Source organism: Syzygium oleosum, unplaced genomic scaffold, assembly GCF_021117445.2.
Source record: "Syzygium oleosum isolate NSW1041296 unplaced genomic scaffold, Sole_v2.1 Sole_v2.23, whole genome shotgun sequence".
NCBI classification, from domain to species: domain Eukaryota; kingdom Viridiplantae; phylum Streptophyta; class Magnoliopsida; order Myrtales; family Myrtaceae; genus Syzygium; species Syzygium oleosum.
In genome coordinates, this window is record NW_026607507.1 from 2,862,089 (window position 1) to 2,914,194 (window position 52,106).

General features: G+C 40.9%; 5 protein-coding genes across 5 annotated transcripts; all 5 read left to right on the forward strand.

Moving 5' to 3' along the window:
* The first annotated feature begins 676 nt into the window (after positions 1-676).
* On the forward strand, positions 677-1,671 carry LOC130134765 (EP1-like glycoprotein 1). Its single transcript, XM_056302431.1, has 2 exons — positions 677-1,600; positions 1,654-1,671. The coding sequence occupies exons 1-2, from the start codon at positions 677-679 to the stop codon at positions 1,669-1,671; spliced, it is 942 nt and encodes a 313-aa protein (XP_056158406.1).
* Positions 1,618-3,392, forward strand: LOC130134727 (G-type lectin S-receptor-like serine/threonine-protein kinase SD2-5). Its single transcript, XM_056302360.1, has one exon. It carries the CDS (start codon positions 1,862-1,864, stop codon positions 3,140-3,142), a length of 1,281 nt encoding a protein of 426 aa, XP_056158335.1. The 5' UTR covers positions 1,618-1,861; the 3' UTR covers positions 3,143-3,392.
* Positions 3,393-15,191: 11,799 nt separating this feature from the next.
* Positions 15,192-17,445, forward strand: LOC130134766 (G-type lectin S-receptor-like serine/threonine-protein kinase SD2-5). The gene has a single exon (XM_056302432.1). The coding sequence runs from the start codon at positions 15,283-15,285 to the stop codon at positions 17,443-17,445; it is 2,163 nt and encodes a 720-aa protein (XP_056158407.1). The 5' UTR covers positions 15,192-15,282.
* A 9,110-nt stretch (positions 17,446-26,555) lies between these two features.
* Positions 26,556-31,059, forward strand: LOC115682709 (G-type lectin S-receptor-like serine/threonine-protein kinase SD2-2). The gene is made up of 4 exons (XM_056302433.1): positions 26,556-27,395; positions 27,558-28,406; positions 30,162-30,264; positions 30,950-31,059. Exons 1-4 carry the CDS (start codon positions 26,556-26,558, stop codon positions 31,057-31,059), a joined length of 1,902 nt encoding a protein of 633 aa, XP_056158408.1.
* A 13,174-nt stretch (positions 31,060-44,233) lies between these two features.
* LOC130140999 (G-type lectin S-receptor-like serine/threonine-protein kinase SD2-5) lies at positions 44,234-46,642 on the forward strand. Its single transcript, XM_056321571.1, has one exon. It carries the CDS (start codon positions 44,333-44,335, stop codon positions 46,496-46,498), a length of 2,166 nt encoding a protein of 721 aa, XP_056177546.1. The 5' UTR covers positions 44,234-44,332; the 3' UTR covers positions 46,499-46,642.
* Positions 46,643-52,106: the final 5,464 nt, after the last annotated feature.

The following is a 52,106-nucleotide window of genomic DNA, read 5'->3' on the forward strand; positions in this document are numbered from 1 at the left end:
CTTATCAACGTTCTCAATACTCCTGCATTCAGCAAGCTTCTTTTCATTTTTATGTATTTATATTTATTTATTAGTGATCTTCTTGTATCATTCTCCGGAAGTAGTTACTTTCGTGGACCATGGTGTTGCTCATTTAGCACGGAAACGATCACAAATGAAAATTAAGGAAGGAAGAGAGATTTTTCGTGGTACGAAGCAGGAGTAGACTTATTCCAAACTTTGAAGTCTTTGAACAGGAAAGAGACCTCTTGTATATTGTTTTTGTGAAAATCTAAATTGTTTATAAAACTAATTTTTGCATAAAAACTCGTGTATATTTGTGATAAATTTACCCTGTTAGTTTCTATTAAATTGAATTAATACCACAAAAATTATCTCAAACGGAGGGTAAAATAGAATGTCAATCGAGCGTTTAACAAAATAATTTAAAATTTAACGGAAATAAAGAGGTAAATTTATCGCGATGTAGTTTGAGATTTTAGTGATCTTCATATATTTGAGATTTTGATTAAATTTTCACGGTATGAACCAGGAATAGACTTATTCCAAACTTTGAAGTCTTTCAACAGGAAGAGACCTCTCGTTTATAAAAGGCATCGTCATTCGCAGATGTCTCTAGTAATAAGAGGCACTAGTTGCCCCTCGAAACGCCTGACCTTTGCTTGCACACAACTCAATGGTCCTACCTGGTCGGATAATCCCTTCTTGTTTCCCCGCTCCTCTTCCGTGCCTCCTCCTCCTCCTCCTCCTCCTCCTACTACTTCCGCCACCAACTATCGCTGAACTCTGGAATAAACCATCATCGGTCAGTGTTCCCGCCTCATGGCCCGCCAGGAAACCTTACCACTCCTATTCAAACAAGGTCGGTATCAAGATCATGCTTTACAGGCTGAACTCAGGACCAAGTTTCTTTGTTGCCTTCATATGCTTTGATAGCAGTCGCTGCAATTTTGGCCTGTTTATTTTCCAACCGACACACGCCATGGGACATGCAAGGACAGTTTGGTCGGTTAATCGGGAATACATGAACGACACTGCCCAAATGCTACTCACCCAGGAGGGCGACTTGGTTTTACTGGGTGACGATGGAAAAAAAGTCTGGTCCACAAATACAGCTGGTAAGTCAGTCGTAGGCTTAAACTTGACTGAAGTTGGAAATCTCGTGCTCTACGACAGAAATGACGCCATCGTTTGGCAGTCTTTCGATCACCCTGCAGACGCAATTATTCCTGGACAGGTGCTACGTCCCGGCATGAAACTAACAGCGACATCAAGTGCGCCGGATGGGACAGCGCAGGTCTACACGTTCACCGCTGATCATCAGATAGGCTTTGTCGCATCTGTAAGGGCAGCCTATTCTCCCCAAATTTACTACAGAACGAGCAATGTAAGCAAAATGAAGAGCGACAATGGACAGGTTGAAGCACTTTACAAGAATGGAACCTTCGGTGAGTTTGAATTGCCCCCAACATCCTTGGCTCAGTTTATCCGTCTGGGGGAGGATGGGCATTTGAAGCATCATGTTTATGTTGAATACTACAATGATTGGAACCCGACGGATCTTCTTGAGAATCAAATTCGAAATTGCGATTATCCACTTGTATGTGGTAGATATGGCATTTGTTCATTTGACTCTGATTGCGTGTGTCCAAGCGAGACAAAGCAAATTGAAGAGAGGAATCCGTCTTCCGGCTGCAAACCCATCTCACCTATCTCTTGTGATTCACTCAATAACATTTTCAAAGTTGTTGAGAATGTCACCTTCTTTGCTTTGTGGAACGATTATATTAGCGCAAACATCTCAAACACAACTGCAGAGAGTTGCAAGGAGGAGTGTTTGAGGAAAGGGTGCTCATGCACAATGGCACTATTTCGTAACCAAACCATTTTCTCTGGTGGGGACTGCTATTTATTATCAGAGCCATTTTCCCTTATGGACGACCCTACCGGGTCCTATTCCACCTTAGCATTTATCAAAGTCAACAATAGTACAAACAGATTGATGCCATCATCAATCTTTCGAAGAACGAGAAGGGGACGAACAGTGTTAATCCTAGGGACTACTGTTGGAGCAGTTTCAATATTCTTAGTAAGCGTATTTGGGATTATTTCAAGTAAGGTGAGAAGAAAAGATGTCGAAGATGATGATCCAGACTTAACAAGGCTTCCCATAACTAAATTCCCTTATAGGGACTTGAAGTCCATGACAGGAGATTTCAACATCAAGCTCGGGGAAGGAGGATTTGGCTCGGTGTTTCTAGGAACTTTACCCAGCGGTGTTAGGATTGCAGTCAAGCGCCTTAATAGTTTTGGTCAAATAAAGAAGTCATTCTTGGCCGAGGCCGGAACCATTGGCACTATCCATCATGTCAATCTGGTAAGACTACTTGGATTGTGTGCTGAAAAATCACATAGGCTTTTAGTCTACGAGTACATGTGCAATGGTTCTCTTGATAAGTGGATCTTCCATAATGATCAAGAGTTTGACATCTGTTGGCAAGTGAGGAGAAAGATTATCCTCGACATTGCCAAAGGACTAGCCTATCTCCATGAGGAATGCCATCAAAAAATAATTCACTTAGACATCAAACCCCAAAATATACTTTTGGATGAACATTTCAATGCAAAGCTTGCTGATTTTGGGTTGTCGAAACTAATTGATAAGGACCAAAGCCATGTCATGACGACCATGCGAGGAACACCAGGTTATCTTGCTCCAGAGTGGTTAAGCTCCGTTATCACGGAAAAGGTAGACGTGTACAGTTTTGGCATTGTGATGTTAGAAGTGCTATGTGGGAGGAAAAACGTGGACCGCTCTTTGCCGAGTGATGAAGTGCATATGTTGACCCTTTTCAAGTGCAAAGCAGAACAAGAACAACTACTGGACATGGTAGATAAGTCCAATGGTGACATGCAACTACACGGCCAAGAAGCTGTCAAGATGATGAAAATCGCAGCATGGTGTTTGCAAGATGATAGTAGCAAGAGGCCCCCCATGTCGCAAGTGGCTAAATGCTTGGAGGGCGCAGCTGATATAGAAGATGGATTGACATACAGCTTCTCAGGTCCTTCCGGTCACAGCGATCATGGTGTTGATGATGCTACTCGGCTATTGCCCTCACAGTTATCAGGTCCTAGGTGAACAAAACTAGCTTTGGACATAAACTCCGATGCTTTGATGGGGTGACTTCTTTTGGCGTTTCTGCCATATAAATTTGTTGTCTAGTAGTCGTACTTATGATCCAATAATTTTAATGAAATTCCAAGTCGCTTGTCATTTTCGTTTAATTGATTGAAAGGTCCTGGTACAAACAAAGATTCCAACCATAAATCAGTTTGCTGTAGACAATGCTTGATTCCATTACTCTTTCTCGTTGCGATCCAAACACAGAATGGACATCAAGGCAACCTTTCTTTTAAGATTCCTTTTGTAAATCACCATACTGTTTCTTGATGTCATGACTACAGTGTATGATTTTTCTCATTTCCAAACAAAGGAGCAGGTTGACACACAAGGCACTGTGTCCCGTTTGAAGTGTTTCTAGGCCTCATTCATATCAAAGATAGCACAATATTAATCAGAGACGTAAACTGCAAGTTTTTCCATACCAACCCCAATAAACTAACATACTGTCGAATAAGCAAAACATTCCTCTAAAAGAAAGAAAGATCCTCTATCTCTAAATCAAGATGTGCAATGCATCTGAAACACCCAACTTCAGAGATGTACCACATTAATAATTTCAAATCCAGAAGAAAAATAGGCAAATTTGGCTAGAATGATGTATGTAAGTTTCCCAGAAGGAAGGGCTTTTCCAGAGGGAAGATGATTTTGCTCTCGGTTGGAGAGAGGAATGAAGATCATCCTGAGCTTAGAGTGGCTGAATTACAACTACGGGAACTACATCATTAGACCATTAGAAAAGAACTACGGGCAACATACAAGATGAAGATTAAAGCACAGCATGGAGCACATTGTTACTCAGGGGATCATAAGAAACCATCAGACATAGTAAAAAAATCTGAACAGTTGTTAACGAGGAGTTGTCAAGGGCTGAGATTGACTCGTGGAGTTGTTATATGAGCTTGTGCCTTCAGAGTATACGTTATGCAGACGATGACAGAAGTAACCAAGTGGAGATAACGAAACTCATTACCTTCGACAAGAAATGAGTATGTTTGGTGCAAGGCACTAGTAAAAAAGTCAGTGAAGTTTCAGTCAACGGAGCTCAGAACATAATAAGGGATCCGTCCTGCCAAGAACGGAATCGGTCTGAGTTTGGAGTTTATGGTTTAACAATCAGGGAGACACCCAATCATGCAAAAACACATTCGAACTCTTGGAGATGTTACTGTTGCTCTAGTCATAGCATGTGTATCAAAAGAGACATTTTAATCATCTTCTCAAGCAAAATATCAACAATTAAGTGAAGACATCACAGAGATGGGAAGACCTTTGAGTTAAGAAAAATGCCTTAACTTGCATCCATCTACTCTCAAGCCAAGGAGGAGGTTCCTGAATAAGCCGCGACGACGGCAAGGTTGCCGACGACACTAACACTAGAATTGATTCTTTACTTCATATTGGCTGCATCTTCTTTATCTTCAAAGCACCAGCTACACCTGAGGAAGAAAAAAAGCAGAGCATCAAAATGGCGGAGGCAAACAGAGTCACTTGGCTCTTTTGAACCAGACACAGACATAAAGTTGACAATGGCAAAAGCAAATACTACGTACTTATTCCCCCGAGCTTATATCCATCGCATTCGGACACGGCTTCTAATCCAAAAGCTATAAAATTTCGCGAGCACAAATGTGAAGTGAGCAAGCAAAGGATCATCAGAGTCGGCCGTGAACGAGGGTCGGCCGACGCCAGGAGAGGCAGCGCAGGTAATTTTGCTCCGGCGCTGGACCATGACTCGCCTCCCCAGGACTACTTCTTTGATGTTGCTCCTCCGACTCCGACTGTGCTTCCACGTGCTGTTTCGTACCGAAGGACTCCACCAGTAAGTACGCAACGATGGGATATGTCGGCTTGGGTAGCGTAGAATGTGGTGATTTTAAGCCACACGCAACAATTGTTTGATTAAATGCCTGAGAGACACTCGGAGATGAGTAAAACGAGTACGCGCTCTTACTATTCATTGTTTTTGTTTGCAAGATGATTTTAGTTAGAGGCCTTCCATGTCTGCAGTGGCTAAATGCTTGGAGGGATTGGTTAGTATAGGTAGCTCAAGTTATAGCTTCTGAGTTCCTTCCAGCCGCAGCAAGCAGACTGTGGACGAAATTACTTAGCTATCAGCCTTGCAATTGTCGGGTCCTAGGTGAAGAAAACTAGCTTCTAATATAAGCACTGATGCTTCGATGGAGAGACCCCTTTGATAGTACTCAAGTTTCTCAGTTCGTTTGGATCACACAATCACATTGTCGATCAATTTACCGAGCTAGCCTCCCAATCATCAGGTCCTGGATGAACAGAACCAGTTTCACTCATAAGCTCTGCGCATTAATTCTTTAAGAGCTCTCATTGCATTATTAAACCTTTGGTATCAAGTCTCACTGTCAGATAATGATATCGATGGGGTAAATGAGTTTCATTTCCAAACAGTGGAGCTGACATAATCTCAAAGGAAAAGAGGATGATGAACCATCGTCAAACAAGTGCTTCTGGAAGAACTACCTGAGACCTACCTGAGCTGTTCAGTTCATCAGCTACTAAAGCAGGCTGTGAAGAACCTGCAAAAATTGCAAACTAAGTGCTTCTGGAAGAACTTAATGGCCAACAATCAACACAAAAGAGTTGTGACATTTTCTCCAATTCAGTATAGAGATAAAGAGGTGATTGATTTTGCCTTTTGACCGTAGAAGAATCACTGTCGCCCCGTAGGTCATGATCATACAAAATTTTGTGATACGACAGACATTGACTCGAACGTTTTAGGTCAATATATTTTTTCATCAGGATAAAACCCAACGTTAGTGAAAAGTATGTACATCTCGAAACATGGAATTCCTGATAAGACATGACCTATAGACTATATAAACCAAGATTATCATCTGGGACAACTTTTCTTGATACACGACATCGATGTATGTAGTGAGGAGAAAGCAAGAAAGGATGAGTGAAGTCATATCGAGCCAGCAGCACCATGTCTAGTTAATCAACTATATAAAAGAAAAAGAAAAAAGAACACCATTCAAAGCCTAAAGGTTGAGAAATGGCAGCATTACATCGCGAGTCTCTAACACATCTCTCGTTACGGTTTCTTAAATCCTTTTTAAGTAATGGAAACGGTGGTCATCGGTGAACCCCCTTCTCTCAACAGAAAGTAAGTACACCGAATATCCATAACAAAAATCTATATAAAATACAATCAAGAGCTAAAACTTATTGTTCCTACAGTAAAGTTTTAGAGTTTCTGCTTAAAGATCAATCAAGTCATTCGCTTCGTTAATAAAATTGCCGGAAATCTCACGGGGCAATACCACGCAATGTCAATTGTCATGTATGGGGATGCCTTACATTCACGACAAAAGGGCACATTAAATGTTTTCAATACAATTAATTCTTTTTTTATTCTATAGACTCAATATTTGGAAGTTGAACTAGTTCATATGAAACTTGTTAAGATGGCCATGGCCCACTTACGTAAATGGAGAAATTTTATCACTCAATTGATCTTGTATTCGCTTGATTTCACAATCTTTTCCGCGAGTAATTCACCCACTGATGTTTATATAGTTAATATTGGCAAAACTTCACTTTAGTTTAGTATTCTACTTCGGCATATTTTACCCAAAACTTACAAGTTTAGCATAACGATTGAAGAAAATGCTTGGATTATATAGACTTACGAGTGTTCTTTCTAAATCTAAAATAAGCTATTCATCGATTGAGAAAACATGTTCATTACATGCAAAACAAAGTTAGTCCTTAACCTCACCGACACGTTTGGTTGACTAGCCGATGGTGAGTGTTTCAGTCCAAATCAGGATAGCCGACCATCTTTGACTATAATCAAAAAGATATTCATGGAGATGGAGCTGGTCTGAGGTAAATAGTAGAGTTGACGGAACAAAGGAGCCGGACAAGACTTACCAGTGATTTTCATTTTGCCAATGGATGAAGTTGTTGAAGGAAAATGGAAAAGAATTCTAGTTTCTTTAATTTAACTAGCATTCTCTTTTACCATACTCAGTAATGCCTATTAATGTTCATGATGCAAATAGAGTACTTATTCATTTGAACTCACAAATTTACCAATGAATAACTTGAAATACGACATCATATTTCCAACGTTCCTCTGTGTTTTTTTTTTAATCTGCGCGCATCACGTGTGCCTAAGCAGCTTAGTTTGTACAGAGAAAACATATTGGAAGTGGAATCAATCAAACCAGAGCGGTTTCTGCAATTTCTATCAGTATGGTTACTGCAATAGACCCAAAAAGAGGTCCTCTAAAATGTGTTACTGTGCCTGCGTGGTCTGCGACCGTATCCCAAAGCTCCATGTTTCCTACCGTCATTTTCTCTATATAAGAATTGGATTAGATTGCGCGGCAGCTATACAGGCACTTGATAAGAAGGGGCTCATCATATTCCCTATTGGGGGAATAGTCAATACTCCAGTAGTGCGAACTTAACAAAAAGCAATCTGCAGCAGCTTCCTTGAATGAACCCTTTCATATTCCGTGGACCAAAGTGTTTGTTATTGACTCGTGAACTGTAAGAATTGACGTCAAAGGAGGGGAAAAAACAAAATGACAAAAAAAAGAAAAGACAAAAAAGATGTAGAAAGGAGTGGAAGACTTGCTTAGTCTTGGTCAATAAAGGAGGGGACAGCAAAAATGACAGGAGAAGAAGAGAAGAAAGAGAGAGATAAGTCTTATACTCATTTCTATTTTTTTTCTTTTTGCTTTTTCCCCTCCTTTGATGTCAATTCTTATGTTCCACCCTCCTTAAAAATAAATTTTGTTCTCAAAATTTACGAAATTTGAACTTATTTCAACTTTTAAATAAATGTTGGTATTTGCATCTTGCTTGCTTTCTCAAGCTCCCAAGTAGCCTCTCTCTCCGTGTGATTTTGCCATTGGATTATGGAATAGTTTGCCGTCGCAATACCTAATCCTTCTTATCAACTATGTGAATAGGCAGCTCTTCGTAAGTCAAATTCTCCTTTTAAGGTGTAAAATGAACCATCTCAATTGAAGATAAGGATTAAGAGAGATTCTCGAGGTCTGAGGCAGGAATAGGCTAAAGTCCAGACGTCAAAGTCTTTCTACAGGAAAGACACCTCTTATTTGCACGAGGCGTATCACCCTCGGATGTCTCGTAAAGAGGCATTCCTTCTTCTGGTTGCCACCTGACCTTACCTGCACACAACTCAATGGTCTTTACCTGGCCGGATAATCCCTTCCTGTTTCGCCGCTCATTTTCCTCGCCGCCGCCTCCTCCTCCTGGTACTTTCGCCACTAACTATCGCCAAATTCTGGAATGGACCTTCATCGGTCAGTGTTCCCGCCTCATGGACCGCCAGTGAACCTTACGACTTCAATCTAGCCAATGCTGGTGTCAAGGCCGTGCTTTACAGGCTAAACTCGGGACCAAGTTTCTTATATATGGCTTCATATGCTATGAAGAAAACTGGTTTCTAATGTCGTCCTCCGACTAATGTTGGCCATAAATTGCTAACGTAGCGGTCCGGTCAGTGTTGGCCGTCCTACGTGGCATGGCCAGCGCTGACGTGGACGATTTTTATAATTTTTTTTACAATTTTCTGATTTTTTTTCCTTTTTCCAATTTCTTTTCTTTATTTTCTTTCCTTTCTCTTTTTTCTTTTTCCCCTGTTTCCCTCCGCTAATCGCCAGAAGGAGGCAGCATGGCCGGCGGCCTCTTCTAGCCATTACCGAAGCCCGACGAATGGCGGAGGAAAATAGGGGAAAAAGAGAAAGGAAAGAAAAAAATAGAAAAAAAATTATAGAAAAAACGTCCCCATCAGTGCTGACACCATGCCACGTAGGACGATTAGTGTTGACTGAATTGCCATGTCAGCAATCGGCTAAAATTAATCTGGAGGACTATATTGTTAAATTGTTATTAGATTTAGGACTAAATTGACATAACTAAAAAGTTTAGAATTGAATTTGTCGCCGTGCAATAAATTTATGGCTTTTTGAACAATTTTCCCTGTTAACCAGTCAATCGTGATGTTAAACCGCACAATTTGCAGTGTCACGGGAATAGGTACAGGAGCGCGTTGTAGGTTTTAGTAACCGTGGTCGGCAATAGAAATTCGTGCAATCTGAAGTATGAATAAAGAAAGAAGGTTTGAAGATTGGCTTTTGTTCTCATTATTTCCAGAAGGTCGACTTCGTCAACAAAATTGCTGCAAATCTAACGGAAAGTGAGCTAGTTCACGTTAAATTTGCATTAGCACATGTCAAAATGGCCACGACCCAATTACATGAACGGGGAAGTTTCGTCACTCAATTCGTCTCGTATTTGCTTGATCTCACAATCATTTCGGCGATTGTTTTCGCACGTTGATGCTTATATAATTAATATCGGTGCATGTTCGATTTGGTCTAGGATATCATATTCGTGGGACCCAGCGATTTATGTGCGACCTGTGGCCCACGCCTCTTGACGGGATTCCAGTATTATACATGAATATATGATCCCACTACTTCCACTTTCGTCGTAAAAGCTAGAAAGAGCCAATTAGCCTCATCCAGCTTTTTCGTTTATTAGATAAATACAAAACATGGGTTGGTCTTAACCTACCGCACGTTTGGTGGATTAGAAGAATGTGTTTTTGTCAACTTTTGGTGAAGAAAAGTGATCATGGAGATAGTGGTGGACTAAGGTAGAGGAGGTGTCGATTGAATGAAGGAGCCTATTAATGCTTGCTAATGATCTTTATTTTGCTAGCACATGATGTTGTCGGAGGAAAACGGAAACGAAGTCTAGTTTTTTTTGTTTATTTTATTTTAACCAGCATTATGTGAGTTGCAAATACTTTATGCCACGTTCAATGTATGTTCAACTTCACTATGTACATTCTTCAGGATTGGACTTCAAATTAAGGATAGAGTACTTAATTATGCATTTGAACTCATAATTTTACCAATGAATGATTTGAAAATAGAGTACTTGCATATCTTTCTAAGAGTGTGTTTGATTCAACATTTTCAAGTGGCTTTCGATGTCGAAAGCCCATTGAGAAAATGCTGAGGCGTTTGGCAAGCATTTCCAATTAGCTTTCAGCCGAAAGCCAACATTAGGAATGCTGAAACCAATTTTTTTCTTCCTAAATTATCCTCACTAATTCTTCAATATTTTAATTTTGCCCATCATGACTGTTCATCTTCTTTGGGCTGAGAGCGGCCGGCCATAGCCACCCGAGGCCAGATTGGGATGGCAAAGCGCCGGCGAGGTCGCTTGACCCCGGCGACGGTCGCCTGGGTTGCGCAATGGGCTATGGCCGTTGGCGAGCCAAATCTGGCGCCGGCGCCGGCCGTAGCCCATCACTGGCTCTCATGAATGGTAAGCTTTTTGTTTTAATAAAAAAAATCCCAAAGCTTTTTGCAAAATAAGATTTGCCAAACACTACTTCCCAAGGGGCTTTGAGTTAAAAATATTTGCATTCCCCCAAAGCTCCTTGGGAATGCTGAATGAAGGGTAAGCTTTTTGTTTTAATAAAAAAAAATCCCAAAGCTCTTTGCAAAATAAGATTTGCCAAACACTACTTGGCTCAAAGTAGCTTCATAAAAGATTTTTTACCAAACGCAATTTGCATTTCTCCAAGGAGCTTCGAGTTAAAGGTATTTGCATTCCCCCAAAGCTCCTTGGGAATGCTGACCAAACACATCCTTAAGTCTTCATTTTTAAGAAATAAATCAAGAAAAAAGAGTTCATAATTTTGAATACACTTAATTTTTCTTGTATCATGTATCTTCAATATTTGAAAATTGAACTAGTTCGAATTAGATATGCATAATAAGCACTTGTTAACCTGGGAATGAATGGATTACATGAACGAAGAAGTTTTATCACCCAATTCATTTTGTATTTGCTTGATTTTACAATCTTTTCGGCGATTGTTTTCTCTCATTGATGTTCATATAATTACTATTGGTGTGCGTTCGATTTGGTATATGATTCTACTTTCAACATCTTTTACCCAAAAGTCTTGAGATTCGTACAATGAGGAAAGAAAGTGCTTTCATGAGTGTACCAGACATACGGTACAAATATGATCTTTCCGTTTCATATTTGGGCATTATGTTTGGGTCTAGACTCATGATTTACTTCGTTTATGGTATTTCATTGACTTAAAGTTATCCGTGTAAAGCAAGCTTTTTTGACTTCAAGAAAACATTATCATTACGAACAAAAGAAGTTAGTCTTATCCTATCTGCACGTTTAGTTGATTAGAAGATGGCTGTGTTTTTTGTCCAAATTAGGATCACCGACCACCTCTAACTTTTGTAAAAAAAAATAGTCATCGTGGAGATAGAGCTGGTCTAGAGTTAATAGAGGAATCGATGGAATAATGGAGCCGAATAATAAAAGGCTTCCAACGATTTTTATTTTGCTAACAGATGATGTTGTTGAAGGAAAATGGAAAAGAATTCTGGCTTTTTTAATTGATAAAAAGCAACAAAAAACCCTAAACTATATTGACACATTTATCTTAAACTTTTTTTATATCACTAAAAACTTAAAATTTGTACCTGAATGACACACCTAATCTCCGTTAGGTTCTGTTAAAAATTGCCGTTAACAGTCTGATGTGGATCAGAAAAATTAAAATAAAAACTAAAAAGGAGGAAAAAATTCGAAATTATTGTTCATTGTCTCGCTCAGCCAAAGCTTCTCTGCACTTGTCCATTGTTGCCCACTCCCGCCTGGACCTCTCCAACGACCTTCGTTGGCCCTTGCTTGACCCCCGCCAAATCTGGCCATGGCGGCCGCTAGCTTCGAGGTCGGATTAGGCTTCGAAGCTTGGAGGGTTTAGTTAGTGTAGATAGCTCAAGTTATAACGTCCGGTCACAGCAGGCAGATTGTTGACGAAATTACCCAGCTACTAGCCTTGCAATTATCAGGTCCTAGGTCAAGAAACTCGGTTTCCAATATAAGCTCTAACGCTTCTTTGGAGAGATCCCTTTGATAGTGCTGAGCTTCTCAATTTAGATCACATCGATCACCTCGCAATCATCAGATCCTGGGTGAACATAACTTGGTTCGCTTATAAGCTCCTACACATTAATTTAAGAAAACCAATTTTAATTAATGAAAAACATAGCATAACAGGTAATGTTGATCAATTAAATGGACCGACTCGTCAAGACAGGACGGTCTTGCTATTGTTCTTTATGAAGAAAATTAGGGATTAAAATAAATATAATCGCTCATCTTATCTTTGTTGGTATAGCAAAATTAGAAATTTCAGAAGACATTATGAATTTTCTGTATCAAGATTTAAGCCGTTTAGATTAGGAGAAATATTTCTATATAGATGTCAAATTTCGTCGGCCAATTAATAGAAGATGAACACCATATAATTTAAGCAAATCACACTTTATCTTATAACACGCATTTTGGAACATCATGAGAGCAGACACGAGTTGCGCATGTTTTAGCCTGACCGAGGTCCGCAATGGAAATAATGCAAATCTGACGAAGTATGAATAAAGGAAGAAAGAAGCTTTGAAGATTAGCGTTTGTTCTCATTGCTTTCAAGAAGGTTCGACTGCGTCAATAAAGTTGCTGCAAATCCCACGTGGTAGTAACCCCACCACCACGTACGTCGATTGTCAAGCATGGAAAATGCCTCCAACTTTTTTGACATTGCGGAACGTGGAATTTTTGTTAACTGATTTAACCCTTCGTTTCATTAAGAAATAAATCAAGAAAATTTTCATAATTTTGAAAACAATTACTTTTTATTGAATCATGTATACTTGATATTTGGAAATTGAACTAGTTTGTATTAAATGTGCATAAGCACTTATTAACATGGCCATGACCCATTTACATAGAGGAGAAGTTTTATCACTCAATTTGTCTCGTATTTCTTAGTGTCACAATCTTTTCGGCGATTGTGTTCACACAATGATGCTGTATGATTCATATTGGTGCGTGTTCAATTTGATTTAGGATTTTGCTATCAACGTGTTTTAACCAAAAGTTGTGAGATTAGTATAACGATAAAAGAAAGTGCATGTATGTATGGAAGAGACACATGGCACAAATTTAATGTTCTCATTTTATATTTGGGCTAGCCGTTTGATTTGGGCACATGATTTACTTTGTTAATGGTATTCAGTAGACTTAGAGTTGATGTAGTAAAGGAGCCAAAGACGACTTGCCTTGATTGTTTTTTTTTTTTTTGCTGACATTAAAAAGAATTCTATTTTTTTTTAATTTAACTAGCATATTCTTTTATCACACTCAGTATTGCCTATTAACGTTGCTAATGCAAATGACTTTGGTGAAAGATAATATTATCTATTGATTTTTTTTTTATTTTAGGATTACAAGAAACAGTTAATACTATTGGCGCACACTCGATTTGATTTATGATTCTACTTCGGCACATTTTACCCAAAAGTCGTGAGTTTAGTATAACAAGGAAAGAAAGTGCTTGCATATGTGAAACAAACACCGGCACGACTTAATTAGATGTCACGCTTTGTTGACCAATTGATAAAAGATGAAAACCATATGAATTATCCAATCACACGGTGATGTTGTGACCCACGAGGGCGTCGACTCACGATGTAGCCTTTCCGGGGTCCGCAATAGGAATCGTGCAATCTGAAGGTTTGAAGATTAGCTTCTGTTCTCATTACTCTTAAGAGGGTTGCCTTCGTCAATAAAGTTGCTGGGATTCTCACGTGGTAGGACCGCACAATGTCTTTTGTCATGTATGGGATGCACTTGCTTTTTCGTTAATTGATTTAACCCTTCGTTTATTAAGAAGAAATTAAGAAAATTTCGTAATTTTGAATACACTTATTTTTTCTTGTATCGTGCATACTCAATATTGGAAATTGGACCAGTTCATACTAAATATGCATAAACGTTTGATAACACAGCCATGAACTAATTACATAAATGGAGAAATTCTACCACTCAATTCGTCTAGTATTTGTTGATCTCATAATCTTTTCGGGAACTGTGTTCACAAATTGATGCTTACATAATTAATATCGGTCTGTGTTCGATTTGGTTTTGGATTCTGCTTTCAACATGTTATACCCGAAAGTCGTGAGGTTAGTATAATGAAAAAAGAAAGTGTAACAGACACACGGCACGAAATTTAATGTTCTCATTTCATATTTGGGCTAGCCGTATGGTTTGGACTCGTGATTTACTTTATCAATGGTATTCAGTAGACTTAGAGCTGATGCAATAAAGGAGCCGAATAAGACTAGCATTGATCTTTATTTTGCTAACACATTAAAAAGAATTATAATTTTTTTAATTGAACTAGCATTTTCTTTTATCATTGCCTATTAACGATGACAATGCAAATGATTTTGGTGAAAGACAATATTATCGATTGATTATTTTTTTTTATTTAAGGAGTACAAGAAATAGTTAATACTTACTTTTGCATAATTTCAAAAATCAGCTTAGTCCCGCTACCCACAATTTTCTTTCTTCCATATTTTTTCCTCAAATCCAACAAAAAATCGCTCTCTATCCATGGAAATTTAACTCTCCGTTGTTACATTTAAACTTTCCAAATAACATCTTGTTAGTTATTACCTCCTCGATTTTTCACGGTACGAAGCAGGAGTAGACTTATTCCAAACTCTGAAGTCTTTCATCAAGAAAGAGACCTCTTGTTTATAAAAGGCATCATCATTCGCACATCTCTCTAGTAATAGAGGGCATTCCTCCTCCTCCTCCTCCTCCTAGTTGCCCACTCGAAACACCTGACCTGACTTGCACACAACTCAATGGTCCTACCTGGTCGGATAATCCCTTCTTGTTTCCCCGCTCCTTTTCCCAGCCTCCTCCTCCTCCTCCTCCTACTACTAGTACTTCCGCCACTAACTATCGCTGAATTCTGGAATAAACCATCATCGGTCAGTGTTGCCGCCGCTTGGAACGCCAGTAAACCTTACGACTTCAATTCAGCCTATTACAGTGACCGTTTCAAGGTCGTGCTTTCCAGGCTAAACTCAGGACCGAGTTTCTTTTTTGGCTTCGCATGCTTTGATGGCAGTCTCTGCCAATTTGGCCTGTTTATTTTCCAACCGACCCGAGACATGAAAATCATTTATCCATTCTTAGTTTGGTTCGTCAGTCGAGAATTCATGAACGACACTGCGCAACTGCGACTCACCCAGGAGGGCAATTTAGTTTTACTGGGTGACCATGGAAAAAAAATGTGGTCCACAAATACCGCTGGCAAGTCAGTCGTAGGCCTAAACTTGACTGAAGTTGGAAATCTCGTGCTCTACGACAGAAATGACGCCATCGTTTGGCAGTCTTTCGATCACCCTGCAAACGTAATTCTTCCTGGACAGGAGCTACGTCCCGGCATGAAGCTAACAGCGACATCAAGTGCGCCGGATGGGACAGCGCGGGTCTACACGTTCACCACTGATGATCAGATAGGCTTTGTCGCATCTGTAAGGGCAGCCTATTCTCCCCAAATTTACTACAGAACGAGCAATGTAAGCGAAATGAAGAGCGACAATGGACAGGTTGGAGCACTTTACAAGAATAGAACCTTCGGTGAATTTGAATTGCCCCTAACATCCTCGGCTCAGTTCATCTATCTGGGGTCTGATGGGCATCTAATGCTTTATGCTTATGACGAGTACTTCAATAAATGGAATGCGGTGGATCTTCTTGATTATCGAATTTCAGATTGTGATTATCCACTGGTGTGCGGTAGTTATGGCATTTGTTCAGATGGTCCTCATTGTCAGTGTCCAAGCCTGACAAAGCAAATTGAAGAGAGGAATCCTTCTTCCGGCTGCAAACCCAGCTCACCTATCTCTTGTGATTCACTCAATAACACTTTCAAAGCTGTTGAGAATGTCACCTTCTTTGCTTTGTGGGACGATTACATTAGCGTGGACATCTCAAACACAACTGCAGAGAGTTGCAAGGAAGCGTGTTTGAGGAAGGGGTGCTCGTGCACAATGGCACTATTTAATCAAACCAATTCCTCTGTTGGAGACTGCTATTTATTATCAGATTCATTTTCCCTCATAGACACGTACGGGGAGTATTCCACCTTAGCATTTATCAAAGTCAACAATAGTTCAAACCCACTGATGCCATTATCAATGTTTCCAAGAAAGAGAAGGGGACGAACAGTGTTAATCCTAGGGACTACTGTTGGAGCAGTTTTGATGTTCTTAGTAAGTGTACTTGGGATTTATATTTCAAGTAAGGTGAGAAGAGACCGTGTCGATGATGATGATTCAGACTTACCAAGGCTCCAGATAACTAGATTCCTTTATGAGGACTTGAAGGCCATGACAGGAGATTTCAACATCAAGCTTGGGGAGGGAGGATTTGGCTCAGTGTTTCTAGGAACTTTACCCAGCGGCATTAGGATTGCAGTCAAGCGACTTGAAGGTTTTGGTCAATTAAAGAAGTCATTCTTAGCCGAGGCTGGAACCATTGGCACTATCCATCATGTCAATCTGGTAAGACTACTTGGATTTTGTGCTGAAAAATCACGTAGGCTCTTAGTCTACGAGTACATGTGCAATGGTTCTCTTGATAAGTGGATCTTCCATGATGATCAAGAGTTTGACATCTGTTGGCAAGTGAGGAGAAAGATTATCCTTGACATTGCCAAAGGACTAGCCTATCTCCATGAGGAATGCCATCAAAAAATAATTCACTTAGACATCAAACCCCAAAATATACTTTTAGATGAGCATTTCAATGCGAAGCTTGCTGATTTTGGGCTGTCGAAGCTAATTGATAAGGACCAAAGCCATGTCATGACAACCATGCGAGGAACACCAGGTTATCTTGCTCCAGAGTGGTTAAGCTCTATTATCACGGAAAAAGTAGACGTGTACAGTTTTGGCATTGTGATCTTAGAAGTCCTATGTGGGAGGAAAAATGTGGACCGCTCTTTGCCGAGTGACGAAGTGCATATGTTGACCCTTTTCAAGTGCAAAGCAGAACAAGAACAACTACTGGACATGGTTGATAAGTCTAGTGGTGACATGCAACTACACGGCCAAGAAGCTGTCAAGATGATGAAAATGGCAGCATGGTGTTTGCAAGATGATTGTAGCAAGAGGCCTGCCATGTCGCAAGTGGTTAAATGCTTGGAGAGCTCAGTTGATATAGAAGATGGCTTGAGATACAGCTTCTCAGTTCCTTCTAGTCACAGCGATGATATTGTTGATGATGCTACTCAGCTATTACCCTCACAATTATCAGGTCCTAGGTGAACAAGACTAGCTTCGGATATGAACTCCGATGCTTAAGTGGGGTGGCTTCTTTCGGCGTTTCTGCCATATATATCTTTTGTCTCCTAGTCGTAATTAAGATCCAATAATTTGAATGCAATTCTAAGTAGCTTGTCATTTTCGTTAAATAGGTTGAAAGGTCATGGTACGAATAAAGATTCCAACCATAAATCAGTTTGCAGTAGACAATGCTCAGTTCCATCACTCTTTCTTGGTGTGATTCTTGTAGGATACCTTTTGTAAATTGGCATACTGTTTCTCGCTGTTATGACTACGACTGATGATTTTTCTCATTTCCAAACAAAGGAGCAGGTTGAGGCACAAAGCACGTTATCCTGTTTGAAGTGTTTCTAGGCCTCATTCATATCAAAGATGGCATAAGATTACTCAGAAATGTAACCTGCAAGTTTTTCTATACCAACCGTAGTAAATGAACAGATTGTCAAATAAGCATACCGTTCCTCTGAAAGAAAGAAAAATCCCTTCTCTAAATCAAGATGTGTATTAGACCCCAAAAAAAAAAAAAATCAAGACGTGCAATGCGTCAAATGTCCTCATTAACATTTTGAACACGATAATTTGAGTAAGAAGAAGTCTGACTGGAATGGATCTGAAACCGTCTTTGTTAGTAAGAGTGCCGAAATTGCCACAACACACGACTTCAGAGATGTACCACATTAAGAATTTCAGTTCCAGAAGAAAAATAGGTAAATTTGGCTAGCTATGGTGTTAGGAAACCTCATGGGTCATTGTCGCGTCCCGTACCCCACGAAGCGATAACATCCCACTCAGTCGATTATGGTGCAACGCTCCCAGGATACGTTGCCGACCCAATACCCAATCAGAGATAAGGCACATGCGGAAACCACGTGTATATATATATATACACACCCGTACAATAACTCAGACAACCAAGGATAGCATAATAGTCAAAACCAATGAGACTGGAAATATACACATTACCTTTCTAGTAAAATATTTACAATAACTGTTTTACACCAGGTACACTTATAAAAGCCAAAACGGGTCAATAACCATTAACATCAAAAGAGGGTACATGGCTCGATGGTCAAACATCATATCTAATCGGGGGTCCTCCCAAAACGAATCGGCACGCCTGTCATCCTCAAGGCTGGGGGTCTGAAAAGAGTGGGTTTATACAATAATGAGACAAGCTCAGCGAGTATAACCCATAAACCTAGGCTAGGCTAACATGCATTCTCCCGACAGACATACACAATCAGCATAACTATACAATTCACAATCATTCTTGGACCTGGGTCCTTGGCCCAGATCACTTATCTGGCTGACCTTGCAGGTTAGCATTTCAATATAATGCTCAACTTACATACAAGAACACGCTAATCACACGTACGTCATACGCATGCTCACGCTCATTAGTGTTCGAGTCACATGCCATTCACCAAGTCTCGCACACTTGCATACTGACCCATGCGTTCTTATGCATGCTTATGCTATTCTTATGCCATAATCATATCTCGGCCCACTGGCCCACACAAGCATACTGGCAAATGCTCAATTTATTATTACGACCCGAAGGCCACGACCCAAAGGCCAACAATTGGTAATCCGACCCGAAAGCCCACAACTCTCCGCGGCCAGCGTAAAAACACATCACATGGCCCAGTGTCTCTAGCCTGCTACAAAGTGCATGAGGCGCAACACCGATCTCCTTACGAACCAAAGCCTGCTACAAAGTGCATGAGGCTGGTCGTCTTCAGGACATGCCGGGCATCGTCCTGCTACAAAGTGCATGAGGACGGCACGACCCGAAGGCCTTAAGTGATCACACGGCATACTGCCAATTTTTATCTGAACCCAGCATAAAACGCATCGGGTAATTAGGTGATCACATGCTCATGTCAAGCACGCATTCTCGCACAATTTCGTCACACGCCTCATTCTCAGCATACCCAATGCGTGACCATGAAATGCAACACAGTGCAATATGAGCATCAATAAACCACAGGCACTCAGTCAAATCAAAGCCACCACACAGTGCCCAATTTATAAATAGCATGCTCACTTGGCCAATTAGTACCGTGCGGCCCAATTTCCAATACACAATTCCATACTCAATTCAAGCCATCAATTGGCCAATCACACTCCGCACGATTCAGCCACACGAGCACGCAACATGGCATTTCACAATTAAGCACAATTAATCACCAATCAATCAACAGCCAATCACTCTGGGTCATCCCGCCCAGTCAACTAACAATTCTGGCTGTCCGATAAAATCCGGTACGTTCCTCAAAAATGTGGACAGCCACTATTTCCTCAATCCGGGCCCAATAATTATCTATAATAATCCCACTAAGTTCCTCGGATTTTATTTCCACCAATCAGTCTTCAATCCAGTCCGAAATATACACTGATAATACCTAAACCAGTCCAAAATACACCGATAATACCTAAGTCAGTCCAGAAAAATGCACTAGCAGTCCTAATCCGGGTTTAGGAGGTATACTCACTTAATTCTAGACCACGACGACGAGGAACGGCGGCCGATCACCGATGAACAGTGAAACCGGCGGCGGCGTTCTCGGCGGACGACGTACGGACCCCGTATGGACACTGTACGAACAGCGACGTACGGCAACGTACGGGCGGGCTGGAGGTCACGGCGGCAGCAGCTCGGCAGATCGGGCTCCGGCGCGGCGGCGGTCGGCCTCCAAGCGGCGGTACACGGCGGTTCCTTGCGCCGAACGGGAAAGAAAGAGAGAGAAAGAGAGAGACGGGGTGGGCGGTGATGCTAGTGGGTGGTGGCTAGACAAGGCAGCAGCTGCGACGGTGGCCGGCGGTGCTCCTGCGACGGCGAACTCCGAGCGGCCGAGGGGGAGAAGCCGGCGAAGAAGGAGGAAACGTGGAGGAGGAGGCTGATCTGTGGGGTTCTGGCCGAATGAGGGGGAGAGGAGAGAGAGAGAGATCAGACCAGTCAAATATAGGGGACTAGGGGGCGCCACGTGTCGCCGATCCGGGCCATTTGACCAAAATACCCCTAATCTAACGGTCCTCATTCGATCCTATCCAATAATTGAGGGGCAAAAAGGTAATTGGGTCCAATAATGCAGCTGAAGACCCTTAATAATTATCCCAATAATTTCCCAAAAATTCGGACACGAAAATAGCCTAGGGGCAAAATGGTCATTTTTCTGGTCCCGGGGCGAAATTCCAATTTTTGGCTAAATCAACCCTAAATGAGTGTGGCCAACATAATATGGCATCGGAATCGCGAAAATAGCCTCTTAAGCCCTCGAAAATCGACTGCAAAGTCCTGGGGAATAAAATAATATTATTTTTCACTTCCGAGCAAAAATTCCAATTTTTAACCAAAACAACTCTGAATGTACGTGGCCACCCCAAAATGACATTGGCCTCGAAAAATAACCTCTTACGGCCTCAAAGTCCAAGTCAGTGTCCCGAGGGGCAAAATCGTAATTTTTCACCCCCGGACCGAAATTCCAATTTTCATCCGCAATAACTCCAAATATGCGTGGCCCGCATAATATGACGTCAGATTCCCAAAAATAGTCCCTTAAGCCGTCGAAAATCGACATCGAAATCCGGGCCCAATTTCGTGATCAAAACTCGCTCGATTTCCAATTTCAAGGTCTCTCACTAACTGGCGGCTGTTTAGAGCATACGCGTATCGACCTAGGGTTATCCAAGTCATGACGGTCTCGATCATTGAGAGAATGAGAAATTATCACTAGTCCTAGAGGTCTCGATCGTTCGGTTCAGATTCAGGACTGGTTGGCCATGTGCACTTTCGGACGTGCAGAATCACCTGCGATCCAATTGTACATCATTGGCCTTGGCCAATCCATATCCGTCACTTTTTCCTAAGATCGACCCACGTTGGTCCAAAATATTCTCTCGTCGTTTCTCGTGATCGGTGCCCGATTCACAATCGGGTCCCTGGTCCACGTACCATCTCTTAGTTAGCCATACCCCATTGGTTAGTATCCCGAGAGTGATCAGTTCTGAGCGAGACTTACTAAAATGAAATGCGAAATAATATCAATTTTATTGATCCCGGAATTACATCGAAATTCGGGCTGTTACAGTCATGGTGTATGTACATTTCGCCAAAGGTAGGAAAATCTAGAGAGGAGGATTTTGCTCTCAGTTGGAGACAGGAATGAAGATTATCCAGAGCTTGGAATGGCTGAATTACCACTGCTAGACCATTAAAAAAGAACGACTGGCAACAAACAGGGCGAAGTTTAAAGCACAGTGCAGTGTGGAGCACATTGTTACTATGGTGATCATTTAGACAAACAGCGTAGTTTAAAACTGAGCAGTTGTTAAAGAGGAGTTGCCAAGGACTGAGACATTAACTCGTGGGGTTGTTATATGAGCTTCTGCCTTCAGATTATATGTTATGCAGACAGATGACAGAAGTGAGTATGTTTGGTGCAAGGCACTCATCGAAGAGTCGTGAACTTTCAGTGAACGAAGCTCAGAACATGAAAGGATCCGTGCAGCCAAGAACAGAATAGGTCCGAATTTGGAATTCATGGTTTAGCAAATGAGGGAGACGCAATCATGCAAAAAGAGTCAGAAGAACCAAAACCATCTAACTCCTGGGGATGCTTCTGTTGCTCTAGTCGTACCATGTGTATCTCAGGAGACATTTCAATCATCTTCTCAAGCTATGTATCAACAATTAAGCGAAGACATCACAGAGATGCGAAGTCGTAATTTCCCTTTGAGTTAAGAAAAATGCCTTACTTGCATCCATCTACAGTCAAGCAGAGGAGGAGGTGCCTGAAGAAGCCGCGATGTCAGCGAAGTTGCTGACGCCGCTTAACTTATGCCACAAGCTCGCAAGAGTTTACGTGCGACCTGGCTGGGCAGAGATTGAATCTGATTCTTCCTTTCCCCTTTCCCCCGAAAAGCTTAGAACTGATCCTTTCCTTCATATTGGCTGCATCTTCCTTATCTCCAAAGCACCAGCTACGCCAGAGGAAGAAAAAATGCGGAGGCAAACAGAATCACTTCGCTCTTTTGCACCAGACACGGACATAAAGTTGACAATGGCAAAAGCAAATACCACGTACTTGTTCCCTTAAGCTCATATCCATGGCATTCGCACACGGCTTCTCACGCAAAAGCTATACAATTTCACGCGCGCAAATTTGAAGTGAGCAAGCTCTGATGCTTCGATGGAGAGACCCCTTTGATTGTGCTAAGCTTCTCAGTTCGTTTGGATCACAGCGATGACATTGTCGATCAATTTACTGAGCTAGCCTCGCAATCATCAGGTCCTGGGTCACTGGGTGAACAGAACTGGTTTCACTTATAAACTCTACGCATTAATTCTTCAAGAGCTCTCGTTGCATTATTAAACCTTTGGTATCAAGTCTCACTGTCAGATAATGATATGAATGGGGTAAATGAGTTTCATTTCCAAACATTGGAGCTGACATAATCACAAAGGAAAAGAGGAAAATGAACCATTGTCGAAGGCAGCATTTTCTTTTTCTGCTTTACATGCATCGGTTTGTTGTTCTCAAGCAAACACTGAGCCCCCAACGAGTCTAATTTAAGTTATTTGAAGATGCTTGTCGACCTGTGCGATTTCCTTTCAGATCAGCTTCCTTGAAGCTTTGTGAAAATGTCTCGGTCACTTGCTTCTGGTCGAGTCTCGGTTTCTTGGGCTCGCCATCTTAATCGCAGCAAGACCCCTTCTGCTTCTGATTCGCAGACAGGCAACTTGGAATGCTAACAAGAGACTGCTAAGCGGCCTATCTTGTTGTTAAGCATGTAGAGGGCCACAGTCAGCTAGAATATTTCAAGCATTCAACTCTTTCATTTCCGCCATATTCTTCTACTCTGCCTTCTCATTTGGGCCATCGTGGGATTTTTATTGCCGTGACATGGGAAGTGGGAACACATAAGGAGTCATTCATAGTGGAAGCATTTTCTTTGTTGGAGCAGTTTCCTTCAGTTGATAGCAATGTTCTTGTTCAATTCATCAGCCACCAAAGCAGGTTGTGAAGAACCTAAAAAAAATTGCAAATCGACTGCTTCAGGAACACAAAGGAGAACTTTTCAGTCTAAAGGAAGAGATTAAAAGGTGTTTGATATTACTTTTTGACCTTAGAAAAACCCCCAACATCTTGGGTCTATATATTTTTCATCAGGATATAACCCAATGTTGACGAAAAGGAAGCACATATCGGGATATGGAATTCCCGAGCTGATATCGCATGATCTATAGACTATATGAATTAAGATTAGCATTTGGACCGTTGTTGATGATGAGTTTGGTTTACGTGGTCTAAATATCATATAATATCTATTCGGGATTTCTATTAATGTAGTATATCGAAACGATCAAAATGTTATAAACAATTGTTCTCAAAAACTCACACAATTAGAGATGAGCCGTCTGATCGCTCCATATGGGTTTCAAGAAAATTACCATCCAATTTGCTTGCAAAATGCATAATATGTGATTGAGCAATTATCATACCTCTAATAAGATATCTGGTGATTTAAGTTTCAAAGAAGTTTAGCCCTTGATATTCAATCACTTAAAAGGAAGAAAATAAAGCCTGGACCATTAGTATACAAGGAAAAAGTACGAAAATAAATTTTAATGGTGGAAAATATAGCATAACAGGTAATGTTGATCAATTAAATGCATCAGCTTATAAATGGAGGATGGATTTGCTATTGTTCTTCACGGAAAAAAAAGAAAGTATTAGGGACGAAATTAAATATAGTCAGCTTGTTTCATCATCAGTAGTTCTAGCAAAATTAACAAATTTTAGAAGAAATTATGAATTTTCTACTTCAAGGTATAAGCTGTTTAGATTAGAGAAAATTTAACTAATTAGATGTCAAGTTTTGTTGACCAATTGATAAAAGATGAAAACCATATAATTTAACCAATCACACGTGATGTTGTAACGCGCAATTTGGAACATCATGGGAAGAGACTCGAGAGCGTTGCACACGTTGTAGCCTTTCCGTGGTTCGCAATAGAAATAGCGCAACCTGAAGATTTAAAGATTAGCTTTTGTCCTCATCGCTTCCAAAAAGGTTGACTTCGTCAATAAAATTGCTGGGAATCTCACGTGGTAGTACCCCACGATGTCTTTGTCATGCATGGGATGCCTCCCACTTTTTGACATGAGGGAACGTTGAATTTTTGTTGACCGTCTTAACCCTTCGTTTATTAAGAAATAAATCAAGAATAAGAGAGTTCATAATTTTGAATACACTTAATTCTTCTTGTATCGCATATACTCAATATTTGAAAATTGAACTAGTTCGTATTAGATATGCATGATAAGCTCTTGTCAACATGGGAATGAACAGATTATATGAACAAAGAAGTTTTATCAACCAATTCATCTTGTATTCGCTTGATTTTACAATCTTTTTGGCGATCATTTTCACCCATTGATGTTCATGTAATTACTATTGGAGTAAAGACACGGCATAAATACGGTTTTCCAGATCCATACTTGAGTGATATGTTCGGGTCTGGGCTCATGATTTACTTCGTCCGTGGTATTTCATACATTTAGAGTTATTTATCTAAAGTAAGGCTGCGTTTGGTTGTCCGGATTTCTAAATAGGATAGGACTGGATAGGATAGGATAAAAAATCATGGGATTTCTTCATATCCTATCCATTATTTGGTGGACTACGGATTTAAAGTCGGATAGGATAATTTTTTTTTTTTTGCTATTCACGGGTCCGGAGGAGTCGGTGAAGGAAAAAAGCCAAGAAATTTTTTGGTGAAAGCGCACAAGGTGTGGGGATGAAGATGACGGCGAGTGGAGCGTAGGGTTTCGGAAAAATAGGCATTAGAAATCCTATCCAGTGCCTATCCACCCCCTCGGATTTTTTTATCTTTATATCCTGGCCATATCCGACCTTATCCTATCCTGGACCACCACCAAACACAGGATAGGATAAAACATATCCTATCCTGGCTTTTATCCGGTCGATCAAACGTAGCCTAAGCCTTTTCATCTTTCAAGAAAACATGTTCATCACACATAAAACAAGTTAGTCTTACCTTATCTGTACGTTTGGTTGATTGGAAGATTGTCTAAGTTTTTGTCAAAATCAGGATCCCACCGACCATCTTCGACTTCTGTAAAAAAGGTCGTCATGGAGATAGAGCTAGCTTAAGGTAAATAGAAGAGCCGATGTAGTGAAGGTGCCGAATAAGACTCGCAATGATCTTTATTTTGCCAACACTTTAAAAAGAATTTTAATTTTTTTTAATTTAACTAGCATTTTCTTTTATCATACTCAGTATTGCCTATTAATGTTCATAATGCAAATGATTTTGGTGAAAGATAATATTATTGATTGATTATTTTTATTTTTGGAGTACAAGAAACAGTTAATACTTATTTCGCATAATTTCAAAAATCAACTTAATCCCGCTACCCACGATTTTATTTCTTCCATATTTATTCCTCAAATCCAACAAAAAATTGCTCTCTATCCGTGGAAATTTAACTCTCCGTTGTTACATTTAAACTTTCCAAATAACATCTTATTACCTCCTCGATTTTTCACGGAATGAAGTAGGAATAGACTTATTCCAAACTTTGAAGTCTTTCGACAGGAAAGAGTCTTGTTTATAAAGGCATTATCATTCGCAGATCTCGAGTAATAGAGGCATCCCTCCTTCTAGTTGCCACTCCAAACACCCGACCTTACTTGCACACAACTCAATGGTCCTCCCTGGTCGGATAATCCCTTCTTGTTTCCACGCTCCTTTTCCCAGCCTCTTCCTCCTCCTCCTCCTTCTACTACTACTTCCGCCGCTAACTCTCGCCAAATTCAGGATTGGACCTTCATCGGTCACTGTTCCCGCCGCATGGAACGCCAGTAATTCTTACGACTTCAATCTAACCGATGGCGATACCTATTACAAGGTCGTGCTTTCCAGGCTAAACTCAGGACCAAGTTTCTTTTTGGGCTTCATGTGCGATGACAGTAGCTGCTATTTTGGCCTGTTTATTTTCCAACCGACACAAGACATGGAAAACATCGATCCACTCTTAGTTTGGTTCGTCAGTCGAGAACCCATGAACGACACTGCCCAAATGCTAATCACCCAGGATGGCGATTTAGTTTTACTGGCTGACGATGGAAAAAAAATGTGGTCCACAAATACCGCTGGCAAGTCGGTTGTTGGCTTAAACTTGACTGAAGTTGGAAATCTCGTCCTCTACGATAGAAATGACGCCATCATTTGGCAGTCTTTCGATCACCCTGCGAACACAATTCTTCCTGGACAGGAGCTACGTCCCGGCATGAAACTCACCAGGCCATCGTATTTGCCAAATGAGATGGCGCGGGTCTACACATTCACCACTGATGATCGCATAGGCTTTGTCGTGTCTGTAACGGCAGCCAATTCTTCCCAAATTTACTACAGAACGAGCAATGTAAGCAAAATGAAGAGCGACAGTGGACAGGTTGCAGCACTTTACAAGAATGTAACCTTCGGTGAGTTTGATTTTCACCCAACATCATCAGCTCAGTTCATCCGTCTGGGGCCTGATGGGCATCTAATGCTTTATGTTTATGACGAGTACTTCAATAAATGGAATGCGGTGGATCTTCCTGATGATCGAATTCCAGATTGTTATTATCAACTGGCGTGCGGTAGTTATGGCATTTGTTCATATGGTCCTCAGTGTCAGTTTCCAAGCCTGACAAAGCAAATTGAAGAGAGAAATCCGTCTTCCGGCTGCAAACCCAGCTCACCTATCTCTTGTGATTCACTCAATAACACTTTCAAAGCTGTTGAGAATGTCACCTTCTTTGCTTTGTGGAATGATTATATTAGCGCGGACATCTCAAACACAACTGCAGAGAGTTGCAAGCAAGCGTGTTTGAGGAAGGGGTGCTCGTGCACAAAGGCACTATTTCGTAACCAAACCATTATATCTGGTGGGGACTGCTATTTATTATCAGATTCGTTTTCCCTTAACGGACTACTCTTCCGAGTACTATCCCTCCGTAGCATTTATCAAGATCAACAATAATTCAAACATACCGATGCCATTCTCAATCTTTCCAAGAAAGAGAAGGGGACGAACTGTGTTAATACTAGGGACTACTATTGGAGCAGTTTTGATGTTCTTAGTAAGTGTATTTGGGATCTATATTCAAGTAAGGTGAGAAGAAATGATGTCGAGAACGATGATCTAGACTTACCAAAGCTTCAGATAACTAGATTTCCTTACGAGGACCTGAAGGCCATGACACGAGATTTCACCACCAAGCTAGGGGAAGGAGGATTTGGCTCGGTGTTTCTAGGAACTTTAACAGGCGGTGTCAGGATTGCAGTCAAGCGCCTCGATGGTTTTGGTCAAATAAAGAAGTCATTTTTGGCCGAGGCCGGAACCATTGGCACTATACATCATGTCAATCTGGTAAGACTACTTGGATTTTGTGCTGGGAAATCACGTAGGCTCTTAGTCTACGAGTACATGTCCAATGGTTCTCTTGATAAGTGGATCTTCCATAAAGACCAAGAGTTTGACATCTGTTGGCAAGTGAGGAGAAAGATTATCCTCGACATTGCCAAGGGACTAGCCTATCTCCACGAGGAATGCCATCAAAAAATAATTCACTTAGACATCAAACCCCAAAATATACTTTTGGATGAACATTTCAATGCGAAGCTCGCTGATTTTGGGTTGTCGAAGCTAATAGATAAGGACCAAATACATGTCATGACGACCATACGAGGAACACCAGGATACCTTGCTCCAGAGTGGTTAAGCTCTGTCATCACAGAAAAGGTAGACGTGTACGGTTTTGGCATTGTCATGTTAGAAGTACTATGTGGGAGGAAAAATGTGGACCGCTGTATGCCGAGTGATGAAGTGCATATGTTGACCCTTTTCAAGTGCAAAGCAGAGCAAGTTTGCAGTAGACAATGCTTGATTCCGTCACTCTTTCTCGTTGCGATCCAAACACAGAATGGACATCAAGGCAACCTTCCTTGTAAGATACCTTTTGTAAATCACCCTACTGTTTCCTGCTGTCATGACTACGGTATATGAATTTTCTCATTTCCAAACAAAGGAGCAGGTTGACGCACAAAGCACTGCGTCCTGTTTGAAGTGTTTCTAGGCCTCATTCATATCAAAGATAGCACAATATTACTCAGAGATGTAAACTGCAAGTTTTACTATACCAACCCCAGTAAACTAACACATTGTCGAATAAGCAAAACGTTCCTCTAAAAGAAAGAAAGATCCTCTCTCTAAATCAAGATGTATAACGCGTCAGATGTACTCATTAACATTTTGAACACCATAATTTGAGTAAGAAGTCTGGCAGGGATGGATCTGCAACTGTTTATAAATAGGCCTAATTCCATTAAAAACCCCAAACTATAGGTAATGTCCAAATTCTACTCCAAACTATTTTTTGTCTTACAAAAAATCACAAACTTCCACTTTCTTCCCAAATCTGCCCTCTGTTATTTTTCATCCGGTTATACCCTTAGAATTTGACTAGTCAGTTCCACGTCATTTTAATCTTCCAAATTATTTTTTTATATTTTTTTTCCTTTCTTCTTATCCTTTCACTTCTGCCATAACAAACAACCATCAACCCAACCATGAGATCAACTGGTGGCCTTCGGGATGCCGCGTCCGACGGGGATGTTGCGGAGGGCACCGCCGGCAGTCACGTAGCCACAGCAGCTCTTGCAAAAGTGGCACGACTAAAAGAAGTTGGAGTTGTTGTAGTAGCAGAACTTGGTACTGGTGGAATCACAGGGAAGGCATTTTAGCTGTTCTTGCTCTGGGAATTGAGGACTCGTCGTGGTTGAAACCGTGATGATGGGTCTTGGTGCATTTTAGTGAGACTTACCAAAAACAAGTTCAAGTTCTGAGAGTTTTAAGGACTGAAAATGTGATAGCCCAGGCGGTGGTGCGCGGGAAAGAGGAATGGCGGTGCATCCGCACCTCAGTCCTCGGACATGTGTAGGGAAGGAGGGAGCCTCTCATGTCTCACATCACTTAGGAGGGAGTCCTGGACTGACTTACAAGATTCGGGGTTCTCTATATGTACATATGCATTCTGAGCCTACGGGTAAAGGAAACAAAACCTTGAGGGAGGCAGCAGGGAGCTGCGGTTGTGCCAGTGAAGCGTATGTACCAGTAGAGGACAATATATTGGCTTGGGAGTGGCATGGCGATGCGTTCACGCCTCCGCCCTACAATACGTGTTTTCTGGTGAAGCCCAGTGGAACAAAATCGTGAGGCCCAGTGGGGTCTAAAGCGGACAATATGTGTATAGTGGCGAACCCAAGGTCGCTACAGAAAATGGTCGAAATCAGTGGTTTTGAAGGCAAAATGATACGATTTTGAAGTGAATATGTGAGTTAGAGCTAAAAGGAATGTGCGAAACTAAGTCTTGGTTCCATTTTGTTCAGCTTAAGAGGAGAGATCAACTCAAATGTGAGGTCGCGTGCCTCAATCGTTGGTGGCAACCTCCATTAATGGAGGTCGACCATAGAGCACCAGAGTGAGAGAGAGAAGAGCTTGGGCTCGTTCTGTCGTCGCCCGGGCACAAAATGGATCCACAAAGCTTCGGGGATGACTGAGCGAAGGTAATGGCCAATAAAAATGCCTTCTTGAAGCTTGAAAAACTGGAACCGAAAATAGGGGTCTCGGCTGAGACTGCCGGAGATGATTCCGACGACTGCCCACAGTCGTGGAGGGGTTGTCGAAGGTCGTGGGGTGGCGTTGGAGTTCTGGGTGGTGATGGGTGAGTGCCGGTGAACCGTGGCCGAGCATGTATGTGCGAAGAAGATGATGAACAGTGTCCATGGCGGCTGTAAAAGGAAGAAGGAGAAAAAAAACGAAATTCAACTAAGCTAACGTGTAAAAAATGACAAATAGATGACACATCAAATTCTAAGGGTATAATTGGATGGAAAAATAATAGAGGATAAATTTGGGTATAAAATGAAAGTTTGCGACTTTTTATGATATAGAAAAAAGTTTGGAGTAAATTTGAGATATAACATAAAGTTTGGGGTTTTTAATGGAATTAACCCCGCCAGTAAAAATTCCTACGACACCCAACTTCTGAGATGTACCACATTAATAATTTCAATTCTAGAAGAAAAATATGTAAATTTGGCTAGAATGCTGTATGTGAGTTTCGCCAAAGGAAGGGATTTTCCATAGGGAAGATGGTTTTGCTCTCAGTTGGAGAGAGGAATGAAGATTATCCTGAACTTAGAGTGGCTGAATTACAACTACAGAATCTACATTATTGGACCATTAGAAAATCACCATGGGCACCATACAAAGCGAAGATTAAACCACGGTATGGAGCACATTGTTACTCGGGTGATCATAATAGAACATCAGACAAAGTAAGAAAACTGGGCAGCCGTTAACGAGTTGTTATATGAGCTTCTGCCTTCAGATTATACGTTATGCAGGCGATGACAGAAGTAACCATGTGGAGATAAGGAAACTCATTACCTCGAGGAGAAATGAGTATGGTTTGTGCGAGGCACTAGCCAAAAAGTCGTGTACTTTCAGTGAATGAAGCTCAGAACATAATAAGGGATTCGTCCAGCCAAGAACGGAATCAGTCCCGAGTTTGGAATTTATGATTTAGCAATCAGGGAGACACACACGATCATGCGAAAACACAATCGAACTCCTGGAGACGCTACTGTTGCTCTAGTCATAGCATGTGTATCAAAAGAGACATTTTAATCATCTTCTCAAGCAAAATATCAACAATTAAGTGAAGACATCACAGAGATGGGAAGACCTTTTGAGTTAGGAAAAATGCCTTAACTTGCATCCATCTACTCTCAAGCCAAGGAGGAGGTTCCTGAATAAGCGGCGACGACGGCGAAGTTGCCGACGACACTAACGTTAGAATTGATTCTTGACTTCATATTGGCTGCATCTTCTTTATCTTCAAAGCACCAGCTCCACGCGAGGAAGAAAAAATGCAGAGCATCAAATTGGCGGAAAAAACCGAATCACTTCGCTCTTTTGAACCAGACACAGACATATAATTGACAATGGCTTCGAGCTCATATCCATCGCATTCGGACATGGCTTCGAATGCAAAAGCTATAAAATTGCAAGCGCGCAAATGTGAAGTGAGCAAGCAAAGGATCATCGGAGTCGACCGAGAACGACGATTGGCGGACGCCATGAGCAGCAGCGCAAGTAATTTCGCTCCGGCGCCGGACCATGAGTCGCGTCCCCAGGACTACTTCTTCGATGTTGCTCCTCCGAGTCCGGCCTGTGCTTCCGCGTGCTGTTTCGTACCGAACGACTCCACCAGTTCGAACAAAACCGTGGGATATATTGGCTTGGCGCACACAATGTGGTGATTTGAAGCCGCACACAACAAGTGTTTGATTAAATGCCTGAGAGACGCTCGGAGATGAGTAAAACCAGTGCGCATTCTTGCTTTTCATTGCTTTTGTGTGCTGAAATATGTTGGGGCAACCACGGATGATTAGATCAGCATGGTGCTTGCAAGATGATTTTAGTAAGAGACCTTCCATGTCTGCAGTAGTTAAATGCTTGGAGGGATTTGTTTGGTATAGGTAGCTCAAGTTACAGCTTCTCAGTTCCTTCCAGCCACAGCAAGCAGATTGTTGACGAAATTACTTAGCTATCAGCCTTGCAATTATCAGGTCCTAGGTGAAGAAAACTCGCTTCCAATATAAGCTCTGACGCTTCGATGGAGAGACCCCTTCGATTATGCTGAGCTTCTCAGTTTGTTTGGATCACAGCGATCACATTGTCGATCAATTTACTGAGCTAGCCTCGCAATCATCAAGTCCTGGGTGAACAGAACTGATTTCACTTATAAGCTCTACGCATTTATTCTTTAAAAGCTCTCGTTGCATTATTAAACCTTGGGCATCAAGTCTCACTGTCAGATAATGGTGTGAATGGGGTAAATGAGTTTCATTTCCAAACATTGGAGCTGACATAATCTCAAAGGAAAAGAGGATAATGAACCATGGTGAAAGGCTGCATTTTCTTTTTCTGCTTTACATGCATCGGTTTGTTGCTCTCAAGCAAACACTGAGCCCCCAACGAGCCTAATTTAAGTTATTTGAAGATGCTTGTAGACCTGTATGATTTCCATTCAGATCAGCTTCATTGAAGCCTTGTGAACATGTGTGGGTCACTTGCTTCTGGTCAAGTCTTGGTTTCTCGGGCTCGCCAACTTAATCACAGCAGGACCCCTTCTGCTTCTGATTCGAAGACAGGCAACTTGGAATGCTAACAAGAGACTGCTAAGCGGCACATCTTGATATCGTGGGATGGACTTCCGATGGGATGGCCGTTTTGCCTTATTTTCCAAGATGTTTCGCATGTAGAGGGCCACTGTAAGCTAGAATATTTCGAGCATTTGTCTCTTTCATTTCCGCCATATTCTTCTACTCTGCCTTCTCATTTGGGCTATCGTGGGATTTTTATTGCTGTAACACGTGAACACATTAGGAGTCATTCATAGTGGCAGCAATTTCTTTGTTTGGGCAGTTTCCCTCAGTTGATAGTGATGTTCTTATTTGTTTTTCTAAGAATGTTTAATCTTTCCTGCGTGTAAAACCAAACTGAACTAGATGCATTGTCTTGATGGTTGACCAGTTCTCTACTATTTGTTTTCCCATTATCATCACTGAGACCTACCTGAATTCTTGTTCAGATCATCAACGGGAGAACCTACAAAAAATTGCAAATCAACTGCTTGAGAACACAAAGGATTCGTCACATTTTCTCCTTTTCAGTTTAAAGGAAGAGATTAAAATGTGTTTGATATTACTTTTTGTCCTTAGAAAAACCCGAACGCCTTGGGGTCTATATATTTTTTTCATGAAGATAATACACAATGTTGATGAAAAGTATGTACACATCGGGATATGGAATTCCCGAACTGATATTGCAAGCAGACATGGCCACGGTTCGGAACTGGCGGTTCCGGTTCGTGGCCATGTATGAACCGGCGGTTCCGGGTCGGTTCCGGTTCCCGCCCAGTTCGGAATCGGCCGGTAAAAATTAAAAAAATAAATTATGAAATAAAAAAATAATGAATTATCAAATTATGAAATAATGAATTATTCAATATAAAATGTAATCAAAATATACATTGTAATCAAATTTGGGGAAAAAAAGAGTTTCTCCACTTATGTTCAGTTTTTTTTTTTTGGAACCGGGCCCAGAAATAGGCCCGTAGGCCACGGGCCAGTTCCGAACCGCGGGTCCAGTCAACGGGCCGGTCCCGGGCTTGACCCGGGCCGAAACCGGCCCGTGGCCATGTCTAATTGCATGATCTATAGACTATATGGATTAAGATTATCATTTGGACCGTTGTTGATGGTGAGTTTGGTTTACATGATCTAAAGATCATATAATGTCTTTTCGAGATTCCCGTTAATGAAGATATTTGGTTATTTTAGTTTCAAAGAAGTTTGACCCTTGATATTTAATCACTTAACAGGAAGAAAATAAAACCTGGACCATTAGTATACAAGGAAAAATTAAGAAATTAAATTTTACTAATGGAAAATATAGCATAATAGGTAATGTTGATCAGTTAAATGCATCAGCTCATACTCATAGATAGAGGACGGATTTGATATTGTTCTTCACGGAAAAAAAAAAGAGTATTAGGGACGAAATTAAATATAGTTAGCTTGTTTCATCATCAGTGGTTCTAGCAAAATTAACAAATTTCAGAAGAAATTATGAATTTTCTGCTTCAAGGTTTAATCTGTTTAGATTAGAGAAAATTTTACTAATTAGATGTCAAGTTTTGTTGACCAATTGATAAAAGACAAAAACCATATAATTCGCGCGTGATGTTGGAACGCGCAATTTGGAACATCATGGGAAGAGACTCGAAAGCGTTGCGCACGTTGTAGCCTTTCCGTGATTTGCAATAGAAATAATGCAATCTGAAGATTTGAAGATTGGCTTTTGTTTCCAAGAAGGTTGACTGTCAATAAAATTGCTGGAAATCTCACGTGGTAGTGCCCCACGATGTATTTGTCATGCATGGGGATGCCTCCCACTTTTTGACATAATGGCACGTTGAATTCTGTTGATCGCTTTAAGCCTTCGTTTATTAAGAAATAAATCAAGAAAGAAGGTTCATAATTTTGAAAACACTTAATTTTTCTTGTATCATGCATGCTCAATATTTGAAAATTGAACTAGTTGGAATTAGATAAGCATAATAAGCACTTGTTAACATGGGAATGACTGGATTTCATGAGCAAAGAAGTTGTCTCACCCAATTCATCTTAAATTCGCTTGATTTTACAATCTTTTGGCAATTATTTTCTCCCATTGATGTTCATATAATTACTATTGGTGTGCATTCGATTTGGTTCATGATTCTACTTTCAACATCTTTTACCCAAAAGTCTTGAGATTAGTAAAACGAGGAAAGAAAGTGCTTGCATGAGTGTAACAAGCACAAGGCACAAGATACGAATATGATCTTTCCGTTTCATATTTGGGCAATCTGTTTGGGTCTGAACTCATGATTTACTTCGTTTATGGTATTACATTGACTTAAAGTTATCCGTGTAAAGCCAGCTTTTTTGACTTCTAGAAAACATTATCATTTCGTACAAAAGAAGTTAGTCTTACCCTATCTGCACGTTTAGTTGATTTGAAGGTGGCTGTGTTTTTTGTCCAAATTAGGATCACTGACCACCTCTAGCTTTTGTCAAAGAAAAGTCATCATGGAGATAGAGCTGGTCTAAAGTTAATAGAAGAGTCGATGGAATAATGGAGCCGAATAATAGAAGGCTTCCAACGATTTTTATTTTGCTAAGAGATGATGTTCTTGAAGGAAAATGGAAAAGAATTCTGGCTTTTTTAATTGATAAAAAGCAACAAAAAACCCTAAACTATATTGACACATTTATTTTAAACTTTTTTTTATATCACCAAGAACGTTGAATTCTGTTGACCGCTTTAAGCCTTCGTTTATTAAGAAATAAATCAAGAAAAAAAGTTCATAATTTTGAAAACACTTAATTTTTCTTGTATCATGTATGATCAATATTTGAAAATTGAACTAGTTGGAATTAGATAAGCATAATAAGCACTTGTTAACATGGGAATGACCAGATTTCATGAACGAAGAAGTTGTCTCACCCAAATCATCTTAAATTCGCTTGATTTTACAATTTTTTTGGCGATTATTTTCTCCCATTGATGTTCATATAATTACTATCGATGTGCATTCGATATGGTTCATGATTCTACTTTCAACATCTTTTACCCAAAAGTCTTGAGATTAGTACAACGAGGAAAGAAAGTGCTTGCATAAGTGTAACAGACACACAGCATGAATATGATCTTTCCGTTTCATATTTGAGCAATCTGTTTGGGTATGGACTCATGATTTATTTCGTTTATGGTATTTCATTGACTTAAAGTTATCCGTGTAAAGCCATGATTTATTTCGTTTATGGTATTTCATTGACTTAAAGTTATCCGTGTAAAGTTAGCTTTTTTGACTTCAAGAAAACATTATCATTACGTACAAAAGAAGTTAGTCTTACACTATCTGCACATTTAGTTGATTTGAACGTGGCTGTGTTTTTTGTCCAAGTAGGATCACCGACCACCTTTAACTTTTGTCAAAAAATAGTCATCATGGAGATAGAGCTGGCCTAAAGTTAATAGCGGAGTCGATGGAATAATGGAGCCGAATAATAGAAGGCTTCCAACGATTTTTATTTTGCTAAGAGATGATGTTCTTGAAGGAAACTGGAAAAGAATTCTGGCTTTTTTAATTGATAAAAAGTAACACAAAACCCTAAACTATATTGACACATTTACTTTTTCTTGAATCATGTATACTCGATATTTGGAAATTGAACTAGTGCGTATTAAGGGTGTGTTTGTTTGAGAAAAAGTGTTTTTCGGGAATCCATTTTCTAGACTTTCACCTTCGCTGAAAATGATAAGTCAACCCGAAAATACTTTCCGGTCAAGAAAAAATTCATGTATAAAATTAGGAAAGTGAATTCCCTTATTTAAGAAGGTGAAAACACTTTCCGGAATTGCTTATCTTGAATTTTTTAATATTTTATTTTTTTCTTTTCTTTATTTTTTTCTTGATTATTCTTATAAAATATTTTTTTTAAATCGAATTTTTTTATTATTTTTAATCTTTTCTTCTCTTTTCTTTTTTTCTTTCGTTTTCTTTTCTTTTCTTTTTCTTTTTTTCTTTTCCATTTTCTTTCTTTTCCTTCCTCCTCCTTCCTCCACTGGCCGCGACGGTCGGCATCCCGGCGACCGGCCAAGACCTAGGCCGGCGAGCTCGAGGCTCACCAGATCCAAGCGAGCCCGAGCTCGGCTGAGACTGGCCAGCCTGGGCTCGAACCGGCGAGCTCGCAGCTCATCAGATCTAGGTGAGCCTGAGCTCCGCCAAGGCTGGCGAGCTCAAGGCTCGGCCAAGGCCGGAGGGCTCGTGGCTCGCTCCAGGCGAGCCCGGGCTCGGCCGATCCCAGCGAGGTCGCGGTTCGCCCAACGCTGGCGAGCTCGAGCTCGCTTGTGGCCATCGCCGGCCGATCGCAGCGGAGGAAGGAGGAGAAAGAAGAGGAAAGAAAAGAAACAAGAAAAGGAAAAGGAAAAAAAGAAAATTAAAAAATAATTAAAAAATCTAATTTTTCAAAAAAATAATTAAAAATTCGATTTTTTTTTGTCTGAAATAAAATCATGAAATTAAAATCATTTTCCAATGAAATCCAAAAATCAGAAAATGATTTCCATCATGTATTACCAAACAAAGGAAAACTAAGCGTATTCCTGGAAAATGATTTTTCGGAAAATATTTTCCTTTGTCATTAAGTTATCCGCGAAACAAACGCACCCTAAATGTGCACAAGCACTTCTTGACATGGCCATGACCATGACTTTCGAACACAAAAAAAAAAAAAAAAACATGGCCATGACCCAATTACATAAACAGAGAAATTTTATCACTCAATTCGTCTCGTATTTCTTGATGTGACATTCTTTTTGGGGATTGTGTTCACACATAGATGCTTGAACAATTAATATTGTTGTATGTTCAATTTGGTTTAGGATTTTGCTTTCAACGTGTTTTACCCGAAAGTTGTGAGATTAGTATAACAATAAAAGAAAGTGCATATATGTATGGAACTAGGGGTGTGCAAAAGAACCGAGAACCACTCGGAAATGGACTGGATTGGCCCGGAACCGGCGGTTCCAGTGAGGACCGGTCCGGTTCCCGGATCTAATTTACTAGAATTGATGAGTACTCGTCCAGTTCCCGATTCTAATTTACTAGAACCGATAAGTACTGGTCCAATTCCCGGTTCTAGGCGTGGAACCGCCTACCCGCCCATACAGACCGGACCGATAATTTTTAAATATATATATATAATTTTTAAGAAAAATTTCAACAAAAAAAAACATTTTTAGAATATTGAAAACCATAAAATCCCTAATTTGAAGCTCGACTCTCAACTCCCATCAACTCACGACCGCGCCTATATCCATTCATCGCCTCCCTCTCTCACTCTCAGTCACCTCCATTTGCATAAAACTTGGTGGGACCGGTTCCATGGACCCACCTAGGAACCGGACCGAAACGGTGGTCCGATTCCCGGGTGGATCCATGGAACCAATAAGCGGTTCCCGGTTCGAATTTCTTGGAACCGGTCGTTAGTGGGCGGTTCCTGGTTCCATGTTGGGAACCACCCACCCGGACCATTCTCACCCCTATATGGAACAGACACACACACGGCACGAATTTAATGTTCTCATTTCATATTTGGGCTAGTTGTTCGATTTGGGCTCATGATTCACTTTGTCATTGGTATTCAGCAGACTTAGAGTCGATGTAGAAAAGGAGCCGGATACGACTTGCATTGATTTTTATATTTTTTTTGCTAACATTAAAAAGAATTCTATTTTTTTAATTTAACTAGCATTTTCTTTTATCATACTCAGTATTGCCTATTAACGTTGCTAATGCAAATGATTTTGGTGAAAAATAATATTATCGATTGATTATTTTTATTTTAGGATTACAAAAAACAGTTAATACTATTGTCACGCCCCGAACTCCTACGAGCGCACGACACCCTTCACTGGTCGATTTATGCAATGTCCCAGGGTATCGCCGACCTCGCTTACTTATCAGAGATTTAAAACAATCAGCGGAAACCACAAATACCCGAACAATTAAAACTGGGGAGAACAGAGAGAATGTACATATTCATTTCTCATTCCAACTTATATAATATTCACAATTTACAAACCGCCATACCCTTATGCACACCGTACTATAAACCATCGATAAAAAGAAAAGATCGATAACCTGGATATTCTAACCTAAAAAATGGTACACCTCCAAAAAGTCTAATCTCCACCCCTACGCTAGCCTCTACATCCCTTGCTCGGCGTCCACTCTGAATCAGACTCCTCATCAGACCCGTACTCCGGTACAAACTCAAGGTCAATCCACTGTTCATACGGGGGAATGTACACTGGTTCTTCTTCTGGCTTGTCCTCAGGTTCATCAGGTTCATTCTCGGGATCGGCCTCGGGCCCTTCCTCTTCCGGTCCTTCCTCTAGGATCGGCTTGAGATCTACGTCCATTGGATCGTACCCCGCTTGCGATTCATCCAGTTCTGGCTCATGCTCGACCCCCGAGGGCTCAGGTGCTGCAGGCGCCGGTTACAATCCAGACTGCACCAGACTAGTCTCCACCCTAGTCAACTCGCCATCAGGAGGAGGTATAGCAGACGGGTCCCAGTCCCCAACTCCATCAAAGGAAACGTCAAATCCGCGGACGGGTCCAAACTCGTCTATCCCGTCCCTAAAGAATCAGGCAGTATATGTATGGCCTCCCATAGGGGTAATCCTACATCTACAAAAACTACAGTAGTGTGCTTAATCCAGGTCATATGGTCATCTATAAGAAACTCTACCACATTGTGTTCGGTGTGCATCGGTACTCCAAAACGCTCAGGTGACGGCGACGCAGGAGGATTCATTGATCAGGCCGGGGTTCTGAAAAATATTGGTTGAAACAACCATGAGATTACATCTCGTAAGTACACCCCTAAACCCCACCTAGGCTATCACGTACCTTCAAACAATTACAAACATCACAGCACCCAACAATCATATAACAGGCACATCATTTGCACTTACCTGGACCTTTCCAGCGTGCAACCTGCGCGTTAGCCACAACCACATCGCATCCAATCACATGCACGTTCAAGTTTCATTTCATGCATTCTTTCCCGTCTCATCACGCTATTTTCACACAATCGCCAGTGACCCGCGTGATGAAACCGCCTCAGGTACACTGCGACCATCTCACACTTGCCTCGCCAGTGACCTACGTAATGAAACCGCCTCAGATACACTGCGACCAACTCATCACAACACTCCAAGGCCAGCGTAATGGTACCGCCTCAGGCCGTTTATCTTGCCCGCGTAGTAGTACCGCCTCAGGCTCAACACCTACCACCTACGACACAACTCGTGTAATAGTACCGCCTCAGGTTGGCCATCCTCCAATAATACTGGGCATCGTTCCGCATAATGGTACCGCCTCAGGACGGATAAATATCCCCGCGTAATGATACCGCCTCAGGGATTTAGTGATCACTCGCACATACTCGCACACCACATATTTTATCTGTACCCCACCTAAACACGTTCAGGGTCTTTTAGTGATCACACGCATATCGCACGTCTCAAACCTCACACGTGCGCACACTCGGGTATCAATCAATTACACATTAATGCACCCAATTTCACCATCACAACTTAACCACAACACAAACACGCAGTCAACATACAAATTGGCATTTTTCCATATCAGAACCACGACAAATCAGTTCCGGCTCTTCACGACATTTTCATGAAATTCCGAGCCGGATCTAATGGCACCAACCACACACCAAACAGCACATCACAGCACTCAAAACAGCAATTTCCAGCCATCGATCGGCCTCTAAAATCCACCAAAATCTTTTGATTTCAATCCTAAGGCCCGCTAGTCATTCCCGTTCATAAAACCGTGCTAATCCGCGTCTATTAAAACCCGAATCCACCCTAAATTATCCGTCGATACCCGACATCCTAAATAAGGTTTAGGGCGCGACTTACCGAAACTCTAGACTAATGCGGCTAGAGTGGAAAGCGGCGGCGATCAGCGGGGACGGCGGCGAGCGGTGGTGCGGCTTGGCGGCATGGACGGCGTGCGGCGAAGGCTTCCTTGCCGCGGCTCACGGCCACACGAGCGGGAGGAGAGAGAGAAAAGGGGACGGCGGCACGAGGGGTTGGCGGCTCGGCGACGGGCGGCGCAGCACGACTGGCGGTGGCCGGCGATCGGCGGCTCGGTGAGGGGAGGGGGCGGTCGGCGGTGAGGGGAGGGGAGGGAGCCGAAGGAGAGAGAGGGAGAATGAGGAGAGAGAGAATGGTCTTGGTCTTTTAATGGTCAAACCAATAATTTAGAGGACAAAATGACGATCATGCCCCTCTCTCACAATCCAAATCGACGGTCCAGATTCGATCTTATCTTGAAACCGACGGCCGAGATCGAATCTTTCCCAAAAATATTCAAGGGCAATTTGGGAATTTCATAAAATTCCAAGGGCAAAATTGTCCAACCAAAAAGTTAGGGCAAAATGACCAAAATGCCCTTCCCTCTTAAAACTTGCCCTTTATAAATCCCCAAGGGTAAAATGGTCACTTTCCTCATTTCTCATCGAAATTGAATTTTTCTAAAGGATCCGGGAAAATCCAAAGCTGTACGTTCCAACCACAACATCGTCCTAAAGTTCCGTTGTGACTTCCTAATTTTTCGATGTCCAATTTGGGCTCTAATTAATAATTGAATCTTATTTAACGTAACTCGAGCGTTTCTCAAACTAACGGGTGGCTTTTGGGAAATTCGCATATACGACCCGCAACTGATAATAAATCGAGTCACGTACAAAATCATTCGGTTCGTGACGATTTCGATTATCATTTAAATCGCGAGGATCGATCGCTAGATCCGAGGGGTACGATCGTTCGGTATAGGTTCAGGATCATTCGTCAATTCATTTCGTGGTCCAGCGGAATCACCCGCGATCCACTACTATGACAATGGCGGATTGACCCCTGGCTATCCTTGGATCGGCCAACAGTGGCTCAAAATGTCACCTCGGCGATTTTATGGTCGAAAATTAATTCACGATCGAATTTTCTTTAGTCGTACGAATTTAAATTCCTAATTAGCCTTTCCCTAATGGTTAGTATCCCAGGAATGATCAGTTCCGGGCGAGAACTAACTACGAGTACGTTCATAAAACCAAGCATTTCATAAATCCCAAATGGACAATTTTCAGGATGTCACAACTATTGGCGCATGCTTGATTTGATTTATGATTCTACTTCAACATATTTTACCCAAAAGTCGTGAGTTTAGTATAACGAGGAAAGAAAGTGCTTGCATGCGTGAAACAGACACCGGCACAAATTAGATATCATGCTTTGTTGACCAATTGATAAAAGATGAAAACCATATGATTTATCCAATCACCCGGTGATGTTGCGACCCACGAGGGCGTCGACTCACGATGTAGCCTTTCCGGGGTCCGCAATGGGAATCGTGCAATCTGAAGGTTTGAATATTAGCTTCTGTTCTCATTACTCTTAAGAAGGAGAAAATATTACGTAAGAAGGTTGCCTTCGTCAATAAAATTGCAGGGATTCTCACGTGGTAGGACCGCACAACGTCTTTTGTCATGTATGGGATGCACTTGCTTTTTCGTTAATTGATTTAACCCTTCGTTGATTAAGAATAAATTAAGAAAATTTCGTAATTTTGAATACACTTAATTTTTCTTGTATCATGTATACTCAATATTGGAAATTGGACCAGTTCATACTAAATATGCATAAACGTTTGATAACACGGCCATGACTTAATTACATAAACGGAGAAGTTTTATCACTCAATTCGTCTCGTATTTGCTTGATCTCACAATCTTTTAGGGATTGTGTTCACATAGTGATTCTTATATATTTAATATCGATGCGTGCTCGATTTGGTTTAGGATTCTGCTATCGACATGTTGTACCTGACAGTCATGAAATTAGCATAACGATAAAAGAAAGTGCTTCTATGCGTGAAACAGACACACGGCACGAATTTAATGTTCTCATTTCATATTTGGCCTAGCCGTTTGGTTTGGACTCATGATTTACTTTATCAACGGTATTCAGTAGACTTAGAGTCGACACAGTAAAGGAGCCGAATAAGACTTGCAATGATCTTTATTTTGCTAACACATTAAAAGAATTCTAATTTTTTAATTCAACTAGCATTTTCTTTTATCATGCTCAGTATTGCCTATTAACGTTCATAATGCAAATGATTTTGGTGAAATATAATATTATTGATTGATTATTTTTATTTTAGGAGTACAAGAAACAGTTAATACTTATTTTTGCATAATTTCAAAAATCAGCTTACTCTCGCTGCCCACGATTTTCTTTCTCCCGTATTTATTCTTCAAATCCAACAAAAAATTGCTCTCTATCCATGAAAATTAACTCTCCGTTGTTGCATTTAATCTTTCCAAATAACATCTTATCACCTCCTCAGGATTAACTTTATACGCATTTGAACTCATAAATTAACCAATGAATAATTTGTAAATAGAGCACTTACATATCTTATCAACGTTCTCAATACTCCTGCATTCAGCAAGCTTCTTTTCATTTTTATGTATTCATTTATTTATTAGTGATCCTCTTGTATCATTCTCCGGAAGTAGTTACTTTCGTGGACCATGGTGTTGCTCATTTAGCACGGGAACGATCACAAATGAAAATTAAGGAAGGAAGAGAGATTTTTCGCGGTACGAAGCAGGAGTAGACTTATTCCAAACTTTGAAGTCTTTGAACAGGAAAGAGACCTCTTGTATGTTATTTTTTGACCATGAAAAACCCCAAACTAGTACATCTGTGATAAATTTATCCCAAATTAATTTTTTGACCATAAAAAACTCCGAACTGGTATATTTGTGATAAATTTACCCTCTGTTAGTTTCTATTAAATTGAATTAATACCACAAAAAATTATAAACTAGCACGCTTGTGACAAACGGAAGGTAAAATATAAAATTGGTACATCCGTCAATTGCCGCGTGTCATTTAACAAAATAATTTGACAGTAAAATTTAACGGAAATAAACATAAGGTAAATTTATCGCGGGTGTACTAGTTTGAGGTTTTTAGTGATCAAAAAATTAGTTTTGGATAAAATTGTCACAGGCATATCAATTTGAGATTTTTCGCGGTATTAACCCTTTTTCACGGTATGAAGCAGGAATAGACTTATTCCAAACTTTGAAGTCTTTCAACAGGAAAGAGACCTCTCGTTTATAAAAGGCATCGTCATTCGCAGATGTCTCTAGTAATAAGAGGCATTCCTCCTCCTAGTTGCCCACTCGAAACGCCTGACCTTGCTTGCACACAACTCAATGGTCCTACCTGGTCGGATAATCGCTTCTTGTTTCCCCGCTCCTTTTCCGTGCCTCCTCCTTCTACTACTTCCGCCACTAACTCTCGCCAAATTCAGGTTTGAACCTTCATCGGTCAGTGTTCCCGCGGCATGGAACGCCAGTAAACCTTTCGACTTCAATATAACCACCAATATGGGTATCAAGGTCGTGCTTTCCAGGCTAAACTCAGGACCAAGTTTCTTTTTTGGCTTCAAATGCTATGATGGCAATCGCTGCTATTTTGGCCTGAATATTTTCCAACCAACACAAGACATGGAAAACATCCATCCACTCTTAGTTTGGTTCGTCAGTCGAGAACCCATGAACGACACTGCCCAATTGCTACTCACCCAGGACGGCGATTTAGTTTTACTGGGTGACCATGGAAAAAAAATGTGGTCCACAAATACCGCTGGCAAGTCAGTCGTAGGCTTAAACTTGACTGAAGTTGGAAATCTCGTGCTCTACGACAGAAATGACGCCATCGTTTGGCAGTCTTTCGATCACCCTGGAGACACAATTCTTCCTGGACAGGAGCTACGTCCCGGCATGAAACTAACGGCGACATCAAGTGCGCCGGATGGGACAGCGCGGATCTACACGTTCACCACTGATGATCAGATAGGCTTTGTCGCATCTGTAAGGGCAGCCTATTCTCCCCAAATTTACTACAGAACGAGCAATGTAAGCGAAATGAAGAGCGACAATGGACAGGTTGGAGCACTTTACAAGAATGGAACCTTCGGTGAATTTGAATTGCCCCTAACATCCTCGGTTCAGTTCATTAGTCTGGGGACGGATGGGCATTTGAAGCATTATATTTATGATGAACACTCCTATTCTTGGAACCCGATGGATCTTCTGCAGAATCAAATTGACAATTGCAATTATCCACTTGTATGTGGTAGTTATGGCATTTGTTCATCCGTCTTCGATTGTGCGTGTCCAATGGAGACAAAGCAAATTGAAGCGAGGGCTCCATCCTCCGGTTGCAATCGCAGCTCCCCTTTCTCTTGTGATTCCCACCATAACACTTTCGTAGAAGTTGAGAATGTCACCTTCTTTGCTTTGTTGAACGATTATATTAGTGCGAACATCTCAAACACAACTGCAGAGAGTTGCAAGGAGGAGTGTTTGAGGAAAGGGTGCTCATGCACAATGGCACTATTTCGTAACCAAACCATTTTCTCTGGTGGGGACTGCTATTTATTATCAGAGCCATTTTCCCTTATGGACGACCCTACCGGGTACTATTCCACCTTAGCATTTATCAAAGTCAACAATAGTACAAACAGATTGATGCCATCATCAATCTTTCGAAGAACGAGAAGGGGACGAACGGTGTTAATCCTAGGGACTACTGTTGGAGCAGTTTCAATATTCTTAGTAAGCGTATTTGGGATTATTTCAAGTAAGGTGAGAAGAAAAGATGTCGAAGATGATGATCCAGACTTAACAAGGCTTCCCATAACTAAATTCCCTTATAGGGACTTGAAGTCCATGACAGGAGATTTCAACATCAAGCTTGGGGAAGGAGGATTTGGCTCGGTGTTTCTAGGAACTTTACCCAGCGGCGTTAGGATTGCAGTCAAGCGCCTTAATGGTTTTGGTCAAATAAAGAAGTCATTCTTGGCCGAGGCCGGAACCATCGGCACTATCCATCATGTCAATCTGGTAAGACTACTTGGATTGTGTGCTGAAAAATCGCATAGGCTTTTAGTCTACGAGTACATGTGCAATGGTTCTCTTGATAAGTGGATCTTCCATAATGATCGAGAGTTTGACGTCTGTTGGCAAGTGAGGAGAAAGATTATCCTCGACATTGCCAAAGGACTAGCCTATCTCCATGAGGAATGCCATCAAAAAATAATTCACTTAGACATCAAGCCCCAAAATATACTTTTGGATGAACATTTCAATGCGAAGCTTGCTGATTTTGGGTTGTCGAAGCTAATTGATAAGGACCAAAGCCATGTCATGACGACCATGCGAGGAACACCAGGTTACCTTGCTCCGGAGTGGTTAAGCTCTGTTATCACGGAAAAGGTAGATGTGTATAGTTTTGGCATTGTCATGTTAGAAGTCCTATGTGGGAGGAAAAATGTGGACCGCTCTTTGCACAGTGCTGAAGTGCATATGTTGACCCTTTTCAAGTGCAAAGCAGAACAAGAACAACTACTGGACATGGTTGATAAGTCCAGTGGTGACATGCAACTACACGGCCAAGAAGCTGTCAAGATGATGAAGATCGCAGCATGGTGTTTGCAAGATGATAGTAGCAAGAGGCCCCCCATGTCGCAAGTGGTTAAATGCTTGGAGGGCTCAGCTGATATAGAAGATGGATTGAGATACAGCTTCTCAGGTCCTTCCTGTTACAGCGATCGTGGTGTTGATGATGCTACTCGGCTATTGCCCTCACAGTTATCAGGTCCTAGGTGAACAAAACTAGCTTTGGACATAAACTCCGATGCTTTGATGGGGTGACTTCTTTTGGCGTTTCTGCCATATAAATTTGTTGTCTAGTAGTCGTACTTATGATCCAATAATTTTAATGAAATTCTAAGTCTTGTCATTTTCGTTTAATTGGTTGAAAGGTCATGGTACAAATAAAGATTCCAAACATAAATCAGTTTGCAGTAGACAATGCTAAATTCCATCACTCTCTCGTTGCGATCCAAACACAGAATGGACATCTAAGAAACCTTTCTTGTAAGATATCTTTCGTTAATCGCCAATCATTTCCTGCTGTCATGACTATGGTACATGATATTTCTCATTTCCAAACAAAGGAGCAGGTTGACCCACAAAGATCTGTCCCCTGTTTGAAGTGTTTCCAGGCCTCATTCATATCAAAGATAGCGTAATATTACTCAGAGATGTAAACTGCAAGTTTTTCTATTCCAATTCCCGTAAACTAACACGTTGTCCAATAAGCAAAACGTTCCTCTAAAAGAAAGAAAGATCCAATCTCTTAATCAAGATGTGTAACGCATCAGATGTACTCATTAGCATTTTGAACACCATAATTTGAGTAAGGAGAAGTCTGACTGGGATGGATCTGAAACTGTTTATAGAATGGGTTACTAGTAAAAATTGCTACAACACCGAACTTCAGAGATGTACCACATTAATAATTTCAATTCCAGAAGAAAAATAGGTAAATTTGGCTAGAATGGTGTATGTAAGTTTTGCCGGAGGAAGGGATTTTCCAGACGGAAGATGATTTTGCTCTCAGTTGGAGAGAGGAATGAAGACTATCCCGAGCTTAGAGAGGCTGAATTACAACTGCAGGATCTACATTATTAGACCACTAGAAAAGAAGCATGACCAACATGCAAGGTGAAGATTGATTAAAGCACAGTATGGGGCACATCGTTACTCAGGTGATCATAACAGACCCTCAGACATAGTAAAAAAATGACCAGTTGTCAACGAGGAGTTATCAAGGGCTGACGAGTTGTTACATGAGCTTCTGCCTTCAGATTATACGTTATGCAGACGATGACAGAAGTAACGAAGTGGAGATAAGGAAACTCATTAAGTTGAGAAATGAGTACGTTTTGTGCGAGGCACTAACCAAAAAGTAGAGAACTTTCAGTGAATGAAGCTCAGAACTATTAAGGGATCCGTCCAGCCAAGAACGGAATCAGTCCGGGTTGGAATTTATGGTTTAATTTTTGCAATCATGCAAAAACACAATTGAATTCCTGGAGATGGTAGTGTTGCTCTAGTCATAGCATGTGTATCAAAGGAGACATCTCAATTATCTTCTCGAGCAAAATATAAACAATTCAGTGAAGACATCACAGAGATGGGAAGTCTTTCGAGTTAAGAAAAATGCCTTACTTACATTCATCTACTGTCAAGCCAAGGAGGAGATTCCTGATGAAGCCGCAACATTGGCGAAGTTGCTGACGCCACTAACTTATGCCGCAAACTCGCGAGAGTTGACGTGCGACATGGCTGGGCAGAGATTGAATCCGATTCTTCCTACTGCTCTTTCCCCTTTTTCCCCCACAAAAAAAAACTAGAACATATTCTTTACTTCATATTGGCTGCGTCTTCTTTATCTTCAAAGCACCAGCTACACCCGAGGAAGAAAAAAAAGCAGAGCATCAAAATGGCGGAGGCAAACAGAATCACTTCGCTCTTTTGCACTAGACACAGACATAAAGTTGACGATGGCAAAAGCAAATACTACGTACTTATTCCCTCAAGCTTCTATCCATCGCATTCGGACACGGCTTCAAATGCGAAAGCTATAAACTGTCACGCACGCAGACGTGAAGTGAACAAGCAAAGGATAATCGAAGTCCGCCGAGAACGACGGTCGGCGGACGCCATGCAGGTAATTTCTCTCCGGCGCCGGACCATGAGTCGCCTCCCCTGGACTACTTCTTCAATGTTGCTCCTCCGAGTCCAACTGTGCTTCCACGTGCTGTTTCGTACCGAAGGACTCCACCAGTAAGTACGAAACGATGGGATATATTGGCTTGGGGCGTGTAAATGTGGTGATTTAAGCGACACGCAAGTGTTTGAAATAGGCAGTGGCAACCACGGACGAAATGATCAGCATGGTGTTTGCAAGATGATTTTAGTAAGAGTCCTTCCATGTCTGCAGTGGTTAAATGCTTGGAGGGATTTGTTTAGTATTAGAATAGGTAGCTCAAGTTATAGCTTCTCAGTTCCTTCCGGCCACAGCAAGCAGATTGTTGACGAAATTACTTAGCTATCAGCCTTGCAATTATCCGGTCCTTAGTGAAGAAAACTAGCTTCTAACATAAGCTCTGACGCTTTGATGGAGAGACCCCTTTGATAGTGCTAAGCTACTTAGTTCGTTTGGAACACAACGATCACATTGTCAATCAATTTACCGAGCTTGCCTCGCAATCATCAGGTCCTGGATGAACAGAACCGGTTTCACTTATAAGCTCTACGCATTAATTCTTTAAGAGCTCTTGTTGCATTATTAAACCTTTGGTATCAAGTCTCACTGTCAGATAATGATATGAATGGGGTAAATGAGTTTCATTTCCAAACATTGGAGCTGACATAATCTCAAAGGAAAAGAGGATAATGAACCATGGTGAAATGCAGCATTTTCTTTTTCTGCTTTACATGCATCGGTTTGTTGTTCTCAAGCAAACACTGAGCCCCCAATGAGTCTATTTTAAGTTATTTAAAGATGCTTGTCGACCTGGGCGATTTCCATTCAGATCAGCCTCATTGAAGTTTCGGGAAAATGTCTCCATCACTTGCTTCTGGTCGAGTCTTGGTTTCTCGGGCCTGCATTTTAATCACGGCAAGGCCCCTTCTGCTTCTAGTACGAAGACAGGCTACTTGGAATGCTAACAAGAGACTGCTAAGCGGCACATCTCCTTATCGTGGGATGGACTTTCAATGGGATGGCCGTTTCGCCTTATTTTCCAAGATGTTAAGCATGTAGAGGGCCACTGTAAGCTAGAATATTTCGAGCATTTGGCTCTTTCATTTCCGCCATATTCTTCTGCTCTGCCTTCTCAGTTGGGCCAACGTGGGATTTTTATTGCTGTAACATGTGAACACATTAGGAGTCATTCATTGTGGGAGCAATTTCTTTGTTTGAGCAGTTTCCCTCAGTTGATAGTAGTGTTCTTTTTTGTTTTTCTAAGAATGTTTAATCTTTCCTACGTGCAACCAAACTGTGCTAGATGCATTGTCTTGAGGGTTGCCCATTTCTCTACTATTTGTTTTCCCATTATCATCAGTGAGACCTACCTGAATTCTTGTTCAGATCATCAGCGACTAAAGCAGGTTGTGAAGAACCTACAAGAAATTGGAAATCAACTGCTTCAGGAACACAAAGGAGAACTTTCCAGTTTAAAGGAAGAGATTAAAAGGTGTTTGATATTACTTTTTTACCTTAGAAAAACCCGAACATCTTGGCTCTATATATTTTTTCATCAAGATAAAACCCAATGTTGATGAAAAGTATGTACATTTCGGGATATGGGATTCCCGAGCTGATATCGCATGATCTATACACTGTATGAATTAAGATTATCATTTAGACCGTTGTTGATGATGAGATTGGTTTACGTGGTCTAAAGATCATATAATGTCTTTCCGGGATTCCCATTAATGCAGTGTATTGAAACTATCAAAAGGTTTTGAACAATTGTTCTCAAGAATTAACATAGTTGGAGATGAGCCGTCTAATCGCTCTACATGGGTTCCAAGAAAATTCCCATCCAATTCGCCTATAAAAAATATAAAATGTGATAGGACAAATCTTGTTTCTTCAGTGATATATCTAGTGATTTTAGTTTTGAAGAAGTTTGACCCTTGATATTCAATCACTTAAAAGGAAGAAAATAAAACCTAGATCATTAGTATACAAGGAAAAATTGAGAAAATAAATTTTACTAATGGAAAATATAGCATAAAAGGTAATGTTGATCGGTTAAATGCATCAGCTCATACTCGTAGATAGAGGACAGATTTGCTATTGTTCTTCACGAAAAAGAAAGAGAGAGAGAGTATTAGGGACGAAATTAAATATAGTCAGCTTGTTTTATCATGAGTAGTTCTAGCAAAATTAACAAATTTAAGAAGAAATTACGAATTTTCCGCTTCAAGGATTAAGCTGTTTAGATTAGAGAAAATTTTACAAATTAGATGTCAAGTTTTGTTGACCAATTGATAAAAGATGAAGGGAAAATTCCAATTAAGGACCCCAAGTGGGGTCAAATTCTCAAAAAATGGTCCAAAGTAAACATAGTGATTTGGGGTCCTTAATTGAAATTTTTCCAAAGACGAAAACCTTATAATTTAACCAATCACACGTGACGTTGGAACGCGCAATTTGTAACATCATGGGAGGTGACACGAGAGCGTTGCGCACGTTGTAGCCTTTCCGTGGTTCGCGATAGAAATAGCGCAGTCTGAAGGTTTAAAGATTGGCTTTTGTCCTCATCACTTCTAAGAAGGTCGATTTCGTCAATAAAATTGCCGGGAATCTCGCGGGGTAGTACCCCACGATGTCTATTGCCATGATTGGGGGATGCCTCCCACTTTTTGGGAGAAAAGAGACTCAACAGCATTGCACACGTTGTAGCCTTTCCGTGGCTCGCAATAGAAGTAGCGCAATCTGAAGGTTTAATGATTGGCTTTTGTCCCCATCACTTCCAAGAAGGTCAATAGAATCGCCGGTGAATCTCGTGGGGGTAGCACCCCACCCACGATGTCTATTGCCATGATTGGGGGATGCCTCCCCACTTCTCCTTTCGAGAAAATGACATAAGGGAACGTTGAATTTTGTGGACCGCTTTCAGCCTTCGTTTATTAAGAAATAAATCAAGAAAAAGAGTTCATAATTTTGAATACACTCAATTTTTCTCGTATCATGTGTGCTCAATATTTGAAAATTGAACTAGTTAGAATTAGATATGCATAATAAGCACTTGTTAACATGGGAATGACCGGATTTCGCGAACGAAGATATTTTATCACTTAATTTATCTTGTATTTACTTGATTTCACAATCTTTTCGACGATTGTTTTCACGCATTGATGTTCATAAAATTACTATTGATGTGCGTTTGATTTGGTTTTTTATTCTACTTTCAACATATGTTACCCAAAAGTCTTGAAGTTAGTACAACGAGGAAAGAAAGTGCTTGCATGAGTGTAACAGATACACGACTTATGACTTGAGGTTAGTACAACGAGGACAAATATGATCTGTCCATTCCATATTTGGGCAATCCATTAAGGTCCGGACTTATGACTTCCTTCGTTTATGGCATTTCATTGACTTAGGGTTCTCCGTGTAAAGCAAGCTTTTTCGACTTCAAGAAAACGTTATCATTACGTACAAAACAAGTTAGTCTTACCCTATTAGCACGTTTAGTTTATTAGAAGCTAACAGATGATGTTGTTGAAGGAAAATGGAAAAGAATTTTGGCTTTTTTAATTGAAAAAAAGCAAAAAAAAAAGGTTTAATTATATCCATTATGACACATTTACCTTGAATTTTTTTTGTGTCACCAAAAATCCAAAATATGTA

Excerpts from the sequence above, each read along its gene's own strand:
- LOC130140999 (XM_056321571.1), top strand. The coding sequence starts at position 44,333 with ATGGAAAACATCCATCCACTCTTAGTTTGGTTCGTCAGTCGAGAACCC.
- LOC115682709 (XM_056302433.1), top strand. The coding sequence starts at position 26,556 with ATGAACGACACTGCCCAAATGCTAATCACCCAGGATGGCGATTTAGTT. Across the intron at positions 27,396-27,557 it reads AGGGGTGCTCGTGCACAAAG|AAAGAGAAGGGGACGAACTG; the intron begins GCACTATTTCGT and ends AATCTTTCCAAG. Across the intron at positions 28,407-30,161 it reads TCAAGTGCAAAGCAGAGCAA|GGGTCTCGGCTGAGACTGCC; the intron begins GTTTGCAGTAGA and ends AACCGAAAATAG.
- LOC130134766 (XM_056302432.1), top strand. The coding sequence starts at position 15,283 with ATGAAAATCATTTATCCATTCTTAGTTTGGTTCGTCAGTCGAGAATTC.
- LOC130134727 (XM_056302360.1), top strand. The coding sequence starts at position 1,862 with ATGGCACTATTTCGTAACCAAACCATTTTCTCTGGTGGGGACTGCTAT.
- LOC130134765 (XM_056302431.1), top strand. The coding sequence starts at position 677 with ATGGTCCTACCTGGTCGGATAATCCCTTCTTGTTTCCCCGCTCCTCTT.